Genomic DNA, 72089 nt, shown 5'->3' with positions numbered 1-72089 from the left:
CCCACACATCTCTTGTAGATTTCCCCAGTTTGATATGGAATCATTTTCCTTCTTTATACCACATAGGTTATCATAGCAGGAGAAACTATTGAAAGAGTATCAGAACAAATTAAAAAATTCTGTGGTGTCAATCCAGGACAAGTGAAACAGTAGGAAAACCAGAAATAAAAAATCCTAATTTAAATTCAGTGTAGCTAAATTTTGAAACTCAGTTTTTATGAAAGTGTGATCATTTGTTTTATAGTTACCATAATACATTAATGCTTTTTGTCTGAGTTTATGTAATATCTAAAGTATTCGATGTAATCTGACTTAAGAACTTTTAAATTTTGTTTTGATTATTAGAAAATAAGTTGAATATATTGTTAGTCATGTTTAAATATTTAGTGAACAATCATTTTATACTGTTGAGTTTTGCTTCTTGATTGTAATAAACCATCTGTTAATTATTAGAGGCCTGATGAATAATATTTAAACTAATTATATGACATTATAAAGAACAATACATTGTTTTCTTTGAGTAGTTCATTTGCTTCTCTTATATACACAGAATTTATTCTAATATTAAAGAATTTATCATTGTATTTTAAGCACTGAAAGTGTAATAATGTCTTTTACAAATGATGCATTATTTTGGAACCACAGAAAAAGATCTTAAGACAGTTACTTCCCAGTTGCGAGTTCATTCATAAGAATTTAAAGTAAATGTTTAGTTAGTCTTTAAATGCTATTGAGCAAATGATGCAAATAATGAAATAACAATTTCACTGGGAAAAGACAATTTTTTTTCAGGGTAGATTTAGGTAAGGAATGCATGTCATACAGGCAAGTATAAATCATTAATTTTTCTTTATCACTCTTCTATATGGATCATTTTTACAGACTTTTGAGAAATAAAAATAAACAAAACATGCATAATCCCTATATTCATGAAGCTTAAAACTCAGTAAGAGAGAGTTCATATAGTCAAAGCCATGGTTTTTCCAGTAGTCATGTACATATGTGAGAACTGGACCATAAAGAAGGCTGAGCACTGAAGAACTGATGTTTTTCAAATTGTGGTACTGAAGAAGACTCTTGAGAGTCCTTTGGACAACAAGGAGATCAAACCAGTCAATCTTAAGTGAAATCAACCCTGAATATTTACTGGAATGACTGACACTGAAGCTGAATTTTCAATACTTTGGCCACCTGGTGCAAAGAGCTGACTCACTGGAAAAGACTCTGATGCAGGGAAAGATTGAGGATAGGAGGAGAAGTGGGCAATAGAGGATGAGGTGGTAGGATGGCATCATCAACCCAATGGATAAGAGTTTGAGCAGACTCAGGAAGATAGTTGAAGGACAGGGAAATCTAGCATGCTGTAGTCTATGGGGTTACTGAGTCAGACATGATTTGTCAATCAAACAACAACACGATAATGAAACCAAGATTCCTCCCTCTCCAGGACTAAACAGACTAATTTGGTATATGGACCATTTTTGTTTCTAGATAACATTCAGATACCTTTTAGTTAAATAGATCTTCAAGGACATGGGAAGAATACTTTAGACTAAAGGGCAAAAAAAGACAAATCAATTATGAGTGGGTGTTTCATACTAGCATCAGGCTTTTAAACAGGTAAATTGATGCTAATATCGCAAAGTTCAAAGGGAAGAAATAAGCCAAAAGATGCAGTTATTTTCAAATAAAAATCAACTGTGAATTACAAAACTCTTATTTATTGAACAAATATTATTGATGATTAACTGCATCCAATTAAGTCTATCAAAATAAATACTGCCCCAAACAGGAAAATCATCAGCATAAAAGCAGATACTCTCAAATACAGAACATATATTTTATAATGTAAGGTTTAATATTACAGAATAAATTGCAAAGTGATAAACTTTAGCAGATTAAAGTAGTCTATATATAAAAAGTTGGCTTAAAACTCAACATTCAGAAAACTAAGATCATGGCATCTGGTCCCATCACTTCATGGGAAATAGATGGGGAAACAGTGGAAACAGTGTCAGACTTTATTTTGGGGGGCTCCAAAATCACTGCAGATGGTGATTGCAGCCATGAAATTAAAATACGCTTACTCCTAGGAAGGAAAGTTATGACCAACCTAGATAGCATATTCATTCATAGCAGAGACATTACTTTGCCAACAAAAGTCTGTCTAGTCAAGGCTATGGTTTTTCCAGTAGTCGTGTATGGATGTGAGTTGGACGGTGAAGAAAGCTGAGCACCGAAGAATTGATGCTTTTGAACTGTGGTGTTGGAGAAGACTCTTGAGAATCCCTTGGACTGCAAGGAGATCCAACCAGTCCATTCTGGAGGAGATCAGTCCTGGGTGTTTTTTGGAAGGACTGATGCTAAAGCTGAAACTCCAATACTTTGGCCACCTCATGCGGGGAGTTGACTCATTGAAAAAGACTCTAATGCTGGGAGGGATTGAGGGCAGGAGGAGAAGGGGATGACAGAGGATGAGATGGCTGGATGGCATCACTGACTCGGACATGAGTTTGAGTGAACTTCGGGAGCTGATGATGGACAGGGAGGCCTGGCGTGCTGTGGTTCATGGGGTCGCAAAGAGTCGGACATGACTGAGCAACTGAACTGAACTGATATATAAAATATTACAATGTTATTAGTATGTATATCAAATAGTAGAATGGAGGAGAAAATAAGACTAATAATGACTTTATCCTTTACAGCAAAGATTCAATAAAAATAATTTAAGAATGCATGTAGTCAGAAAATAAAAGTATGTCCAAGTGTAATGGCTTTCATAATATTTGGCTTTGTCTAAACCTTTAAAGAAATAATATACTTGGGGTAGAATAATATAATTCCTTAAATGTAGAATCTTTTCTGGTCCACCCCAATTGCATTTTTTCTGATAATTCAAGTACAATTTTTATTGTATATTTTTATTAAATTTACTATTAATTTAATAAAACAGACTTATGGGCATGGGGAGAGGGGAGGAAAGGGTGAGATATATGGAGAGAGCAATATGGAAACTTACATTACCTTTTGTAAAATAAATAGACAATGGGAATGTGCTGTATGTCTCAGGGAACTCAAACAGGGACTCTGTCTCAACCTAGAGGGGTGGGATGAAGAGGGAGATGGGAGGGAGTTTCAAGAGAGAAGGGACATATGTGCACCTATGGCTGATTCATGTTGATGTTTGTCAGAAAACAACAAAATTCTGTAAAGCAATTATCCTTCAATTAAAAATAAATTAATTAAAAATTCATTATGCATACAATTGCAAATGATATGTTGTGTGATTTTCATTACTTTTTTCTGTAGGTACTAATATTACAAGTTGTTTCAATAGCTTTGACATTAAATAAAATTATATAATTATTATTTTTATACTAATTATATGGTAGCAATACTATGATTTTAAAAATTAGTAACAAGATAGTGAATAAAATTCAAAACCATCTTGGTAAATAACATATGTCCAAGTTTGGAGAACATAAGTCCCAGATTCATATATGAATAATAAACTTTACAATGTAAACTGTGATTCAATAAAAAAATGTGAACACAAGGCAAACTGAATATTGCTTCCCCTATGGAAACGTGTAGTTAAAAATCAGACAATTTAATAAGCGCTGAAGTGTCAACAATGCTATAATAAGGAACTAATGGCTGTGTGAGTCAATACCTCTGAATGCACAAGGATAGAAATTGTGTACATAAATACCTTGAAGAATGTAATGTTCTCTCTAAATTTGTCTGAGACATTAAAAATAAAAGTTTAGATTACTACATCAAATTTGATCATGCTCTTCCCGGTCTTTCCATTGATTATTTCATGAGAATGTTTAAAAAGTTGACCTTTTCTAGCCCTAGATGTTTGGAATAGTGATCAGTTAACTCGATGGACATGAGTTTGAGTAAACTCCATGAGTTGGTGATGGACAGGGAAGCCTGGCATGCTGCGATTCATGGGGTCGCAAAGAGTCGGACATGACTGAGCAACTGAACTGAACTGAACTGAACCAGGAAGACCCAAAAGTACTAAATAGGCCCAGGGAAAAGCCAAGAGGTAGGAAGGCAATGCAAAGTGAAAATAAAGGTCACTGAAAGATTTACAAACAAATTAAAGCGTTTTGTACTTTTAATCCTTTATTTTCCTTGTGGTTACACACTCATTCTATAACTATATGCTTTAGCAAAACTACAGAGAGTAAATTCCATGGCAGAGGATTCAGTAGGAAGAGGTTTAAGCTGGGATAGAAGCATAACAGCCATGGTATTAGAATGTTGATGACCATTGTCCACTCTTCATAATAACATGATGAGAGTGAGACCAAGGAATCTTTTCCCCAGATAGTGAATCCACTCAAAAAATGCAAATAAAGGCAGATGGAAACCTGGTTTGCATGAACAAATTGATGACTAATGAAATCATAAATCCACAGGCCCTTTGTGCCTTCTACTTTCTCATCTGCCTCCTCTCCCTTCTCCTTAGCCAAAGTGGACATGGTCAGGCTATTCTGACTATAGTGAAGGTCTGTAGTGATATGCCCCAGAAAGTGCTGGTCTCTCTTACTAAATTTAACAAGATTATTTCCTTCATCCTGGAGATGAATTGACCCAAGTTCCTAGGTCTTAAGACTGTTTAGCAAATGATCCCAAAGGACCTTACATTTCTTTTCATTAAAAACATAAGTCTCCATAGCTCACTACAGGCTGCTCTTCAGCATCAGTGACCTGCTTAGAGTCAATAAAGTTACCAAACATAACTCTCTGTGAAAGATCTCTAGTGAATTTTAGTCCCATCACTTCAGAACAGTAAGCAGTAGCTATAAAATTGTTTCCCTGGCTTTGTTAGAGGCTCTTTGTTGGATCTTTATTTTGAGCCCTTCTCCATTTCAGGGACCCATCCCAGGGGTATTCAATCCTGAATATTCATTGGAGGGACTGATGCTGAGGCTAAAGCTACAATACTTTGGCCACCTGATGTGAAGAGCCAACTCATTAGAAAAGACCCTGATGCTGGGAAAGATTGAAGACAGTAGGCGAAGTGGATGACAGAGGATGAGATAGTTGGATGGTGTCACTGACTCAATGGATATGAGTTTGAGCAAGCTTCAGGAGATGGTGAGGGACAAGAAAGTCTGATGTGCTGCAATCCAAGGGGTCACAAAGAGTTGGACACAACTGAGTGGCTGAACAACAGCCACTCCAGGGAGCACCTCAACTGTATCTCCCTTTGAGAATGCAGTCCATTGGCTATGCACTGAGTCTAGCGTGGTGGTGAGGGTAGGAAACAGCTAGTCCATGTGAGACCCTCCACGTAAAGCCTTCGTAAGTGCCTATGATTAGGCCTGAAAGATCACAAATAGGACCAGAGCTATGCTCAACTGATATTTAAATTACTTATGGCACATGCACTTAATTTTCTTTATTTGAGATACTTCAAGTAAATACTGTATTGATTTTACTGCACTCTTTTATTATTTTTTGCATATAAATATACCATGTAATCATCACAAAGATCAAGGTTAAAAACATTTATGGTATACATGACAGTTTCTTTTTTTTTAATTAGAACTATAGTTGATATACACTACTGCAAATTATACCTTACAAGTATACAGCAAAGTTATTCTTCTTATATATATATATATATATATATATATATATATATATATAAAATTTCTGAGATTATTTTTCATTACAAGATACTGAATATTTCTTATGTTATATGGTAAGTCCTTGTTGCTTATCTATGTTAAATATAGTACTTTACATCTATTAATCCCATATTCCTAGTTTATGCCTTCTCACCTCCCTTTCTCCTTTGGTAACCATAAGTTTGTTTTCATGCCCATGACAGATTCTTTGTGATTCTTCTCAGACAACACCCCTGGAAATACCTAGTATTCTCACTGCTATCACTCAGGATAGTTGACTGTTTTTGTTTTTTGTCATTAAAATGGGTAATAGGGTATGTTGTCTTTTGCAACTAATTCCCTTCATTCAGCATACTGTCTTTGAAATGTACTCATGTTGCAGTTTATTCTTTTTATTATAGAATAATAAAATAGGGCATGAATATAGCACATTTTATGTGTTTATTCTACTATTGTTGAGCACTTGATAGCTTTCAATTTGTGGCTATCAGAATGAAAATGCTACGAACATACTCAGGGCATAAATGATTATACTCATAACTGTCTGTTGGAGGATATAGACATTCATTTCTCTTATGTACATGCAGAGAAGTAGAATTGCTGAAGTGTGGAACAAGTACATAGTTCAGTTTAGGAGATATTGCCATACAGTCCTTGAAAGAAGTTTTACTGCTACCTGCAGTGTATGGGCAAATGGGTTCTATATCCTGAAAAATTTTTGTCAGTCTTTCTCATTGTGAAGCATTTGGTAGATGCATATGATAAATTTTTGTAGATTTAATTTGTGTTTCCATGATGAGTGATTTTTTAAGATGATTATTAGCATATTGAATGATTCTGAGAAGCTCATCAGTAATACACACTGAGCACGTGGTATATTCTCACCTATAACCTTCACTTCAACTGAGTAGAAGCTAAGTGAAATTGTATTGCCATAGGAGAATCTGAATGTGGGACTTGTGCTCATTAGATATAGTGTAGTCCACTGGAAAAGGGAATGGCAAACCAGTTCAGTATTCTTGCCTTGAGAATCCCATGAATAGTATGAAAAGGCAAAATGATAGGATGTAGAAAGAGGAACTCCTCGGATCTGTAGGTGCCTTATATGCTACTGGAGATCAGTGGAGAAATAACTCCAGAAAGAATGAAGGGATGGAGCCAAAGCAAAAAGAATACCCAGTTGTGGATGTGACTGGTGATAGAAGCAAGGTTCGATGCTGTAAAAAGCAATATTGCATAGGCACCTGGAATGTTAGGTCCGTGAATCAAGGCAAATTGGAAGTGGTCAAACAGGAGATGGCAAGAGTGAATATCGACATTCTAGGAATCAATGAACTAAAATGGACTGGAAAGGGTGAATTTAACTCAGATGAGCATTATATCTACTACTGTGGGCAGGTATCCCTTAGAAGAAATGGAGTAGCCATCATGGTCAACAAGGGTCTGAAATACAGTACTTGGATGAAATCTCAAAAATGACAGAATGATCTCTGTTCGTTTCCAAGGAAAACCATTCAGTATGACAGTAATCCAAGTCTATGCCCCAACCAGTAACGCTGAAGAAGCTGAAGTTGAATGGTTCTATGAAGACCTACATGACCTTTCAGAACTAACACCCAAAAAAGATGTCCTTTTCATTATAGGGGACTGGAATGCAAAAGTAGGAAGTCAAGAAACACCAGAGGTGACAGGCAAATTTAGCCTTGGAATACGGAATGAAGCAGGGAAAAGGCTAATAGAGTTTTGCCAAGAAAATGCACTGGTCATAGGAAACACACTCTTCCAACAACACAAGAGAAGACTCTATGCATGGACATCACCAGATGGTCAACACCGAAATCAGATTGATTATATTCTTTGCAGCCAAAGATGGAGTATACAGTCAGATGTATACAGCCAAAGACGATGTATACAGTCAGCAAAAAGAAGACCAGGAGCTGACTGTGGCTCAGATCATGAACTCCTTATTGCCAAATTCAGACTTAAATTGAAGAAAGTAGGGAAAACCACTAGACCATTCAGGTATGACCTAAATCAAATCCCTTATGATTATACAATGGAAGTGAGAAATAGATTTAAGGGACTAGATCTGTTAGATAGAGTGCCTGATGAACTATGGACGGAAGTTCCTGACACTGTACAGGAGACAGGGATTACGACAATCCCCATGGAAAAGAAATGCAAAAACGCAAAATGGCTCTCTGGGGAGGCCTTACAAATAGCTGTGAAAAGAAGAGAAGTGAAAAGCAAAGGAGAAAAGGAAAGATATAAACATCTGAATGCAGAGTTCCAAAGAATAAGTAGGAAAGATAAGAAAGCCTTCCTCAGCGATCAATGCAAAGAAATAGAGGAAGACAACAGAATGGGAAAGACTAGAAATCTCTTCAAGAAAATTAGAGATACCAAGGGGATATTTCATGCAAGGATGGGCTCAATAAAAGACAGAAATGGTATGGACCTAACAGAAGCAGAAGATATTAAGACGAAGGGGAAAGAATACACAGAAGAACTGTACAAAAAAGATCTTCACGACCCAGATAATCACGATGGTGTGATCACTGACCTAGAGCCAGACATCCTAGAATGTGAAGTCAAGAGGGCCTTAGAAAGCATCACTACGAACAAAGCTAGTGGAGGTGATGAAATTCCAGTTGAGCTATTTCAAATCCTGAAAGATGATGCTGTGTAAGTCCTGCACTCAATATGCCAGCAAATTTGGAAAACTCAGCAGTGGCCACTGGACTGGGAGAGGTCAGTTTTCATTCCAATCCCAAAGAAAGGCAATGCCAAAGAATGCTCAAACAACCGTATAATTGTACTCATCTCACACGCTAGTAAAGTAATGCTCAAAATTCTCCAAGCCAGGCTTCAGCAGTACGTGAACCGTGAACTTCCAGAGGTTCAAGCTGGTTTTAGAAAAGGCAGAGGAATCAGAGATCAAATTGCCAATATCTGCTGGATCATTGAAAAAGCAGGAGAGTTCCAGAAAAACATCTATTTCTGCTTTATTGACGATGCCAAAGCCTTTGACTGTGTGGATCACAATAAACTGTGGAAAATCCTGTAAGAGATGGGAATACCACACCACCTGACCTGCCTCTTGAGAAACCTATATGCAGGTCAGGAAGCAACAGATAGAACTGGACATGGAACAACAGACTGGTTCCAAATAGGAAAAGGAGTACATCAAGGCTGTATATTGTACGCTGCTTATTTAACTTATATGCAGAGTACATCATGAGAAATGCTGGGCTGGAAAAAGCACAAGCTAGAATCAAGATTGCTGGGAGAAATAGCAATAACTTCAGATATGCAGATGATACCATCCTTATGGCAGAAAGTGAAAAGGAACTTAAAAAACCTCTTGATGAAAATGAAAGAAGAGAGTGAAAAAGTTGGCTTAAAGCTCAACATTCAGAAAACTAAGATCATGGCATCTGATCCCATCACTTCATGGCAAATAGATGGGGAAATAGTGGAAACAGTGTCAGACTTTATTTTTGGGGGCTCCAAAATCACTGCAGATGATGATTGTAGCCATGAAATTAAAAGATGCTTACTCCTTGGAAGGAAAGTTATGACCAACCCAGTTAGCATATTCAAAATCAGAGACATTATTTACCAACAAAGGTCCGCCTAGTTAAGGCTATGGTTTTTCCAGTGGTCATGTATGGATGTAAAAGTTGGACTGTGAAGAAAGCTGAGCACTGAAGAATTAATGCTTTTGAACTGTGGTATTGGAGAAGACTCTTGAGAGTCCCATGGACTGCACGGAGATCCAACCAGTCCATTGGTCCTGGGTGTTCTTTGGAAGGACTGATGCTAAAGCTGAAACTCCAATATTTTGGCCACCTCATGCAAAGAGTTGACTCATTGGAAAAGACTCGGATGCTGGGAGGGATTGAGGGCAGGAGGAGAAGGGGAAAACAGAGGATGAGATGGCTGGATGGCATCACTGACTCAATTGACATGGGTTTGGGTGAACTCAGGAAGTTCGTGTTAGACAGGAAGGCCTGGCGTGCTGCCATTCATGGGGTCACAAAAAGTCAGACACAACTGAGTGACTGAACTGAACTGAATAAACCACAAAGCTAGCAGAAAGCATGGAGCATTAAATCATTTTGTCATTTAATAGAGCTACCCCATGGAATGTTTCCCTTCTCAAGCTTAGATGCTTGCTCCCTAATTTCCCAGAGGCAATTGGAAATTGAAACTAACAAGGACAGTCTGAATTTCAGGGTAATAGATTGAAGTTGAAGGTGGATAATAATGTGCTTTTAGAAGAGGGTGACATTTGGAATCTCACAGTGCCTAAGTGAAAGCTATTTGACATGGTAAAACCCAAAACAAAAACGTGGCCTGCAGCTGGCAAAGATGACCACGTGGGTTAAGTGCCAAGACAGGCTCCTAATAATGGTAGTTCTGTTAATTAGATAGAAAGTTCCCACATAATCTCAGAATGCCAAAACAATGAGAAAAATGCTGCAAAAAAACCCCCACAAATAAACCAAGTCATTCAGCAGTTGCCAGCTATATCATAACTTGACTGTTTTGATGATAGAAAATTAATAAAATATGGTAAAAAAATTCTCAGTAAATAGTATAAATACTGAAAAAATAGATACAGGATTGTAAATTGAAGATAGCATTGTATATGTGAAAATTAAAAGAGGCTAAAATAACCAATATATGTGTGTGTGTATGCACTTCCATACATAAATATTATAACTATATAATAATATAATTTATTAAAATATCTGGACATACATATATATCCATATATCCTATATAATAATTTAAACATTGGAGAAAGCAATGGCCCCCCACTCCAGCACTTTTGCCTGGAAAATCCCATGGACAAAGGAGCCTGATAAGCTGCAGTCCATGGGATCGCGAAGGGTTGGACACAATTGAACAACTTCACTTTCACTTTTTACCCTTATGCGTTAGAGAAGGAAATGGCAACCCACGCCAGTGTTCTTGCCTGGAGAATCCCAGGGACAGGGGAGCCTGGTGGGCTGCCATCTATGGGGTCGCACAGAGTCAGACGTGACTGAAGCAACTTAGCAGCAGTAGTAGCAGCAGCAATATTAACAGAGAAAAATTTCATTTATAATGAAGGAAATAACAATACAATTAATTTTTAATTAATATGAAATATTTTAATGAGTAAAGTAATTTATTTTGTTTAAAGATCATACTGAATAAATGGAGAAGTTGTGTTGCTGCTGCTAAGTCACTTCAGTCGTGTCCGACTCTGCGTGACCCCATACACGGCAGCCCACCAGGCTTCCCCGTCCCTGGAATTCTCCAGGCAAGAACACTGGAGTGGGTTGCCATTTCCTTCTCCAGTGCATGAAAGTGAATAGTGAAAGTGAAGTCGCTCAGTCGTGTCCGACTCAGCGACCCGGTGGACTGCAGCCTACCAGGCTCCTCTGTCCATGGGATTTTCCAGGCAAGAGTACTGGAGTGGGTCGCCATTGCCTTCTCCAAATTGTGTTGCTAGTAATTCTAAATTGCTGTGTAATCAAAATCCAATTTCATTTAGAATTCCAAAGTATTGAGATTTGTTACTAATTTTCTTTTATAATCTTATGAGTTGGACTTGAAGAGAACTTTAGAAATACTTATTGAAAAGCATTTGTAATAAAATTATAAGTTCTATTTGATAGAAAAATACAGTGGTAGATTTTCTGGACCAGATATTAAAATTTACAATAATGTTGCTATATTCAGAAAAGATAGCATTGATTTTAGAAGAGACAAATGAATTAATGTAAAATATTAGAACAAAAGTATGTACAAGAATCTATGCAACTCAATATTCAATTAAAGTAGCATCTTAACTTAGCGGTAATTGGACAGGGCTGTTCAATAAATGGATTGGAGATATTAGAAGATCCTAGGAGGAAAAAATTAATATCACACATGTTTTACCAGGAATAAATTAAAATTTTTTGAAAATCTTAAATTGAGATAATTCTCTCAATAAATCAAATCCCTTATGATTATACAGTGGAAGTGAGAAATAGATTTAAGGGCCTAGATCTGATAGATAGAGTGCCTGATGAGCTATGGAATGAGGTTCGTGACATTGTACAGGAGACAGGGATCAAGACCATCCCCATGGAAAAGAAATGAAAAAAAGCAAAATGGCTGTCTGGGGAGGCCTTACAAATAGCTGTGAAAAGAGAAGTGAAAAGCAGAGGAGCAAAGGAAAGATATAAACATCTGAATGCAGAGTTCCAAAGAATAGCAAGAAGAGATAAGAAAGCCTTCTTCAGCAATCAATACAAAGAAATAGAGGAAGACAACAGAATGGGAAAGACTAGAGATCTCTTCAAGAAAACCAGAGATACCAAAGGAACATTTCATGCAAAGATGGGCTCGATAAAGGACAGAAATGGTATGGACCTAACAGAAGCAGAAGATATTAAGAAGAGATGGCAAGAATACACAGAAGAATTGTACAAAAAAGATCTTCACGACCCAGATAATCACGATGGTGTGATCACCGACCTAGAGCCAGACATCCTAGAATGTGAAGTCAAGTGGGCCTTAGAAAGCATCACTACGAACAAAGCTAGTGGAGGTGATAGAATTCCAGTTGAGCTATTCCAAATCCTGAAAGATGATGCTGTGAAAGTGCTGCACTCAATATTCCAGCAAATTTGGAAAGCTCAGCAGTGGCCACAAGACTGGAAAAGGTCAGTTTTCATTCCAATCCTAAAGAAAGCAATGCCAAAGAATGTTCAAACTACTGTAAAATTAGGCTCATTTCACATGCTAGCAAGGTAATGTTCAAAATCCTTCAAGCTAGGCTTCAACAATATGTGACCCAAGGACTTCCAGATGCAAAAGCTGGATTTAGAAAAGGCAGAGTAACTAGAAATAAAAATTGCCAGAATCCACTAGATAATAGAAAAAAACAAGAGAATTAAAAAAAAAAATCTACTTCTGCTCTTCTGACTATGCTAAAGTCTTTGTGTGGATCACAACAAACTGGAAAATTCTTCAAGAGATACCATACCACCTTACCTGCCTCCTGTGAAACCTGTATGCAGGTCAAGAAGCAACAGTTAGAACCAAACATGGCACGACAGACTAATTCCAAATTGGGAAAGGAGTACATTAAAGTTCTATATTGTCACCCTGCTTATTTAACTTCTATGCAGAGTACGTCATGCGAAATGCCAGGCTTGAAGACTCACAATCTGGAATCAAGATTGCCAGGAGAAATATCAATGACCTCGGATATGCAGATGATATTACTTTAATGGGAGGACTGTATAGGAACTAAAGAGCTTCTTGATGAAGGTGAAAAAGTTGGCTAAAAACTCAACATTCATAAAAGGAAAATTATGGTATCCAATCCCATCACTTCATGGCAAATAGAATGGAAAAAAAGTGGAAACAGTGACAACTTTTATTTACTTGGGCTCTAAAATCACTGCAGATGGTGACTGCAGTCATGAAATTAAGACTCTTGCTCCTCAGAAGAAAAGCTATGACCAACCTAGACAGCATATTAAAAAGCAGAGACATCACTTTGCCACCAAGTTCCATATAGTCAAAGCTATGATTTTTCCAGTAGTCATGTTTGATGTGCTGCTGCTGCTAAATCACTCCAGTCGTGTCCAACTCTGCACGACCCCATAGATGGTAGCCCACCAGGCTCTGCCATCCTCTGGACTCTCCAGGCAAGAACACTGGAGTGGGTTGCCATTTCCTTCTCCAATGCATGAAAGTAAAAAGTAAAAGTGAAGTTGCTCAGTTGTGTCCAACTCATAGCGACCCCATGGACTGTAGCCTACCAGGCTCCTCCATCCATGGGATTCTCCAGGCAAGAGCGCTGGAGTGGGTTGCCATTGCCTTCTCCAGTATGGATATGGGAATTGGACTATAAAGAAAGCTTAGTGCTGAAAAATTTATGCTTTTGAACTGTGGTGCTGGAGAAGACTCCTGAGAGTCTCTTAGACAGCGAGGAAATCAAACAAGTCAACCCTAGATGAAATCAACCCTGAATATTCACTAGAAGGACTGATTATGAAGTTGAACCTCCAATCCTTTGGCCACCTGATGCGAAGAGCCCACTCATTGGAAAAGACCCTGATGCTGGAAAAGATTGAGGGTGGAGGAGAAGGGATCAACAGAGGATGAGATAGTTGGATGGCATCATTGACTGAATGGACATCAGTTTGAGTAAACACTGGGAAATAGTGAAGGCCAGAGAATTCCTGTGTGTTGCAGTTGATGGGGTCACAAAGAGTCAGACATAGTTTAGCGACTGAACAACAATCTTGAAGTAACTCTAGATTTAAAGGAGGCAAAAATGAGAATTAAGAGTTTGGTAGTTAGGTTATTGACATAATTCTGGTATAATGATGACTGGGGTTAACCTTTTCAGAGTATATCAACACAATTGTACCAGCTGTTCACTATTCAACTCCAGAATGTTGTTGCCACACAAACTTCACAAAAAGAGAGTGCCACTCTGATTGGGTGATGGCAGTGTGTACGAAGACAATAAAGATGATAGAACATTTAGAATGTAAAAGCAGTAAAACATATTAAGAGAATGAAAGGGATATGTGTGTGTGTTCAATCATGTCTGACTCTTTGGGACCCCATGCATTGTAGCTCACCAGGCTCCTCTGTCCATCAAGTTTTTCCAGGCAAGAATAGTGGAGTGGGTCACCATTTCCTCCTCCTAGAATTCTTCTGACTCTAGGATAAAACCTGCAACTGTTGTGTCTCCTGCATTGGCAGGCAGATTCTTTAACACTGAGCCACCTAGGGTGCTTAATGTGTAGAGTGAATCGAGGTCATTGCTCAGTATTCCAGCATGTGCAAATCACTGAGAAATTTCTTCAGCTATTAATATTTTCTAAACATGAATGGATTCTGAAATTTAATTCAAATCTGGTTCTCACCTACAAGCATTATACATATAATGATAACTACTTATTCAAAGTCTTCATTTTATTATTTCAAAGACATATTTAATACAGTATGTCTGGGAGAGAATTTATGACCATACTTCTATGTTCAATCTATAGTTTTATCACCATTTCAATGACTATCACATTATTCTTTAAGTTGCTGATTAAAAAATATTCTTTCTCTCCATATATATAATGAGTCTTCCATTAGTTCTCTGCATATTCTTAGCCTTCTGCTTGAATTGTTGCTGCTACTCCCACCATCCTTGTTCATTAAAACTTATTAGCCTATATTTTCACTTCATCCTTTAGAGTTTCTTCTAATGTTTCTTATATTAAACACTAGTTTCTCTGAACCTCTAGTTTGGTTTCTTTTGTTCTCTACATTACATCCTTACAGAGGTATCAATGTTCTACTACTAACCTTATAACAAAGAGTATTAAAACTTTAATGTGCTACTAATTGATATTTGTATTTCCTTCTTGACTAATATTCATGAAATCAAAAGCAACTTACCTTCCACTTACCAGTTTATTATCAAAATCTAGCAATAAACCAACAAATATTTGCTGAGTATGTGAATTAATGAATAATAGTATTTATTGAAATGGGGAAAGACTAATAAACTTTTACCATCAGAAAAAGTCTGACAGGAGGAGTAGGATTAGTAAAATGGGCCAATATTAGAGTTTTTATTCTTCAAAAGTCAATGATATCTATATCTATCCATACTGAAGATATCACTTAGGCTACTGTCTATAAGCACTGTCTGTGTAAAAAGAACGTTTGTGCTGAAGACATGAATCTGGGAGTTTTCTTTTTACAAATAAATCTAGTGCTTAGGGATGTGATGCAGTGTGTCTGGACAAGCTAATAATAGTATGTAGCAAGAAAAAATTTAGGTCTTTATGTAAGCACTGAAGCATTTTTTTTTTTTTTTTTGCACTGAAGCATTTTAATTTTCATATGTTGATATGGTAACCTTGCCTTTAAAGGTAGCATGTGATTGGTGGTATGAGGGAAGAAATTCACATCTTGAAAGCAGACCATCTGTAAAATAATCAAATTTTTATTAAAAACTAAAGGGGGACTTTTTTATCTCTATAAATTATACTTCAGTTTTAATATAACAAAGAGCTATAGGAATTTTGATAGCAAAGATAGCAAATCAATGAAATTCAGAAACAGAAAATCCACTACACATATGAAGAAGTTTTGTTTGTTTGTTTATTTTTCCTATTAATTCTTAGGAGTTTTTAACAATATCTACTGCATGTAATCAAAGAAGCCAGTACCAAGTGCCTATAATATTTATGTCATGAATTGTGTTCACACCTACTCTTGTGTGGCTACTTTCACATTCCCAATTTAGAAAGACTGTGTCAATAGTCTACCCTCAAATCTCACTGATACATGTAAGCATATAGACAACCATGGAATGACATAATATTGTACATGGATTACTTTTAATTCTAATGCATGGATGCTAGTCTCTTCAGTCATGTTTTTTCTGTGTGACCCTATGGACTGTAGCCTGCCAGGCTTCTCTGTCCATAAGATTCTCCAGAGAAGAATATTAGAGTGCACTGCCTTGTCCTCCTCCAGGGGATCTTCCTGACCCAGGGATCAAACCTGTGTCTCTTGGGTCTTCTGCATTGGCAGATGAGTTCTTTAATGCTAGCGCCACCTGGGAAACCCTTATAAAAGCTAAATAACAAAGTATTAAGAATAATTATAACCACACTCTAGTATTCTTGCCTGGAGAATCCCATGGACAGAGGAGCCTGGTGGGCTACAGTCCATAGAGTTGTACAGAGTCAGACACGACTGAAGTGACTTAGCACACACATACACAACCACAGAAATGTGCTAATGGATAAATAACATGAAAAGTAAACTCTGAAAAAAGTATGTTTGGGAGACAACTAAAAGTATAGAGTTGTCATCATCTTAAAATAGACTGCTACAACTCTAAGAGGTTTAATGCAAGCCTCATGGTAACCACAAGGATAAAACTCATCATAGACAATATATAAAGAGAAAAGTAAAAAATACCACAACAAAAAATTGCAAAACCACAAAGAGACAGCAAGAGAAGAGAGAAAAAAAGAAGTAAAAAACAGAAAATTGAATTTTATTCATAAAAATGAATACAATAAGCATAGAAAGCTCTTAATAATTACTTCTAATGTAAATGGATGAAACATCAATAAAAGGATGTAGAGTGGGAGTGATATCAGCAATGTGGCTGAATAATGCATCCCTCATCATTTCCCTCCTCAGCAACAACAATTTGGTGTTCATTCATGGACAAAAGTACCTTTGTGGGATCCAGCATCATATGTCAATAGGCCCAGGAGGGATTTGACCCACCTGTGTACTAGGTAATGGGCATAAAGACCTTGGGTTTGTCTGTGAACCTTTCACTTGGCCATGAATAAGCTTCAGGTCCTCTCAGCATTAGTCTGGAAGCTCCTGGAAAAAACCTTCTTTGATATATGTGGAGTTCCTTGTGGAAGTCCAGGTTCTCAGTATAAAAGTTCCAACACAGCACTGAAGCAAGTAAAAACAGAAAACACTGCCACAAGAACAAAAAAAACATGTTTGGACACACTGGAGAGGATAAAATAAATAGATTGTGTTTATACATGTCATCTTTCCCCAGCTCAGTGCTAAGCGAGATCTTCTTAGCCTGCCATTTCTCCTACAGGGGAGAATGAGAGCATATAAGTGAGTACCTGGCTTTCCAAGCTGTGTGGGACACTGTTAAAGAAGCCTATTTCTTTTTTGCCTTATTAAGAGTACTGAGTTGCAAGATGAATGTTTGGAAAAGATGCTAGGAGAGAGTGGCAGATAGGACACTCTGGGGACATTCAAGGGATATGGATCCTACTAACTACCACATGGACTCCATCAAGAAGACCGCCACAAGCTGCTGGAAATGCCTCACTTGTGGGTCCCTCAAAATGGCCCATAAGCACACCCAGTATTCTGAACACTTCATCCAGACACACCCCACCTTAGGTCTGACTATGTTTGTTCAAAATGGTGGTTATAGTGAGCTTTGTCTGTTGAATTGTGAACACACACAGAAAACTAACTTGAATCTGTGGGTCAAGGAGAGACCATAAATTGAGATTTAACTCCACTCTTGAGAAAGCAAAAGAAAAGCTGTCAACACCCAGCCTTGTGCTTTGTAGTATCAAGAGAAGGTATACAAGCTTATGAATTCTGCCACAAATATGGAGCAGGCATACCCATTAGAGGTCTGTGAAAGACTTAGGGGTTGATGAAAGTTATTTCTCTCCCACAGTTAATTAATAAAGGCTAGAAGAAGTGATTGCTAGTGTAACTATTAAGATAGCAATATAAGACTTCAAGGAGGACTTCCCTCATGATGCAGTGGATAAGAATCTGCTTGCCAATGCAGGGGGCATGGATTCAGTCCCTGGTCCAGGAAGATTCTACACGCTGCAGAGAAGCTAAAACTATGCAACACAACTATTGAGCCCAGTCTCTGGAGTCTGAGAACCACAGCTACTGAGCCTACATGCTGCAACCACTGAGGCCTGGGCACCTAGATCCATGCTCTACAACAAGAGAAGCCACTTCAGTGAGAAGCCGAAACACAACAGTGAAGAGTAGAAGAGTAGCCCTCATTCACCACAACTAGAGAAAACCCATGCCAAGCAATGAAGACTCAGTGCAGCCAAAAATTAAAAAAAAAAAAAAAAAGACTTCAAAGAGTTATGAAGAGTCAAGAAAGCATAACACAGCCAAAGTATCACAATAATCTTTCAGTAACCAACCCCCAAAATATGGAGACATGCCATTTGCTCAAGATTCAAAATGACTGTTTAAGGAAGCTCAGTGAGCTACAAAAAGAAACAAAAAAAAAAACACAGAAAGATAATTAAATTCAAGAAAAATGTCACAAATAAAATAAGAAGTTTAACAAAAAAAAATAGAAATCATAAAAATGAATGAAACAAATTCTGGAGAAGAATACAATGAATTAAATGAAAATTTTCAATAGAGAACATCAGTGTAAAAAATGGATCAAGAAAAAGAAAGAAGCTGTGAATTAGAAGACAAGAATTTTGCAACTATCCAGTCAGAGGAGAACATAAAATAATGAAAAAGTGAATAAAATCTGTGTGATCTAGGGGATACCATTAAAAGAGCAGGCAATAAATTTCTGGAAAAGAGAGGGAAAGGGAGCTAAAACTTATTTAAAGAAATAACATCTGAAAACTTTTCAAATCTAGGGTGAGATTTGAATATCCGAGTTTATGAAGCTCACAGGTCATCAAATAAACTCAAAGATATATTTTCCAAGACATATGAAAATAAAACTGTCAAAAAGCAAAGACTTCTGGAAACTTAAATGCAGTAAGAAAAAAGAAGTTTATAACTTACAAGGGAACTCTTAAAAGACCATTGGTAAATTTCTCAGCAGGAAACTTACAGGCCTGAAAAGAGTGAAATAACATTCAAAGTGCTGAAACAACAGGAACTTGATATGAGTACTCTGTCTGGAAAAGAGGATTCACCATTACTTGACCTGACTTATAAGAAACATTAAGACATGCTTCAACTGGACTAAAAATCCATTAATTAGAACATGAAAACATAAGAAAATATACAACATTTTGGTAAAGGTAACAACATAGTCAAATTTAGAAAACTAAAACTGCAATATGGTATTGTGTTAACCACTTATCTCTGGTATAAAGGTTAAAGGAAAAAATATTAAAAATATAAGCAATTAAAAACTGTTAAAGAATCCAAATATATAAAATAAAGTGACATCAAAAACATAAAAGGGTAAATTTTTTGTCTTTGGTCAAAGTTAAGTTGTTATCAGCATAAAATAGATTGTTAATCTTTAAAATGTTTTATGTAAGCTTCCTGGGGCTGGTAAATTAGGAAAACTCAGCAGTGGCCACAGGACAAGAAAAGGTCCATTTTCATTCCAATCCCAAAGAAGGGCAATGCCAAAGAGTGTTCAAACTACTGCACAACTGCATTCATTTCACATGCTATAAAGGCAGTACTCAAAATCCTTCAGTCCAGGCTTCAGCAGTACATGAACTGAGAACTACAGGATGTGCACGAAACAGCAGAGAAATGAGAGACCAAATCACCAAAATCCACTGAATCCTAGAAAAAGCAAGGAATTCCAGAAAAACCTTTATTTCTGCTTTATTGAGTATGCTAAAGCCTTTGACTGTGTGGATCACAACAAACTGGAAAATTCTTCATGAGATGGGAAAATCAGACCACCTTACCTGCCTCTTGAGAAACCTGTGTGCAGGTCAAGAAGCAACACTTAGAACCGGCCATGGAACAACGGACTGGTTCCAAATTGGGAAAGGAGTATGTCGAGGTTTTATACTGTAACCCTGCTTATTTAACTTATTTGCAGAGTAAATCATGTGAAATGCCAGGCTGGATGAAACTCAAGCTAGAATTAAGATTGCTGAGAGAAATATCAACAACTGCAGATATGCAGATAACATATCTAAAAAGCCTCTTGTTGAAGATGAAAGAGGAGAGTGAAAAACCTGGCTTAAAACTCAACATTTAAAAAATAAAGATCATGGCATCTGGTCCCATCATCTCATGGCAAATAGAAGGGGGAAAATGGAAAACAATGAAAGACTTTATTTTTGGGGGCTCCAAAATCACTGTGGATGGTACTGCAGTGATGAAATTAAGTGTTTGCTCTTTGGAAGAAAAGCCATGACAGGCCTAGGCAGCATATTAAAAAGCAGAGACATCAATTTGCCACCAAGTTTCATAAAGTCAAAGCTATGGTTTTTTTCAGTAGTCATGTACAGATGTGAGAGTTGGACCATAAAGAAGGCTGAGTACTAAAGAATTGATTCTTTCAAACTGTGGTGATACAGAAGACTCTTGAGAGTTCTTTGGACAGCAAGCAAATCAAACAGGTTAATACTACAGGGAGTCAACTCTGAATATGCATTAGGAGGACTGATGCTTAAGTTGAAACTCCAATACTTTGGCCACCTAATGTGAAGAGTCCACCCATTGGAAAAGACTCTGGTGCTGGGAAAGATTGAGGGCAGGAGGAGAAGAGGGCGACAGAGGATGAGATGTAAATGTGGCATCATCAACTCAATGGAAGTAAGTCTGAGCAAACTCCAGGAGACAGTGAAGGACAGGGAAACCTGGTGTGCTGCAGTACATGGGGTCACAAAGAGTCAGCCATGACTGAATGACTGACAACAACATGGTAACTACAAAGCAAAAGCCTACAGTATTTACACAAAAAATAAAAATAAATTAATCAAACCATATCACCCTGGAAAATCATCAAGTAATGAAAGAATGCAGCAAGAAAAGGAGAATGTTACAAAAATTATACAAAACAGCCAGAAAACAATGAATAAGATGGCATTATTGTTATTATTAATAATTGCTCTTAATGTAGATGGAATAAATGCTCCAGTCAAAATTTATAGCATAGCCAGATAGATAAAAATGTAAGACCCAACTATAGAGAATTCCCTGGTGGTTCAGTGGTTAAGAATCCATCTTCCAATGCAGAGGACACAGTTTTGATTCCTGGTTTGGGAACAAAGATCCCACAAATCATGGGGTGTTTAAGATCATGCATTGCAACTACTGAGCCAAAAAAAAAAAAACAGAAAAGATAACTATACACCTATTTCACTTTTCAAAATATATTGAAAATTTCACAATCTACAAACATTATCTATTACATAGAATTGTTTATTGATACTTCAACATACTACTGAATAAAAAACTACAACTTGTATTCATACTTATACATGCTATTTCATTTGCAAAACCATGCTAAAAATCAGAGCTATTGTATATTTAAATATAGAAAAAGCCATAATAGTAGTAGAAAATAAATGGGATTTCTAAAAATGATAATAATCTTCAAGCTTTAACAAGTTTTAAACATTACAGGACCCAAAGACTAAATAGAATTCAATGATATATTTGAATTTAACAAATTAATCTGTATAATATTAGAATCCATAAATCACAAAATATTTGACTCATAAATCTGTTAATAAAACATAATTTGAGTACAAGTTAAATGCCAATATGTTTAAAAATATACTAATATCACAACTGAGAGTTAATTTACTTGCCATATAAGCAACTCGCATGGTAGTTGTTCAGTCTTCAAGTTGTGTCTTTGAGACCCATGGACTGCAGCACAACAGGCTTCCCTGTCCCTCACTATCTTCTGGAGTTTGCTCAAATTTATGTTCATTGAGTTAGTGATGCCATACAACCATCTCATGCTATGTAACTCCCTTCTCCTCCTGCCCTCTATCTTTCCCAGCATCAGAATCTTTTCCAATGAGTCAGTTCTTCGTATCAGGTGGCCAAAGTCTTGGAGCTTCAGCTTCAGCATCAATCCTTCCAATGAATATTCAGGGTTGATTTCCTTTAGCATTATTTGGTTTGATCTTTTTGCTATCCAAGGGACTCTCAAGCATCTTCTCCAGGACCACAGTTGAAAAGCACCAGTTCTTCTGTGCTCTGCCTTTCTTATGGTCCAACTCTTATAGCCATGCATGCAAGTTGATAACCAGAACTTTACCAAACCTGAGCAGAATACTAGTATATAACATACATAAGGAGCACACAGAAGAAGAAATAAAAGTTTTAAAAGATAAAGTCCATTTGTTATTTATATGGGTGTAATTCATAGTGTGCCAAACCCTGGTCTTTTGGCAATTTATCTTGTGAGACAATGTCTTTTTTCTTTGTGATCCAAGTGTATGTTAGTTGTGAATTTTCTACTGAAATTATATCAATAAATGTCTTTTCCCTCTTCAGGTTGTTCATTTTGCCCCCTTACATACACCCTTTATGAATACACTACAGTTATATTCATCTTTCTATCATCCATACATAAACAATTATGTAAACACATGTAATTCTGTGTATAATAATTTTTAAACTCTATCTTTACTTTTTTGTTCTAGCTTTCTCAAGCTAGTAATCTGTCCTTAATGTTTTGGGCACTATTTTCCTTTTTAATTGTTTAGAATGTGATAACAATTTTCTTTGGTAGTTTCTCTTGTTTTTTCTTTTTTTTTGGCAAAGTAATGTCTCTGTTTTTTATTTTTTTATTTATTTTTTTAAATTTTATTTTATTTTTAAACTTTACAATATTGTATTAGTTTTGCCAAATATCGAAATGAATCCGCCACAGGTATACCTGTGTTCCCCATCCTGAACCCTCCTCCCTCCTCCCTCCACATACCCTCCCTCTGGGTCATCCCAGTGCACCAGCCCCAAGCATCTAGTATCGTGCATCAAAGCTTCAGATACTATGATATCTCATTCTTGAGCTTTTATATCTCATTTGAGCTTTTGCAAAACTTTGGGGGGGGCAACATTTTTTTATCTACCATTTTTTGGTTTCTATTTCTTTCTTCTTATATTCTTATAGTTTTTTAATGTCTTGTGTAAATTACTTTTTAACTATAAAACACTGTTTAATGACATGAGTTCTTTTCTAACCAGCTGTTTGCAGGAAATATGTGTGGAAATGTGGAGAGGTAGTATTCAAGGCAGAAAATTTAGTGTGTGCAAATGATTTGTTTTAGCTCCTTGTTTTCTCCAAGCTAAGAGGTCTTGCCAACTGCAAAGATGTTCCCAATTATTCCCTAAACAACAGACTCTAGGCATTTGTATATTTCCTCGTTTACCTCCATTATCCCTAACTTTTATGTGTTGCATCAAAAAGGAGTTCATGGAAATTGTTTAACATCAGCCTTTGTAAGTAACTGCTCTTGTGTTAAAGAAGGTTGCTTGTTTATTGTCTCTCTCAGTGAGTGACACTCACTTTGGAGAAATATTCTTGGCTTAGTTTGAGAATAGTTCCTGAAATCATCCTCTTTAGGCATCTTTCCCAGACCTTGTTGGGCATCAGTTGCTTTCTGTAGCCCTCCCTCATGTATAGTGGTGTGGGGTCTCCTGTTTATGCTCAAGGTCAAGTTTTCATTTCCTCTTCTGGTTGCCATTGCAGCATTTATTTGATTTATATGATACAAAAGAGTCATGGTTTTTGAGACACTTATAACATAAAATATTTTTTAATGTTTATCACAAGGCTCATACTTACAATATTAGTGCTTATTACACTGCACTGAGGTACCTAACAGTATGTTACCAGAGTTAGCATATGTTTCAGGGCAATTTTATACAGTATTCAAATTATTTTTTATGTGCTACAGGAACCCTGGTGTAGTTAAAAAGAAGGTCATATTTGTTCTAATTTTATTGACCTTGAGACATCATTTTTTAAACTGTAAAATTTAGAGGCTTTTATAATACTTGCTGCATCTTAAACTTTATGCTGTTAGCTGGTTGTATAGATGTTTTGTTGATTATTAAATCTTTGATAAAGAAAGTGATCTCAGTTACTTCACTCTTGTGTAACTATGCAATCAGCTTTAAAATGATACACTTCAGAGAGTGCTCTGAGGAATCCACGGAGATAAAAATATGAATTGACCATATAATACACATCTTCACCATAGCCTCATTTGAGAATCTAATAAAAGCTAAATGTAATCTACCCACAGGTGAAATTAAAAGTATAAATCACATGTACAAAAATATTTCACTTTTGAATTCACAGGATTTGCTAACTTCCTGAATACTAATCATAGGCAAGGAATTCTTTTATCCAAGATTAAGATCTTTAAAATAAAGTGTGAAGTATATATAAATATGTTCAAAATGAAGTATATTTGTTAGCGACCTTGGAATCTAACAATTGACATCTTATTTAACTCTGGTTTTATGGCTGAAATTAAGTGGAATTCACCCTGTATATCTATTTCCATATGAGGCTTTCAACTAAATTAAATTGTCTTGCCTTACTTTTAATAAGGTGAAATAATTTTAAATGTCAGACAATTTCATTTTTGATAGTTACCATAAAATGAGGCAGTTGCTAAGCAATCTATATTTTTGGCAAAATATCTGTGTTAAAACCACTAGTAAATATCAAAGAGAAAAATTTTGTCTAGATACGATAGAGAATTAAGTTTGAGAAAACAAAGAAGTCAGGAATACAATTGTGCTTAATCACTTAAAGTGAATGTATCCTATTTTACTTCAATCTGCTGTTTTATTTTCTTAATGTTCATATTCATGTAACTTTAATTTATTGAATAATTGTCTGATTATTACTATAGGATCTGTACCACTCCCTCTAATCTTTATATACAAGTACTCTTTATATATTACTCCTTAGTATGTTATACAGAATTTGGTTTTGAGAGCTGTTAATTTATCTAAGATTGCTCTAGGTTAAACATTACATTTTTATCACCATCCAGACAATTTTTTATTTTCTTAAACAGGAATAGAGTTGAGACATTATTTTATTTTCTCCCAAAGCCTGGGGTAAATAAAAACTAATAGATGAATCAATCAACAAAATATTAGATATCATATTTCTTATATCTAAGAATAGGTTAGGCCCACAAAATCATAATCTAGCATAAAATTATTCAGTCTTCAAGTGTGTAACTCTGTTCTGAGTGAACATATGTGTATATTACTTTATAAGCACTTGAACACATATGGGTTTAGCCTATAGTCCTGTCTCTGAACTTGTACAGTTTTTAGGGTTTTATTTTTACATAATTTCACACAAATACAATTTGCATATTAGTACAAAGTATTTCCATGTCCCTTCATACAAAATCGCTAGATGTTGTTTTTCACATTCACTTTTTAAAATTTTCCATATGTCTCTTTCTGAAATGTTGAAATATTTGACAGCACAGTTTCAGGCATGATGCCCCTTTATTTCTAATTGTGTCACTAGGTACACGACAAAAACAAGAACATTTTCTTACCTAAGTACAGTATAATTGTATATGCAGAAAACTCATATATATATACAATGTCATTATTTCTTATCAGCCATTCAAATCGTATTGTTTATGAATTTCTTTTATAGCAGGGAAAATTCCACCCATGGATTCAGCTCATAACATAGGCTGCGTTCAATTGTCCTTAATTTTTTTTTAATTTTATTTTATTTTTAAACTTTACATAATTGTATTAGTTTTGCCAAATATCAAAATGAATCCACCACAGGTATACATGTGTTCCCCATCCTGAACCCTCCTGCCTCCTCCCTCCCCATACCATCCCTCTGGGTCGTCCCAGTGCACTAGCCCCAAACATCCAGTATTGTGCATCGAACCTGGACTGGCAACTCGTTTCATACATGATATTTTACATGTATCAATGCCATTCTCCCAAATCTTCCCACCCTCTCCCTCTCCCACAGAGTCCATAAGACTGTTCTATACATCAGTGTCTCTTTTGCTGTCTCGTACACAGGGTTATTGTTACCATCTTTCTAAATTCCATATATATATGCGTTAGTGTACTGTATTGGTGTTTTTCCTTCTGGCTTACTTCACTCTGTATAATAGGCTCCAGTTTCATCCACTTCATTAGGACTGATTCAAATGTATTCTTTTTAATGGCTGAGTAATACTCCATTGTGTATATGTACCACTGCTTTCTTATCCATTCATCTGCTGATGGACATCTAGGTTGCTTCCATGTCCTGGCTATTATAAACAGTGCTGCGATGAACATTGGGGTACACGTGTCTCTTTCCCTTCTGGTTTCCTCAGTGTGTATGCCCAGCAGTGGGATTGCTGGATCATAAGGCAGTTCTATTTCCAGTTTTCTAAGGAATCTCCACACTGTTCTCCATAGTGGCTGTACTAGTTTGCATTCCCACCAACAGTGTAAGAGGGTTCCCTTTTCTCCACACCCTCTCCAGCATTTATTGCTTGTAGACTTTTGGATCGCAGCCATTCTGACTGGTGTGAAATGGTACCTCATAGTGGTTTTGATTTGCATTTCTCTGATAATGAGTGATGTTGAGCATCTTTTCATGTGTTTGTTAGCCATCTGTATGTCTTCTTTGGATAAATGTCTATTTAGTTTTTTGGCCCATTTTTTGATTGGGTCATTTATTTTTCTGGAGTTGAGCTGTAGGTGTTGCTTGTATATTTTTGAGATTAGTTGTTTGTCAGTTGCTTCATTTGCTATTATTTTCTCCCATCTTAATTTTTAATTTAATCTGAAATGGTCCTTCAGTCTTTCTTTGTGTTTCATAATCTTAACATTTTCTAAGATTCCTGGCCAATAAGGAAGTGGACAAAGAGTGATGAAGACATGTGAAATGAAAGCAGGAGTCAGTCTGAAGTACTCATAGTAGCCAAACTGGGGACTATTTGAGCATTGCACAAATAGTGAGAGTAAGGAATTACAACCCATTAAAAAATAAGAATCTATGAGTCCATACTGATATAAATAAATTAATAAATAAGTGAGATAAGAAAGTAAAACTTCTTACTATGGTATCATTCCAACTAAGTATGCAGGAAGGCAATGCTGGATATAGAAGATCACAATTTGGCAACTGTAGTAGTTACAAAAGATTCTTCTGGCAAAAGTCATCAATGAATGCAAAACTTAGCAGTCAAAAATATGATGAAAAATAAATTTTTTGCAAAGTCTGAATTTATTTCCTGAAGGTATTATTGGTGAAAAACGGTAAAAGAGCTGCTTTACGGTGGAAAATCTTGAGACACTACCTTATCCAAGAGATAAAAGTTAACATCACCAATAATGAGATTTCAGATGTCTCTTAATGTATTGCACTGAGAAGGACACAGAAGCAGTTCTGTGATATTCCAGCCAAAAACAGATTACCAGAATCTAATGATGAAGAAACATAAGATAAAGCCAAGCTAAGGAATATCCTGCAAAATAATAAAACTCTCTCCAAAAATAGTCAGTGTTTTGTTTTGTTCTGTTTTGCCCCTTTCTCTTGTGGTAGAATATTTCTTTATTCCCAGTTTATAGGTTCTTCTGCTTTCCCTTTTCCCCTCTCACTATATAAAACTTCTGCACATAACACAGTGAGGTACTCTACATGTCACTGCATAAAGCACTCCAATCTCATCTCAGTTCAAAAGGTATTGTGTGAACACCCAGAGTACAGACATAATTCATCTTCTCTATCCATAGAACACAATCCTTTGGTCCCATCTATCCTGCTTTGCTTTATAGCATTGTGATTGTGTTGATTAATTTACCTCACTGAATTCTTCCAAGGGACAGTCCGTGGTTCCCTCATCTTCATATACCTAGCAGTTTACATACTCAGTAAGTAAATTCTGCATTGCATCTGCATTTCTCATGTGCACCAAATGGGCCATAGGTCTCTCTACACTTGTAGTTCAGTTCATGTTTCCATATCACCTAAATAGATCTACTTGCAGAGCTCACCATTTCTTTTTAGACATTACAAACTCAGTTCTCTACAGGAAATTTGTCTGTATTTGTCTTTCTAAAGGTAACGGAGACATGTATACAAACACAGGTCAAAGAAGAATCCCAGGTTACTCCTACAACACTGTTGTATACAATATCTTAAAGTGGTATCAGAAATCAAACTGTTTTAAAAACATAGAGAGCCTTACATTTTACAAACTGTCTCTAGAACATGCCCTCACTTGTGAGACACACTTCTGGCTCTAACAGAGTGATATATCTTTAGCCTTTATTCTCCCAAATCTTTTATGTGAAACACTTCTAACAGATGTGTGATTTTTCACTGTTAATTAGTAATCAGATCAATTATGTAGCTAACCAATTTTGGGACTTTTTTGTTTGAGGTAGAATACATTGATTCATATTTCTTCAGTTCAGCTCAGTTCAGTTCAGTCGCTCAGTTGTGTCTGACTCTTTGCGACCCCATGAATCGCAGCACACCAGGCTTCCCTGTCCATCACGAATTCCCGGAGTTTACCCAAACTAATGTCCATAGAGTCGGTGATGCCATCCAGCCATCTCATCCTCTGTCGTCCCCTTCTCCTCCTGCCTCCAATCTTTTCCAATGAGTCAGTTCTTTGCATGAGGTGGCCAAAGTATTGGAGTTTCAGCTTTAGCATCAGTCCTTCCAACGATCACCCACGACTGATCTTTAGGATGAACTGGTTGGATCTCCTTGCAGTCCAAGGGACTCTCAAGAGTCTTCTCCAACACCACAGTTCAAAAGTATCAATTCTGCAGTGCTCAGCTTTCTTCACAGTCCAACATCATATCCATACATGACCACTGGAAAAACCATAGCCTTGACTAGATGGACCTTTGTTGGCAAAGTAATGTCTTTGTTTTCGAATATGCTATCTGGGTTGGTCATAACTTTCCTTCCAAGGAGTAAGTGTCTTTTAATTTCATGGCTGCAATCACCATCTGCAGTGATTTTGAAGCCCCCCAAAATAAAGTCTGACACTGTTTCCACTGTTTCCCCATCTATTTCCCATGAAGTGATGGGACCAGATGCCATGATCTTAGTTTTCTGAATGTTGAGCTTTAAGCCAACTTTTTCACTGTTCTCTTTCACTTTCATGAAGAGGCTTTTTAGTTCCTCTTCACTTTCTGCCACAAGGGTGGTGTCATCTGCACATTTGAGGTTATTGATATTTCTCCCGGCAATCTTGATTCCAGCTTGTGCTTCTTCCAGCCCAGCATTTCTCATGTTTCTTAGAGTGTTAAAAAAAGTCTAAGAGATTTAGATTTGAGATTTTCTCTTTTTGTGATATTTTTCAATAAGAAAATACATAATTAGGAGAAAAATGGGCTAATATAGATTCTCATGTAATCTTCCATGCTGCTAAGTCACTTCTTGTCCAACTCTGTGTGACCCCATAGATGGCAGCCCACCAGACTCCGCCATCCCTGGGATTCTCCAGGCAAGAACACTGGCGTGGATTGCCATTTCCTTCTCCAATGCATGAAAGTGAAAAGTGAAAGTGAAGTCGCTCAGTTGTGTCCCACTGCCAGCAACCCCATGGACTGCAGCCTACCAGGCTCCTCCATCCATGGGATTTTCCAGGCAAGAGTACTGGAGTGGGGTGCCATTGCCTTCTCTGGTAGTCTTCTATAAGGAAAGATAATTAAGCCCGATATTAGTTCTCTAAAACCAAATTCTTAATAGAAAAGAGACAATTTCTGAAGTACCGCTATTATACTTGAAGATAATAAATCTATGTTCTAATCACTTAAATGCCACTGAGTGGTCTATAACTAGTATTAGACCTTATTATCTGCATTCACATGGTTAGTTGCAATTATCTTTCCTTATTCTCCCTTCAGGCTTAAATAACCAAATAAAACTTTTAAAAGTTCAAAAGTATTCTAATTTTCCCCAGACTTAAACAATATAATAAAATGTGTTGCTTTTTACAGAGATCTATATGAATACAATTGCACAGGGGTTTCATAAAATTAGGAAAATAATATACTGATGCTTCATTTTGTGTAGGAAGTAGCTAACATAGTATCCTCAGAAATAGTTGTCAATAGTGCATGCCCTATTGAATTAAGATGGGTTAATAAGCTATAACCTGTGGACCAAAAGTCCAAATCTGGTCCATAACTTGTTGTTATTAATAAAGCTTTATTAGAAAATAGCTACACTCATCCTCTATGTAAGACTTATGGCTACTTTCATACTACAACAGAGCTGAGGAGTTACTATGTAGACCAATCGGCCACAAAATGCAAACTATTTAAGGGAAAAAGTTTGCTGACTCCTGTGCTACAAGAAAATTTCTAGGCAAAATAGTGTCTGATACTTGAGAATAGGCTATGCGTATTTAGTGATGGTTGACAGTGAAAGTGAAAGTCACTCAGTCATGTCTGTTACTTTGTGACCCTATGGACTGTAGCCTGCCAGGCTCCTCTGTCCATGGAATTCTCCAGGCAAGAATACTGGAATGGGTTGCCATTCCATTCTCCAGGGGATCTTCCCAAACCGGGGATCAAACCCAGGTCTCCTGCATTGCAGGCAGATTCTTTACTATCTGAGCTACCAGGGAAGCAATGGTTAGGGAATACTTGAAATAATTGTTGACCTGACCTTTACTTGCATTTAATAGTGAAAAAGGGAATTTTAGGTTCCATGAAATTTAGAAATGAGTATTAAACTAAATAATTTCCTATTTGACAGTGCAATGTATTCACAAACTGAGCTAAGTAGATAAAGTATTGCCAGATGTGCCCTGTACATTATATATCTTCCAAAGGCTTGACATTTATATATATATATATCTGCCTTATTTTTGTATTATAGAGAGCATGGTTGTTCAAATCACTATAAAAATTCTCTCGTGTACTGCTGTTTCTTTGTATGCTTTTATACAGATTCACCTATATATCTTTTTAATCATTAATATGTGTGCTTATTTAACAAAATCAATTTCCCTTTTTCTTGACAATGAAGAGTGATATTCAGTTTAATATACCACAAAGTTATATTCCTGAAGAAATATTTGAAGCATAAAGTCACAACTGAGAAAATTCCTTTGTAATTTGAACTGGACTTAGACCAATATATTTTTTCAGCTATGGTCATTGATTTTTATACTGAAAGTTAATTAAAGTTATTTTTTCTTTTTGTGTCTATAATGAAACATCTACTTATGAAAAGCAGTATTGAGCATTCCATTGCAGGAATAAAATATTTTCATGCATTGACTATTTTCAGTAGTGGTAGTTGACATGTTAGAAAAGAAATTGAATTTTCTAATTCACTTTTAAATGCAGATGTAACCATTTGTAAATTTCATGTGCCATTTAAAGACATCTCAAATACTTCCATGGAGTCACATTTTAGAAATAGCTAAGCAAACTCAATAGCTTCTTTAAGCAGTCTAGACACTAAAGCTAGAGGATATAAGTGACTTGCTCAACTTTTCCCAAATTATTGCAATGTTTCTTCTTGCATCTTAATCTGCTCCTACTAGCTATATAATATTTGTAAAGATGGTACCTGAAATAGTACTTCCACTTCACTATAAATATTGCTGGAAGTTTCCAAACAATCAAGCTTGTGTGCACTACATGATGGAAAATTATTCAAGAATAGAAAATAGAAGGTCTCCCATCAACTTGGCCCGTTAGTACTAACCGTAAAAACTCACTGCTATTCCATATCATCTTAGTACTTCTAATGTTTAAATTACCACAAGGATTGCTCAAGCATTAGAATAGCAAAAGTGGTTTAGGGTGAGTAATCACAAATTAACTAAGCCAGTTAAATGGATTCACATTCATTAAGCATTGAATCAGTGGTGAGAAGACTCTTGAGAGTCCCTTGGACCATAAGGACTCAAATCCTAAAGGAAATCAACCCTGAATATTCATTAGAAGGACTGATGCTAAAGCTGAAGCTCCGATACTTTGGTCACCTGATGCTAAGAGCTGACTCATTTTAAAGACCCTGACTGGGAAAGGAGAAGAAAAGTGTGACAGAGGATGAGATGGCTGGATAGCATCATTGACTCAATGGACATAAGTCCATTGAGCAAATTCTGGGAGATAGTGAGAGACAGGGAAGCCTAATGAGCTGTGGCCCATGGGGTCACAAAGAGTTGGACTAAACAACAACAAAGGGCTTCCCAGGTGGCTCAGTGGTAAAGAATCTGCCTGCAATGCAGGGGACACAAGTTCCATCCATGGGTTAGGAAGATTACCTGGAGAAGGAAATGGCACCCACTCCAGTATTCTTAGCTGAGAAATCCCAAGGACTAAGGAGCCTGGAGGGCTACACCCGTGGGGTGACAAAAGATTCGGACATGACTTAGCGACTAAACAACAACAAACTGTGTACATATTAGGCATCTTTTAAAAAATCAAGTAGTTTGATTTTTTTTTTTGTTCAATTTAAGTCACAGAATGTGGATGTGTAGTATTATCTATCTCATATGTAAGAATAGCCACATTTTATAAGTAGAAAAATTTGACTCGTAATTAAATCACATGGATTGTTTTTTCTTAGCAGCCCCCTTAGCTTTAAATGAGCTTCCCTGATAGCTCAGCTGGTAAAGAATCTGCCTGCAATGCAGGAGACCTGGGTTTGATTCCTGAGTCAGGAAGATCTGCTGGAGAAGGGATAGGCTATCCACTCTAGTATTCTTGGATTTCCCTTGTGGCTCAGTTGGTAAAGAATCCACCCTCAATGTGGGAGACCTGGGTTCGATCCCTGGGTTGGGAAGATCCCCTGGAGAAAGGAAAGGCTACCCATTCCAGTATTCTGGCCTATAGAATCCCATGGACTGCGGGGGGTCCCAAAAAGTCAGACATGACTGAGTGACTTTCAGTTCACTTAGGTATTAATAAAAGGCCTTGCAGGCAAACACATTAATCTAACTTTTGAATGCTGTTTATTGGCATTTACAACTTCATTTTAGCTTTACATTATTGTTCCATTTCAGCCCTAATATTTTTCTTCCTTAGAGGCATAGTTATCCAATGAAAACTATTTTTATCAGAAAGTAAAAATAAATATAATATTTGCATACACATGAGAAAATATGAAATCAATATATTTATATAAATAATAATTTTAGATTAATTCTATAAAGAACAGCTTTATATATAGAAATTTAGAGAGAAAAAATAAGAATTAATTATTGTTTAAATGTATACAAAATATGAAAATAATTTTAACTGTAGAAAGTTTTTGTTATAATTATCATTATTTTTGTTATCACCCTAAACATTCCTTTTAATTATTTCTTAATACTAATATATTTTTGTCATCAATTTTCTTTTCCTATTTCAGTGATATGAGTTTTTCTAGTCTTATCTCCTACTCATCTCTATTTATTTATTACAATGAACACTGTTTTTTTACTAACTGCTTTAAAATGGAAGTAATTAACTTGAAAAATGTTAATACCTTTCTACATCTTTCCTTCTTCCTGAATTATATCATCTATTCATCTTGTAAACCCTGGAACAAGCAAATCACATTTGGACATTGTAAAGTAGTCAAAGATGAATAGAGAAAAAATAATTCAGTTTGTATTAATGGAAAAACACAATGATTTTTACACATTTTTTTCCATGTGTGTTTTAATTTGATGAACACATAAGGCAACGTGATGGTTAGTTTTATGTGTAAACTTTATTTACCTATGGTGGTCATTTTGATCAAATGATAGTTTAGATATTGCTGTGAGGGCATTTTGTGATTAATATGTATAATAAGTTGATATTAAGCAAAGGAAATTGCCCTTGATAATCCGGTAGGTCTCATCCAATCACTTGAAAGGCCTTCGCCACTGAAACTGGGGTTTCCTTGAAAAGAATGAATTTTGGAACACATAAATCCTTCCCGGTTTCCATTCTGTTCACATAATTATAGTCTGACAACTTTGAAATCTACAGGGCTGGCCAGCTAACTGGAAACCCAGTTGAGAGTTGAAGCAGCAGTCATGAGTCTCAAATTTATAGGATAAGATGGCAGGCTGGAAATTCAGGTGGGAAATCTATGTTAGTTTCATAGTAATTTTTGCAATTGGAAAGAATAAATTTGTCTACTCAGTAATTATCATGATTGCTTTGACTATTACAGTTTACTTGAAGTTGTATTTTAATTTGCGGATTGGCTTATAAATTCTTCAAAGAATCCAACAGGGATTTTGATAATGATAGCACTAAATCTGAGATCATTTGTGGAGCATTATTTATCCAAAAGCTTGAGATGCCTTTTCTTTTATTTAGGTTATCTTTAATGTCTTTATGCAATGTTTTGCAATTTTCAGTGTACAAGTTTTGCAATTCTTTTGTTAAACTTACTCCCAAGTAATTTTCTTTGTTATATTACTGTAAGTAGATTTTTTTCCTAGTATAATTTTTGTATACTTATACCCAGAGAAAAGAAATGCAATTGATTTTTATATATTTATATCATATCCTGCAAACTTGCAGAAACTGTTTATTAGCTCTAACAGGTGCTTGAATTTCTTAGGACTTTTTTAACACATAATATCATGGTGTGTGCAAATAGTTTCTTTCTCTTTCTAACCTGGATGCATTTTATCTCATCTTCTTGCCTAAGTGTCCTCTATAGCATCTGTGGTATAGAAGTGATGAGAGTGAACATCCTTGTTTCAGACATTAATGGGAAAGCATTCAATCTTTCATGATTGAATATTTTGTTAGCAGTGTTTCTTGTAGGTGCTTTTTATCTCTTTGAAAAAAATTTCATCTATTCCTTATCTTTTTATTGTTTCATCAAGAAAAAGCATTGGATTTTGTCTCTCTTTTATGAATCTATTAATACTATAATATCATTTATTCTAGTAATATACTATGTTACATAGAATGATAATTTTATCTTGAGTCAATTTTATATTCCTAGATCAATTCCACAGTCTTAGTGTATAATTCTTAACTGGAGTTCAAATCTGTTTCACTGGATTTGTTTTTGCCAGTATTTTATTGATAACATTACATCCTTAATTTTTTTAATGTGAACCACTTTTTTTTAAGTCTTTATTGAATTTGTTGCAATATTACTTCTGTTCTTTAATGTTTTGTTTTTTTTGGCGATGAGGTATGTGGGATCTTAACTTGCCATCCAGGGATTAAAACTGCATCCCCTAAACTGGAAGGTGAAGTTTTAACCATTGGGTTACCAGGGAAATCCTTTGGGCAAACTCAGGGAGAGGCTGAGGGACAGGAAAACCTGGCGTGCTGTGGTCTGTGGGATTCCAAAGAGTTAGACATGACTTGGTGACTGAACACAATAAAAAACTTTTCACAGTTCTCTTTTATTCATTTTTATTTCTTTCAAGTTTGTGGTCCTGTCCCCACTTTCATTTCCTACTTTAGTAATTTGAATCTTTCTCTTTTTTTTTTTTGTTTTCATGGTCAGTTTGGCTAAAGTTTTCCAATTTAATTATTAATCTTCTTACAAAGCCAATTTTTGTTTTATTGATTCTCTCTATTGTTTTTCTCAGAGAAGGCAATGGCACCCCACTCCAGTACTCTTGCCTGGAAAATCCCACGGACGGAGGAGCCTGGTAGGCTGCAGTCCATGGGGTGGCTAGAGTCGGACACAATTGAGCGACTTCACTTTCACTTTTCACTTTCATGCACTGGAGAAGGAAATGGCAACCCACTCCAGTGTTCTTGCCTGGAGAATCCCAGGGATGGGGCAGTCTGGTGGGCTGCCGTCTATGGGGTCGCACAGAGTCGGACACGACTGAAGCGACTTAGCAGCAGCAGCAGCATTGTTTTTCTATTATCTATTTGGCTTATCTCTAGTCTACCTTCTTTCAGCTCTGAGTTTGACTTTTCTTTTTCTTTCTGCATCCTCCATAGACTATGGTGTTTTCGTATTTCTTTTTATTTTATTTGTTTCAATCATTCTGGTAGTTGTGTAATAATATCTCATTATGATTTTAATTTACACATCCTTTATGGTTAATAATATGATTGTTTCATATGTTTATTTTCCATCTGTATATAGTTTTCATTGAAATGTCTCTGCACTAATTTTGCCTTTCTTCCATTGCATTTTTTTTCTTTTACTGTTGAATCTTAAGAAGTTTTTATTCTAGATACAAGTCTTTTATTGAATAAGTTGTTTACAAATATTTTCTCACTGATATGTAGCTTTTCTGTCTCTTTTAACTTTTAGCATAGCAATTTTTCTTAATTTTGATGAAGTCTAATTTATCAATTTTTTTGATTGCACTTTTGATATTAAACCTAAACAACTATTTATCTATTTTAGATCCAAATATTTTTTCTAGAAGTTTTATAGTTCAACATTTAAGTCCTTGATGCATTTTGATTTAGTTCTTATATAGATTGTGTGATATTTGGTTTGTAGGTTTAGGTTCTGTTTATTTATCTGCTTTTTTTTTTTTTTGTGATAGATGCCCAAGTGCACAATTTGTTGAAAAGGCTATCCTGTTCACTTGAATTGCATTTATACCTTTGTCAAAACACAGTTGGGCATATTTATTTGTGTGGATCAATTTCTGGGTTCTCAATTTTGTTCTTTCGACCTATGTATCTATCCCTTTGCCAATACCATACTCTCTTAATTATTGTAGCTATATATTTGGCCACACTAACAGGTAAAGTAATCTACCCACTTTCTTATTACTTTTCAATTTTGTTACAGGTATTCTAAGGTCTATGAATTTTCATATAAAGTTTAGGATAATCTTGTCTATATCCATAAGAAATAAACTTTACTTTGATTTTGGTATGGATTTCATTAAACATTGACACCTTTTTTATGTTAAGTCTTCTAATACTCCATTTATTTAAGGAGTCTTCAACTTATTTCAACAAGTCATTTGTCATCTTCAGTATATAGATTTTGTACATGTTTTGTTATGTTTATACCTAAAATTTCATTTTTTGGAACAATGATAAAAGACACTGACATTTAAATTTTGGTTTCCACATGCTTATTAGTATATAGAAATGTGATTTTTCAGTATAATGATCTTATATTTGTTCATTTCAGTTCCACCATTCAGTCATGTCTGACTCTTTGCGACCCCATGGACTGAAGCATGCCAGGCTTCCCTATCGTTCACTATATCCTGGAGCTTGCTCAAATTTATGTCCATTGAGTCAGTGATACCATCCCTCCATCTCATCCTTTGTCATACCCTTCTCCTCCTGCCTTCAGTCTTTCTCAGCATCAAGGTCTTTTTCCCCCCACAGATATACAAATTATACCACTTTAAAGGGAGAAAGTTAAGAGGAACTAAAGAGACTCTTGATGAAAGTGAAAGAGGAGAGTGAAAAAGCTGGCTTAAAATTCAGCATTCCAAAACTAAGACCATGGCATCTGGTTCCATCAATTCATGCCAAAGTATAAGGGGTGAAAGTATAAGCTGTGACAGATTTTAGTTTCTTGAGCTCAAACATCACTGCAGATGGTGACCAGTGCCAGGAAATTAAAAGATGCTTGCTCTTTGGAAGGAATGCTATGACAATCCTAGACAGCATATTAAAAAGCAGAGACATCACTTTGTTGACAAAGGTCTGTATAGCTAAAGCCTGGTTTTTTCAGTGGTCATGTATGGATAATGGCTGGACCATAAAGATTGCTGAGAACCAAAGAATTGATGCTTTTGAACTGTGGTGCTAGAGAAGATCCTTGAGGGTCCCTTGGACTGCAAGGAAATTAAACCAGTCAATCTTAAAAAAAAAAAGAAAGAAAGAAATCAATCATGAATATTCATTGAAAGGACCTATGTTGTAGCTGAAGCTCCAATATTATGGCCACCTGATGTGAAGAACTGACTAACTGGATAAGACCATGACGCTGTGAAAGGCTGAGGGTAGGAGGAAAAGGGGGTGCCAGAGGATAAAATGGTTAGATATCATTTCTGATGCAATGGACATGAAATTGAGCAGACTGCAGAAGATAGTGGAGGACAGATGAGACCAGCGTGCTACAATCCATGGGGTCCCAAAGAGTGAGACAGGATTTAGCAACTGAACAATAGCACAAAGAAATAAAACAGGAACAGGACTCTGTAGGTTCTTTTGTGTTCTATAAAGATACATGTTTCTTTCTTTGTTTTGCTCTGTTACATTTCAAATTAAACTCTTCATTATACAGAGAGGAGAATTACTGTGTATGTTTAAGCTTCACATATTCATCTTTCCATACCCTTGTATAGGTTTCATTTTAGGAAGCCAGTGAACTCTCAAAGTGACCTGCCTTGGACTTACTTTAACTATCACAACTTATGTAAATGAGTTCTTTCCATATGCCCAAAATGACAATTTGTCTTATATAATTTTCTAAATTTAAATGAACATAGGATTGAATCTCCTACCAAATCATTAGTTTATCTGCACTATTATAATTCTAAAATCCATCTTGTAAAAAGTTCAGTGAAATGATGAAATATAATGTTCTGATAATATATATAAATTTGTAAAATCACAGAATTAAATAAAATGTGCATTGCATTCAATTTTTTGGTCTAAATATAACTGCTCTTAAGAAATTTTCTTTATATTGTATTTCTTGAATATGAAAAGAAAACAGAATTGAAAAGACATGATTTATAAATATATACATTTGTGTGCATGTGTCTATATGCCTATTTTATGTACTCTGTGTGTGTGTGTGCTCAGTTATATCTGACTCTTTGTGATCCCCTGGATTGTATCGCTCTAGGTTCCTCTGTCCATGGGATTTTCCAGGTAAGAACACTGGAGCAGATTACCGTTTCCTACTCCAGGGGAACTTCCTGACCCAGGGATTGAAACTGCATCTCTTGTGTCTTCAGCATTGGCAGGCAGATTCTTTACCACTAGCAGGACTTCAGAAGCCCCTATTTTATGTATTCATAAATCTAAATATAACACTAGTAACTTTAACACTTCATTTTTTATACTTTAATTATTGAGCTATATCCTAAGCAGAATTTTGTTCTCTGTATATCTATGGATTATTTTACAATCAAAACGTTTATATACATGAATTGTCCCTACAATATTAGCAAAAAGTCAAAGATAGTAATGTACTTAGTATCAAAAGAATGTTAAGACAGAAATTATATCATAACGTGGTACAAAGGACTAGGACATTGGCTAAAAAAATGGTTAAAAGTAATGATTTAAAATGTTAAAAGCCACAGAATTACCTTTATGTTTTGTTTAATTTTAACAAAAATATGAAACTATTGTGGAAATATTCTGATGTGATGAGTACCATCTGCTCTTATTTTGTTATATAACAATTTGCATAAAATCTATTAAGTTTGCTGTCTTGCATGCTTCAGGAATTTAATAACCCAGAATTATGGATGATATACAGTACTTGGCAACAAACGTTAATAAACAGAAATTGTAATCCTGCTAGAAATGCATATAGAAACTAGTACGTAATTTTAGGAAAAATGAAGCTACTGCAAATTGTTTTCTTCATTTTTAGTAATTAATTTGTTCTAATTAAGGTATGATTTGTGTTTCTATGCTTCTAATTTTTTAGCCTTAAAGAAAATGAAGTTTTGTCATTAATTTGGTTGCCCATAATGTGTGTTATAAAATTCTTCCCCTTTGTCTCTCTTTTTCTTTCATTCACTTTTTCTTCTTTATAATGAGTTCATATGACATTCTCTATTAGCTGTAAAATGAAAAGATCTGCTCAAAACTTTTGTTATTTATGCAAATATGACGTCTCCAAAGGTCTTGGGTACAAGATAATCACTTTTTGTTCTTTTAGAAAAGTTACTACTCTTCTCCAATCTGAATTATTCCTAAGTTTAGCCTCCTCTGGGGCAAAGACTACTTAAGACTTATTTTTAGATCAAAGCAATTTTTTAGCATACTACCTGTATTTCAGGTATATCCACTGTTTTCCTGTACTCTGCTAAAGAAATTCACTCACTCGTGTCCAAATCTTTGTGACAATGGAATACACAGTCCTTGGAGTTCTCCAGATCAGAATACTGGAGTGGGTAGCCTTTCCCTTTTCCAGGGTATTTTCCAAACCCAAGGATTGAACTGAGATCTCCCACTCTGCAGGCAAATTCTTTACCAGCTGAGCCACAAGGGAAGCTCTACTCTGCTAAAGCCAAGGTTATTACACAATGCAAATATATGCATCCTTTTATTGAGGTCCTCTATTATAAGTTGCGGAAAAGGCAATGGCAACCCACTCCAGTACTCTTGCCTGGAAAATCCCACGGACGGAGGAGCCTGGTAGGCTGCAGCCCATGGGGTCGCTAAGAGTCGGACACAACTGAGCGACTTCACTTTCACTTTTCACTTTCATGCACTGAAGAAGGAAATGGCAACCCACTCCAGTGTTCTTGCCTGGGGAATCCCAGGGACGGGGGAGCCTGGTGGGCTGCAGTCTACGGGGTCGCACAGAGTCGGACACGACTGAAGTGACTTAGCAGCATTATAAGTTGCAAAGATTTAAAGATTCTATGCAGGTTTAGCTGTACCATTAGGACAGTTGTATACAACTACTGCTATAAACATATAAGCTTTATAAATCCCTATACCCAACCAAGTTTGGATTTACCTTATACTAGTTGAGGGACTTTATGCAGAATTATTCTCTAATCATAAGTTTCTTTTCAAGACATCTGGAGATCCAATAGTAATTACTATACAGGATTAATGTGTAGATTAAATGGAATGGAAAATATGTAGTCAGTGCCTGGCTCAGAGAAATAACAAAATAAACACTAGCATTTTAAAAAGCTATTCATTTTGGTGTCTGTTCAAAACCAAGAAGCTGTCCATCTTTGTAAACTATAATTTGTGGAATGAAACAAACAGAAATCTTTACAATATCCCTGACACATTTTACAATTTCGCAACATCTGACAAATTCAATTTGTCAAAAATGGCACAAGTGAGACAGTGTGGGGTATGTGTGTGTGTGTGTGTGTGTGTGTGTGTGTGTGTGTGTGTGTATTCTCTCCTTTGCATCTGTCAACTTCATTGGCAATAAATAAAACTTCAGTGACAACAATAAATTGTCTATGGTATATTCTTGTCACCTAAATTCTTTGAACTCATTAACCTTTTCTGATATCGTTATCTTCAGAGAGGGATGAACATAATTTTGCCTTCCTTTTTAAGACTTTCTCTTAATTGCTCGTGCTTTACTCACTTTTGAACAAAATGAGAAAAATGACCTCAGCTAGCTAGCTAACCAACCAACAACTGAATATTGAATGTGTATCATGAACCAGACACAATGATAGGTCTTCAAGAAACAGCAATCAAAAAATCATATTTCCTACATCAAGAAGGTCTCAGTTTAATCAAAGATAGACAACTAAAGTGCAATGAAATATGTTTCACATAACAAGTATAGAAAAGGTTTGAAAGAACAGAGAGAGTGATTGATCCTAATTGCTGGCTTAGCAGAAATATGATAGTCAATATAAATCTTGAAACAATTCTCAAGTATAAGTAAATTCACATTAAGTGACACTTAAGTGAAGGTTACTCAGTCATGTCCGACTCTTTGTGACCCCATGGACTATACAGTCCATGGACTTCTCCAAGCCAGAATATTGGAGTAAGTAGCCTTTCCCTTCTCCAGGGGATCTTCCCAACCCAGGGATCAGACTCAGGTGTCCTGCATTGCAAGGGGATTCTTTACCAGCTGAGCCACCTGGAAAGCCCAAGGATTCTGGAGTGAGTAGCCAATCCCTTCTCCAGTGGCTCTTCCTGACCCAGGAATCTAACCAGGGTCCCCTGAATTACAGGTGGATTCTTTACCAACTGAGCTAAATTCACATTGTTTTGGGGAAAATCCATCATTTTTACAATAACAATTAACACAAAGATCTGATAGGATCAGTTCAGTTCAGTCACTCAGTCATGTCCAACTCCTTGTGACCCCAAGGACTGCAGCATACCAGGCCTCCCTGTCCATCACCAACTCCTGGAGTCCACCCAAACCCATGTCCATTGAGTCGGTGATGCCATCTAACCATTTCATCCCTCTGTTGTCCCCTTCTTCTCCTGTCTTCAATGTTTCCCAGCATCAGGGTCTTTTCAAATGAGTCAGTTCTTCACATAAGGTAGCCAAAGTATTGGAGTTTCAGCTTCAGCATCAGTCCTTCCAATGAATATTCAGAACTGATTTCCTAGAGGATGAACTGGCTGGATCTCCTTGCAGTCCAAGGGACTCTCAAGAGTCTTCTCCAACACCACAGTTCAAAAGCATCAATTCTTCAGTGCTCAGCTTTCTTTATAGTCTCTCACATCCATACGTGACTACTGGACAAACCATAGTTTGACTAGAAGGACCTGTGTTGGCAAAGTAATGTCTCTGCTTTTTAATATGCTGTCTAGTTTGGTCATAGTTTTTCTTCCAAGGAGAAAGCATCTTTTAATTTCATGTCACCATCTGCAGTGATTTTGGAACCCCCAAAAAATAAAGTCTGACACTGTTTCCACTGTTTTTCCATCTATTTCCCATGAAGTGATGGGACTGGCTGCCATGATCTTAGTTTTCTGAATGTTGAGTTTTAAGCCAACTTTTCCACTCTCCTCTTTCATTTTCATCAAGTGGCTCCTTAGTTCTTCTTTGCTTTCTGCCATAAGGGTGGTTTCATCTGCATATATGAGGTTACTGATATTTCTCCTGGCAATCTTGATCCCAGCTTGTGCTTCATCCAGCCTGGCATTTCTCATGATGTACACTGCATATAAGTGAAATAAGCAGAGTGACAATTTACAGCCTTGACATACTCCTTTCCTGATTTGGAACCAGTCTGTTGTTCCATGTCCAGTTCTAACTGTTGCTTCTTGACCTGCATACAGATTTCTCAGGAGGCAGGTCCGGTGATCTGGTATTTTCATCTCTTCAAGAATTTTCCACAATTTGTTGCAATCCACACAGTCAAAGGCTTTGGTATAGTCAATAAAGCAGAAGTAGATGTTTTTCTGAAACTCTCTTGCTCTTTCAATATGTTAAAAGAAAATTATAACTCAATATCTCTATTCAATATTTTTCCAAAATAATTGCATATCCTTCCAATATAAATCAGTATAATGTCATTTAGAATGATTATTTTAAAGCAATCAATTGAAAATAATAAATTATATACAGTAGCTATTACTTTGAAATGCTATAGGAAACTCCCAAATATTGAGAGCCTTCCTTTCATATTTGATAGCATTGCTTCTATTGTTTCCCTAATCTAAATATGCAAACACACTATTATAGAAGAGGATAAAAACTTTGTCTGTGGTCATGTAATTGATAAATGGATGTAGTTGTTTATGAACTATGTGCTTCCCCAGTGGCTCAGTGGTAAAGAACCCACTTGCAGTGCAGAAGACACAGGAGATATGGCTTCAATCCCTGGAGGATAGCATGGCAACCCACTCCAGTATTGTTGTCAGGAGAATCCCATGCACAGAGGAGCCTGGTGTTAGAGTCCATGGAGTTGCAAACACTTGGACACAACTGAAGTGACTGAGCACACATGCAAGTATATGAAGTAACATCCAGCTTACTAAAACTTGTTCATTTTCCTCTAGAATGTACTACTTCTGACTCCTCTCATTTTTAAATCCTTTCATTTTATCCAGTTTTATTTTCATAAGGTAACTAGTTTGGAGGCTTGGAGAGGGCTATTTATCCAAATCACATTCGCCTCACTCAAAACACGAGCAGTGACTGACTATTATTTGCAAAATACTCTCCTAGTCATGAGAAATATAGCAGAAAACTAGATCACTCTTGTCTGAAAACCTGTTCAATGTTTTTAAAATTCATTAGTACAGAGGTAACTGCCTTATATAACCTGAACAAACAAGTCTACCATGTCTGGAGTATAATTAGATGCATTCTTCCTGTTTCTATATTTTAAGTTTAAAATGTTGAACCCACTGTCATAGCAAAAGGTGCCCTGGAAAAAGTTTAATAGTCAAAGAAGACTTTATTCATGGCTATTGCAATAAGAGTGGGGAGACAGGACTCACTATGAACTTAAATCTGAGAAGTGGAGGAATTTTTAAGTACTGGGTTTCCACAGTGGCTCAGCTGTAAAGCATCTATCTGCAATGCAGGAGACACCAGAGATAAGTGTCTGATCCTTGGGTCATGAAGTTCCTCTGGAGTAGGAAATGGCAACCCATTCCAGTATTCTTGCCTGGAAAACTCCATGGACACTGGAGCATGGTGGGCTGCACAACATTAGGTCTCAAGGAGTTGGACAGGTCTGAGCGACTGAGCACAAAGGCAAGTTAGTAGAAAAGTACCAGAGGGCATTAAGAGCAAGTCTGATCTATGGGACAACTCAGGTCCATTCAGTTTTTCCTGAGTTTGTAAGTTCTTCTCTTTGATTAAGGCCATTTCTGTTTGCTAACTGGTGCCCATCACAGTTAGTCTTCTACCTTCTTACAAAGAAAGATAAGAGTGCTATTTTCCTTGATGTTTACATTTCAAAAGGATGGCTCCCATGTTCCTTACAAAGACATTCTTGGTCTGTAAAAGGCTTTTTAGCAGATTATATCTCAAGGGGGCAGAGAAAAAGTTTAAACATTTTCTAGAGTAAATCCTCTAGGTAAACACAGGTCAGATTCTGAAGCCTGTCTAAAACTGAGCAAAGCACTTGGCTTCCCAAGTGGCACTAGCGGTAAAGAACACATGTGCCAGTGCAGGAGACATGAGAGGTGAAGGCTTGATTCCTGGATTGGGAAGACCTTCTGGAAGAGAACATGGAAATCCACCCCAGTAATCTTGCCTGGAGAATCCCATGGACAGAGAGGAGCCTGGTGGGATACAGTATACAGGGTCGCAAAGGATAGAACATGACTGAAGCGACTTAGCATGCACAAGGTAAGCATTAGGCCTCTTTGGTCACAAAACATTTTCCTGTATTATCCAAGACCCTTGGGCACTTTAAATCATGCCCTGGCTACTCATGTAGTAGAAAGTCTTGTATTTTGTTTAGATTGTGTGTGTGCTAATTCACTTCAATCATGTCTGGCTCTGCACTACCCTATGGATTGCAGCCCATCAGGCTTCTCTGTCCATAGGCTTCTCCAGGCTGGAATAGTGTAGTATGTTGAAATTTCCTCCAGGGGATCTTCCCTACCCAGGGATCAAACCCACGTCTCCTGCTTGGCAGGCAGATTCTTTTACACTGAGCCACCTTGGAATCCCTGTTGCTTTTAAAATTAAAATAGACAATATTTTCAATTTAAGATAGCCCATGCTGGTCTCCTGAGAAACGTGGGTGGGCATTAAGAAGCAACAGTTAGAACCCAGTATGAATCAACTGATTGGTTCAGGACTGAGAAGGGAGTACGACAGGACTGTCTTTTGATATTAAAAAAAGAAAACTAAGATCTTGGCATCTGGCCCCATTACTTCATGGCAAATAGAAGGGGAAAATGTGGAAGAATAAATGTAAAAGAATCTGCCTGCCAAGCAGTGACAGATTTCCTCTACCTGGGCTCTAAGATCACTGTGGATGGTGACTGCAGCCATGAAATCAGAAGATGTTTGGTTCTTGGCAGAAAAGCTATGACAAACCTAGAGAGTGTGTTGAAAAGCAGAGACATCACTCTGCTGACAATGGTTCTTATAGTCAAGTCTATGGTCTTCCCAATGGTCATTAAGGTTGTGAGAGCTGGACCGTAAAGAAGGCAGAGTGCCAAAGAATTGATACCTTGGAACTGTGGTGCTAGAGAAGACTCCTGAGATTCCCTTGGACAGCAAAGAGATCAAACCAACCAATCTTAAAGGAAACCCTTAATACTCTTTGGAAGGACTGATGCTGAAGCTGAAGCTCCCATATTTTGGTCACCTGGTGTGAACAGCCAACTCATTGGAAAAAGTCCCTGATTCTGGGAAAGATTGAGGGCAGAAGGAGAAGAGAGCATCAGAGGATGAGATGGCTGGATGTAATCATTGATGCAATGGACATGAACTTGGGCAAACTTCAGGAGATGGTGAGGGATGGGGAGGCCTGGCGTGTTGCTATCCATGGGGTCACAAAGAGTTGGACACAACTGGGTGACTGAACAACAACATAGATTTTAATATGTAGATTTTTTTTTTTTTTTTTGCTGCCCTTGAAAAATTGGAAAATCTAACTTTATTGAAGATTGGTGTTTGTAACCCTTATTTTATATAATCTAAAGGAAAGTCCTTAAGAAAATCCTGGTCTTTGGTGTCTAATAATTCACTCTTGTTATTTCTGTCACTGATACTGTTCACCACATGGTGTAGCTGTTGGGTATTAATTAGCTATCCTTAAGTGTTCTTTGGCTTTCTCTAAGTCAAATGGTGTGATCTACCCATGAAGACATCTATGATAAAACCTTGTACTTGCATAAGCCACGGGTAATTCACCTTGCACCAATAGACTTACCTATAATCAAGGCACACTGTGTATTTACTACAGATAACCAGATTCCAGATTGCATTTTAAGAGCCCTGTATATAAGAGGTGGTGATGTATACCAAGTCATGCTTTTATTTGGAAGATATTCTCAGTTGAAATATTCTTATATAGTGCACTGGTTTCCAATGTCATGATTATAAATACCAGATCCCCACTTACTTCTCTCTTTATGCTATGCTATTCAATGACTTACATGAAAACATTGAAAGTTTAATTTTACAGTAATGGTAGATGTCCCTAAGTTGTTTGAGATACTAATTTGACTCATTTATGTTGTATTGCATTAAATTTTTTTTGCCAGCATCTCCAGGGCAAAATTTAACACATGTATTTGTAACACAATTTTTGGAAACCAAGCAGTCCACATAAATAAGAGGTCTTGAAATTTTAGTTCATTTGTTTTGTGGCTCTGCTTCCTGATATAGTTAATTATATGATTGATAGCATTCAGCCATGAGGATGAAAAGCAACAGTTCTCTTTTTCAGTTACATTAGTGAAATATTCCAGTAGTGTTGATTCCAGTCTGCAGTCAACATTTTATAAGTGAGAGCTATAGTTTACTTCCCTGGTGGCACAGAGGTAAAAATTCCACCTGCCAAGGTAGGGGGCCCAAGAGACAAAGGATCAATCCTGGGTTGGAAAGATCCGCTGGAGGAGAAAATGTCAGCCCACTTCAGTATTCTTGCTAGGAAAGTTCAAAGGACAAAGGGGCCTGATGGGCTGCAGTCCACTGGGTCACAAAGAGTCAGATGTGACTAAGCACACACATACATGTACATAGTTCACAGTAAATCCAGTTGCTGTATATAATTATTAATCAATAAATGAATTGATATAGACACATCATTATGAGAGTTCTGGAAACATTATGATTCAAAAAAACAAAAACAAAAAAACACAGCTAAAGCTTCTAGTTGCTAATTAGATTATAGGTGCAGAAAATCAGCCTATATTTTTTAAAATGTTCTCCTTAAGATAAATTAAGCACTTCCCTAGAGAATATTATTCTTAATTCACATTTTAATATTCTATACAAAAATATTTTACATCTCAGTACATGTAAACCAATGTTGGGGACCCTGATAATAATTAGGCAAATAAATAAGGTAAATAAGCCATAATAAGTATAATAAGCCATAATATTGAAACCAACTGATTTGTGATCTGACACACAAAAAATTGTCTTAAACACAGGCACTAAATTAAACTGAGACATCTATGATTCAAATTCACATAGATAATCCTAAATATAAATAATCTGTGAGAGTTTTCATATGTAGGACAAAATTCTCCTGTACTGTTTGTATAACAACGATTTTTAAAGCTGTGTCTGCAAAAAATCAATAAGAATAAGATTCAGGAAGTTTTGTAGTTTAATTTTAACCTAGAGCTTATAAGATTTAGTGTAATAAAATTGGCAAAACAAAAAAATTAAGTTTGTAAAATTGATTTTTAAAGAGCAGAGATTTTCTAGAGCTCAGCAGGTATGTGATAGGATTATAATATTTTCATAGCTAAAAATATTCATAAAACAAAGATGTGCTCAACACAAGCATGGGCATTATAATTGTCTAAGGCATCAGGATTTAACTACTATTTCTAAATTATACTTTTAAAAGATGTAATGTGCGATTGTATGTGTTTGTATACTTTAATACAGCAAATGAAGATTAACAGAAGCTATCCAGAGATTAATTTCAATTAAGCTGCACCAAGAAGCAAAACACAAAATGTTTTCAGGATTAGAATCATACTGACTATGGTGAGATTTAAAAGAGAAGACTTACTATTCATTATCATTTCTGTATTCACAGAGTAAATCAATCAAATGGGAGCTTTCATATTCAAAGATCAAAATTTGGGTATAACAAGTTTGTAGAAAACCTATTGAAAATTCTCTGGCTGTCATCAATCTTAGCTCTTCAAAATGTAAATAACAGGACACATGCTGGCTTTAGGGGGAAAAAAAAAAGTATTTGCTTAAGTGTAACTGAAATGTTCCAATGCAGCTACAGATGAATATTCAGATAGTCGAATAAAATGAGCTGAATCTTCCCAGGTTGACTTCCAAAGAAGTCCATCAAGGCTGTATATTGTCACCCTGCTCATTTAACTTATATGCAGAGTACATCATATGACATGTGGGGCTGGCTTAAACTCAAGCTGGAATCAATATTGCCAGGAGAAATATCAATAACCTCAGATATGCAGATAGCACCACCCTTATGGCAGAAAGGAAAAAGGAACTAAAGAATTTCTTAATGAAGGTGAAAGAGGAGAGTGAAAAAGTTGGCTTAAACAACATTTAGAAAACTAAGGGCAGAAAAGAAATGGAAACAGTGACAGACCTTACTTCCTTGGGCTCCAAAATCACTGCAGACAGTGACTGCAGCCCCCAAATTAAAAGGCACTTGCTCCTTGGAAGAGAAGCTATGACTAACATAGATAGCATATTAAAAAGCAGAGGCATCACTTTGCCAACAAAGGTCCATACAATCAAAGCTATGGTTTTCCCAGTAGTCATGCAATGGATGTGACAACTGGACCATAAAGATGGCTGACTACTGAAGAATTGATGCTTTAGAACTGATGCTTTTTAATGCCTTTATTCATGATTTGTATTCATCATTGTCTTTATATATTTCAAATTATGTATTATTTCTTCATTTTTTTATTTGCAGAAAAGTCATGATAAGGAATTTTTATTTATCCATTAGTTGACTGATCCATACTGTCTTATATTTCATGAAATCAGAAGCAAAGCTTATTTTTCATACTCATAACTTGATGCTTAACTTTGTGATTCTGGTACAAGACATTTCCATCTTATAAATAAATATGCTTTAGCATGGATTTCAAAAAGTATACTAGAAATCTGTGGGATGTCATAGGCAATCAAATAAATTCAAATAAATAAATGAGTAGATGTTTTTATTAACTTGGCAGGTCTGAAAATTGGGACTGCAAGAAGATCAAACCAGTCAACCCTAAGGAAGGACTGATGCTGAAGCTAAAGCTCCAGAACTGGCTACCTGATGCAAACAGCTGACTCACTGGATGCTGGGAAAGATTGGGGGCAGGAAGAGAAGGGGTTGGCAAAGGATGAGATGGTTGGATGTCATCACCTACACAATGGACATGAGTTTGAGCAAACTCTGGGAAATAGTGAAGGATAGGGAAGCCTGGCTTGGTTACAAAGAGTCAGACACCACTGAGTGACTGAACAACAATAATCACAAACTTACATTCTACTATTTTGGCAATATCAGTAGACAGAAATTGATTGCATTTACAATAGTTTTAACAACAATCTAGACTATCTTATTGACCTAAGGTTGCATAACCCATATCTGCTAGTCAGATTAGGTGAGGATTGATGCAGTCATAAATACACAGCTGCTTATGGTTATTTAACACAAGAAAATGCTATTTGTTGCTCAAGCCATACCTGATGCAGGTCAAGAGGCTCTCTTCCATCCTATAGTCTTACTTTCTTTAAATCATGCCTTAAGTGTTTCAACAACAGGGGAGGAGACTGAAAACATAGGGAAAGCACTCTGAACTGGCTTGCCAAAAATTCAAACACATGGACCCACCTGAATGAAGGGGAGGCTGGAAAATATATTTTCCTCTATGCCAGAGTATAAGAAAATGAAATAGGATTTATTTCTGTTGCATCTTTTTCTTTTCTAATCATATTTCACAAAGTTTTAAGACTCTAAAGGACCAGGCTGGGGTAACATGAAACTGAAGGTGAAAGTCGCTCAGCTGTGTCTGATTCTTTGTGACCCCATGAACTGTAGTCTGCCAGGCTCCTCTGTCCATGGAATTCTCCAGGCAAGAATACTAGAGTGGGTAGCCATTCCCTTTTCCAGGGGATCTTCCCAGACCAGGGATTGAACCCAGGTCTCCTGAATTGCAGGCAGATTCTTTACTATCTGAGCCACTATATTCACTCCTAAATTTGAAGGAAAATTAGGGAGGTCATCATTCAATTACAGTGAGAATTAGGCTGGGATATTTTCTCAAAAAAATATAAAATTGTTTTTCTATTAATAGTCAAATAAGGAAACGGAGACAGAGATATTAAGTAGATTAAAAAACCAAACTGACCAGAAATATAAACAGTTATTTTATTTATTAATTAATGTATTTATTTTTGGCCATGCTATCCACTCCAGTGTTCTTGCCTGGAGAATCCCAGAGACAGGGGAGCCTGGTGGGCTGCCATCTATGGGGTTGCAGAGTTGGATACTACTGAAGCGACTTAGCAGTGGCAGGTCTTTATGGAAAATAGATGGGGAAACAGTGGAAACAGTGTCAGACTTTATTTTTGGGGGCTCCAAAATCACTGCAGATAGTGATTGCAGCCATGAAATTAAAAGATGCTTACTCCTTGGAAGGAAAGTTATGACCAACCTAGATAGCATATTGAAAAGCAGAGATATTACTTTGCCAACAAAGGTCCGTCTAATCAAAGCTATGGTTTTCCCAGTGGTCATGTTTGGATGTGAGAGTTGGACTGTGAAGAAAGCTGAGCGCCAAAGAATTGATGCTTTTGAACTGTGGTGTTGGAGAAGACTCTTGAGAGTCCCTTGGACTGCAAGGAGATCCATCCAGTCCATTCTGAAGGAGATCAGTCCTGGGTGTTCATTGGAAGGAATGATGCTGAAGCTGAAACTCCAGTACTTTGGCCACCTCATGCAAACAGTTGACTCCCTGGAAAAGGCCCTGATGCTCAGAGGGATTGGGGGCAGGAGAAGAAAGGGACGACAGAGGATGAAATGGCTGGATGGCATCACTGACTCAATGGACATGAGTCTGGGTAAACTCCAGGAGTTGGTGATGGACAGGGAGGCCTGGCGTGCTGCGATTCATGGGGCTACAAAGAGTCAGATGCAACTGAGCGACTGAACTGAACTGAACTGATGTCTTTAGTTGCTGCTTTTCTACAGCTGTGGCCAGCAGGGGCTGCTCTCTGGTTGTGGTGCGCAGGCTTCTCATTGCTGTCACTTCTCTTGTTGCTAAGCAAGTGCTCAAGTGCAAGTTTCAATAGATGTGACTCACAGGCTCTAGGGCACAGGCTCAGTAGTTGTGATGTGTGGACTCAGTTGCTCTGCCGGCATGTGGGATCTTCCCAGATCAGGGCTTGAACCCATGTTTCCTGAATTGGTAGGCAGACCTTTTACCAAGGAGCCACCAGGGAAGATCCAACAAGTTATTCTTTACAAGAAAATAGAGAAATACATTTATTTTACCAAATAATGATGCAGTCATTCACATCTGAGTTACTCAAAAAAAAAAAATAATAATAATCCTTATCTACCCCAACCAAATATATATGCTGCGCTGTGATAAGTGCCTTCAGTTATGTCTGAGTCTTTGGGACCCTATGGACTGTAACCTGCCAGGCTCCTCTATCCATAGGACTCTCCAGACAAGAAGACTGGAGTGGGTTTCCAGGCCCTCCTCTGGGGGATCTTCCGGACCCAGGGATTGAACCCTCATCTTTTACATCTCCTGCATTGGCAGTGGGTTTTTTTTTTACTACTAGCTCCACCTGGGAAGTCCAACCAAGTATATATAAAGAATTAAATTGCTAGGTGAAATCATCAGTAAAATATGTGATTGTCGACTGAAAGGAATTGCACAACGTGAGAATTGTTAAGTTTTATCTGGGGCCAAATGAAGACTATAGCCCAGGAGATAGCATCTCAGACAGCTCTGGGGGGAGGTCAATATATATATGATTTTAGTGATGGGGGGATACATGCAACTAGAAAAATGCATAAAAGTCATCTAATTCAATAAGAATCTTTTGTACAAATGGCTTACTATGACTCCATGCAACATGTACTGAGTATTTGTTGATTAATCTTTAAGCCATATACTAAAATGTTAATCTTTGGAGAAAGAAATGGCAACCTACTCCAGTATTCTTGCCTGGAAATCTGCATGGACAGAGGAGCTTGATGGGCTACAGTCCATGGAGTCACAAAGAACTGGACACATAAAACATTAATAGCTACCACATTTCATTCATGAAACTATTATCAGAATTTAATAAAAATGAAGCTTCACTCAAAGTTTTAGTGAGATTAATAGAACATTCAGTTCTCACCTAATAGATGTGTTTGTTGTACAGACAGGAAGCAGAGGTTCTAAACAGTATTGCACGCAAACCTGAAACCACTGATTCATTTATGCTAGTCTTATTATCTTGGCATTAATTCTTCAGGTAACAAGTTGAATTGATCTGCTGTCTTTATCAGAAAAAAAATATCATCTCAATGTATTATGTAAATGAATTGCTAATCCATCATTGTCTCATTTAGTTTTTTAAAATACCATACAAAAGGCTTAAAATAAAAACATGTGCAGCTACACTCAGTCTGGACATGCCAAATATTATCACTTTTCCCATGCTTCTGAACAAATTCTGTGTAGAAATGGACTCTTTGGGATCTTGGAAAGGGGGGTATTGTTCAGGGTTACCTCAGAAGAGATTCTGCTGCCCCCACTGTGAGGACATGGCCTAGATGAGGCTGAGTTGCTTTAGTTACCAGAGAACAACAATGTTTATAAGTATTTATTTTAAGAGAAGTGCAGAGATTAGTAGTGTAAATCTTTAAGGAAGATGCTTCAATCTTGAATATAAAAAGATAATGTGGCTGTATTTTCAATTCAAGTCTGCATGTAGAGTGTCCCCAGAGAGGAAGAAGAGGACAAGGAAAGCCCTACTAATTTAAATTCATTTGCTTCTGCTGTGTGTAGTCAAGTACTGCATCCTTGGCTACAAAAAATAAACTCAGAAATAAATAGGTGCTTCGTGTCTCTTCCCACAGATCCATATTCCATCTGAGAATTTTCAAAGAATTTTGAAAAAGTTTCTAACTCCTGTAAGGTAGTTAACACAATATCCCATTCTTGACTTGTTTGAATAATTCAAGATGACCTCACCAGAATTTATCAAGTCTCAAAATCTAACTTCCTGTTCATAGAAAAGTTTTACAATAGAAGGATACATTAAATGACACCATGAGGATTAAATAATCTAAATCAAGAAAGTGGGAAAGTACTAGTGACCATACCTAAATAATGAATAAATTAAAAGTTGCCATGAAAAGATAAACTGATGAAGATGCTGTCATAAAACTTCAAAAGGGACCATATTTAGATCTTGACTCAAATAGCAACAATAGCAAAAAAAAACTAATAAAAAAATAACTAACTATATTTTTTATATTCTGGGGAAAATGAATATAGACTGTTATTACACAGTATGAATAGATTATTTTTAAACTTCTAGCTGTGCTAAAAGCATCATAGTAAAATCCTTATCTGTTAGTACTTGGGATAAATAGTACTGTTATTTATGGGAGGAAAGTGTTACATAGTTTCTCCTCTTAGTGCTAAAGATGAATTTGGGAGAGAATGCTATTTAAATAAGTTTCCTGATATCATTTATGATGATGATATACATGTGGCAGTAGTTAACCAAGAAAGAAATAAAGTTGCACTTAATATATCAGGTAATATCACCACTCTGGCAATCAGAGGGGTTTGATAAGCTAATTACTAGGGACAGTCCTCACTGCTTTTCATACATATGTGCAATGTATGAGATCATCCCTGGGATTTCTTTGGAAGGAATGATGCTAAAGCTGAAACTGCAGTACTTTGGCCACCTCGTGTGAAGAGTTTACTCATTGGAAAAGACTCTGATGCTGGGAGGGATTGGGGGCAGGAGGAGAAGGGGACGACAGAGGATGAGATGGCTGGATGGCATCACTGACTCGATGGACATGAGTCTGAGTGAACTCCGGGAGCTGGTCATGGACAGGGAGGCCTGCCGTGCTGCAATTCATGGGGTCACAAAGAGTCGGACACGACTGAGCGACTGATCTGATCTGATACATACATGCACATAGACATACATATATAATTAGTTCTTCTTATTTTGAACTTGAATATTTTTGAAAATTGAAGAGGAACAAAAATCATGACTATTAAAGAAATTCTAATATTAATCTACTGGGAGAAAACTGAACTTTGGAGTTTGTCCTGCTTAAAAAATTTTAATTCCATAAACTTTGAGAGGGATGTAGGCCACCAAAAATAGAAAAAAAAAAGAAGAAAATGGAATTCTCACAACATTTAAGACTCTTTCATATTTTTATCAAGTCGAATATGTTTTACTTGAGATGTAGTTTTAATGTAACTATTGTCTTGTCAATACCATTAAAATTCCTTCTTAATTGGACAATGAGTACATACACAGTTGCTCAGTTGCTCAGTTGTATCTGACTCTTTGCAACCCCATCCACTAGGCTCTTCTGTCCATGAGATTCTCCAGACAAGAATACTGGTGTGGTTGCCATTCCCTCCTTCAGGGGATCTTCCTGACTCAAAGATCAAACTTGCTTCTCTTGGGGCTCCTGCATTGTCAGGCGGATTCTTTACCACTGAGCCACCTGGGAAGCCCTAGTTGGACAATAAAAAAACAAAATGTTTTTGGTATTTTAATACAAATTCAATAAACCTCTGTATGAGGTACTTTTATAACCCTAACAAGAATTTTAAATAAATGTTTAGACATTATGGGCAAGACTACCAAATGCTGTGATTAATGTTACTAAACAGTTTCTATTATAAACTTCTGTTTTCAGAACATGACATGATTCTGAAAAAGTCTCGGTTTGCACTAAAGTGTCGCATGTTTTGCCTCTTTCCCAAGGTGATTATTTTCTCACATGTGGGAGGAAAATCTGCTCCTTTTTTTCCACAAGTGAGAAAGTGGAAAATATATTTTTTCATTGTAAAAATAATTGGCTACTTATTTGTATTTAAAGTAGTTCAAATGACATACTTATATAACTATTACAAATAATTCTGCACTTTTTATTTTGATTATAAAATTATATACAATCATTATAGAACCATTTTGAAATGAGAAGCATTTAAAGAAATTCTAAAACCTACACACAGAGATCACCACATTTGATGTAGTTACTATTTCTTTGCCACCTTTAAAAAATATACATACTGAATATTTTAAGATTAGAATAATACATAAACACATAGTAGCAAATTCAGTTCAGTTGCTCAGTCATGTCCGACTCTTTGTGACCCCATGAATTGCAGCACGCCAGGCCTCCCTGTCCATCACCAACTCCCGGAGTTCACTCAGACTCACGTCCATCGAGTCAGTGATGCCATCCAGCCATCTCATCCTCTGTCGTCCCCTTGTCCTCCTGCCCCCAATCCCTCCCAGCATCAGAGTCTTTTCCAATGAGTCGACTCTTCGCATGAGGTGGCCAAAGTACTGGAGTTTCAGCTTTAGCATCATTCCTTCCAAAGAACACCCAGGACTGATCTCCTTTAGAATGGACTGGTTGGATCTCCTTGCAATCCAAGGGACTCTCAAGAGTCTTCTCCAACACCACAGTTCAAAAGCATCAATTCTTGGGCGCTCAGCCTTCTTCACAGTCCAACTCTCACATCCATACATGACTACTGGAAAAACCATAGCCTTGACTAGACGGACCTTTGTTGGCAAAGTAATGTGTCTGCTTTTCAATATGCTATCTAGGTTGGTCATAACTTTCCTTCCAAGGAGTGAGCGTCTTTTAATTTCATGGCTGCAGTCACCATCTGCAGTGATTTTGGAACCCAAAAAATAAAGTTTGACACTGTTTCCATTGTTTCCCCATCTATTTGCCATGAAGTGATGGGACCAGATACCATGATCTTAGTTTTCTGAATGTTGAGCTTTACGTAAATATTCTAAATTGTAATTCCAAGTGGCTTTATAATAATGCAAGAGCTATAATCATTTAATCAGTCACTGATATTAGAACCAGCACTTTGTCTCTAATTTCCTGTTATAAAAGTTAGAATATGATACGTAACTTATACATGCGTATTTATGTGACTATTTTTTTCAGAAACTTTCTTGACTTAGAAAAGACTGCTTCCTATCAAGGGATTAGCCTATTTAAAATTTTGCATTAGTTTCAGGTGTGCATTCGTGCTTAGTCCCTCATTTGTGTCCAACTATTTGCAACCCCATGGACTGCAGCCCACCTGGTTCCTCTCGAAATGGGGATTCTCCAGGCAAGGATAATGGAATTTGTCGTCATGCCCTCTTCCAGGGGATCTTCCCAACCCAGGGGTCAAACCCAGGTCTCCAGCATTGCATGCGGATATTTTTTTTTTTTTTTTGCCATCTGAGCCACCAGGGAAGCCCAAGAATAGTTTTGACTGGCTTGGTGACCTTGGAAACATTTGTTGAATGTGAACATCTGCTAAGGCCTTAGCTTCTTAATGTCTATGTGGCAGAAAAGTGTTCTGCAGTCCTGCACACCTGCCCAGGACTGTTACCTGATAAGTAAATTTCTTATTCTTTAAGTTGTTAAATTTTGATGTACCATTTATACCACAATTCTGCCTACCCTAACAGTGTTTTTCCAGAGTTTTATACATATGATCAAACTGCCCTCTGAAAACGTTGTAGTAATTTATAGCTAAAGCGATACTTCTGATACTACCAACTCAGAATTCTTGAAAATATTGCTAACAAATTACCCTACTACTAGGGCGTCCCAGGCGGCATTAGTAGAAAATAACCTGCCTGCCAGCAGAGAAGGCAATGGCACCCCACTCCAGTACTCTTGCCTGGAAAATCCCATGGACGGCAGAGCCTGGTAGGCTGCAATCCATGGGGTCGCTAAGAGTCGGACGCGACTGAGCGACTTCACTTTCACTTTTCACTTTCCTGCATTGGAGAAGGAAATGGCAACCCACTTCAGTGTTCTTGTCTGGAGAATCCCAGGGACGGGGGAGGCTGGTGGGCTGCCGTCTATGGGGTCACACAGAGTCGGACATGACTGAAGCGACTTAGCAGCAGCAATCTGCCTGCCAATGCAGGAAACATAAAGAGATGAGGGTTCAGTCCCTGGGTCTGGAAAATTCCCTGGAGGAGGGCATAGCAACCCAATCCAGTATTCTTGCCTGGAGAATTCCATGGACAGAGGAGCTTTGTGGGCTACAGTCCATGTGGTCGCAAAGAGTCAAGTGACTTAGGGTACAGCACACACACGCACCAAATAGAGTAGGAGAGAAATCAAAAGTTTATACTCTTGTAATTTGCTGAGAGTGTATTGAAAAGAATATTAGTAAAGATGTGGACCATGTGTAAGGAAAGTATAAGGGGTGGACCACTGGGAATGGTAATAAGAGCTCCACCAGCACCCCAGGCCTGAAAGGTAAAGGGAGGGAGGAATTACCTCAATCTGAGAGAGCAAGCTGTTTTGAGCTAATGCTTGACAGGAAGTCAGAAAGAAGAAACAGCCAATTTCGATTTTGTCCACATAGCCCAGTCCCCTCAGGCACAAAGAACAAGGTCAGAGTATGGCTCTGAAGAGAAACTGACAGAGTGGGCACAGTGTACCCAGCTTGCCCCTTGGTGTATAATTTTATTCTCTCTGTGCCTTTGTAAAAGGCACACAAATTCTTTCGACCTCTCTATGGTTAAGAGTTGGTGAAAATTCAATGGTAGTTACATATGCAACCTGAGAGGTGAGTTTCCAGTGTTCTTTACACAAGATAGGGTATTACAAAGGAAAAACATGCAAATACAACACAGCTGCTTCATTCCTTGCTTCTGTTGTTTTTATTCACTTAGTCATGTCTGACTCTTGTAATCCCAGGGACTGTAGCCTGGCAGGCTTCTCTGTCCATAGGATTTCCCAGGGAAGAATACTGGAGTGGGTTGCTTTTTCTTTCTCCAGAGGACCTTATTGAGCCAGGGACTGACCTGCACCTCCTGCCCTGCAAGAAGATTCTTTACCCCTGAGAGACCAAGGCAGCTCCCCTGCTTCTGTAGCTGTTCCTAAATCCTAGGTCAATGTTTCCCATATGGGCTTCCCAGATGGCTCAGTGATACAGAATCTGCTTGCAGTGCAGGAGATGCAGGTTCAGTCCCTGGGTGGGAATGATCCCCTGGAGAAGGAAATGGCAACCTACTCCAGTATTGTTGCCTTGGAAATCCTATGGACAGAGGAGCCTGCCAGGCTATAGTCCATAGTGTCTCAAAAGAAACAAACATGATTTCGTAACTAAATAAACAATTCTACCTGTACATTGGGCTGGCAGTTTGGTGGCTGGGGATTCTTTGCTTATCCAGGTGAAACTTCACTTTTGTGGCAACTAAATTCTTGGTAATGATGTCTCGTATTGGATTTTGCAATGTATCATTGACCAGAGTTCTACAAAAGTGATAAAAGACATTCCAGTCAGTTTCCTGGGTTCTGAATATATTCATCACTGTTCTGTTTGTATGGCAGCATCCCAATGTACCTGGTAACTTACCCTAGCCAGTAGTGGGCCCACTTATCTGCTAGCTGGTTAAATTATGAATCTAAAAGGAACCAAAGAAAATCTATGTCTGCAGGAAGGGAACTGGGGGAAATAAATAACCTGAATGTCACTCTCTTTCTTGAAAGTGCCAGCAATGCCATGATCCGGCCAAACACCTAAGGCAAAGGTCCACTTAAATATAGACCATATTTGTTAGCATTATTGGACACAAAGAAGAGGGAAGAAGGTGCAGCATAGATCAGAAGGAAGAAATAATGATAGAACTGGCAAAATCATTAATATCTAATTTTAAATGGTACAACATTTATAATTCAACATATATTTCTTAAATTTTCAAGTCACCCAAAGTTTTTCATGCCTTTATTCATCATTTGTATTCATCATTTTCTTTGTATCTTTCAAATTTTTGTATTTTTTCTCCATTTCTTTATTTGCAGAAACATCCTGATTAGGAATTTTGATTTATCCATTAGTTGACTGATCAATATGATCTGATATTTCATTTCATGAACCCAGGAGCAAAGCTTACTCTTCATACTCATCAGTTTTGTTCAGTTCAGTCACTCAGTCGTGTTTTACTCTTTGCAACCCCATGGATTGCAGCACACCAGGCTTCCTTGTCCATCACCAACTTCTGGAACTTGCTCAAACTCATGTCTGTTGACTCAGTGATGCCATCCCACCATCTCATCCTCTGTCACCCTCTTCTCCTCCTGCCTTTAATCGTTCCCAGCATCAGAGTCTTTTCAAATGAGTCAGTTCTTCTCATCGGGTGGCCAAAGTATTGGAGTTTCAGCTTCAGCATCAGTCCTTCCAAAGAACATTCGGGACTGATTTCCCCTAGGATGGACTGGTTGGATCTCCTTGCAGTCCAAGGGACTCTCAAGAGTCTTCTCTAATACCACAGTTCAAAAACATCGATTCATCTGCACTCAGCTCTCTTTATAGTCCAACTCTCACATCCATATATGACTACTGGAAAAACCATAGCTTTGACTAGATGGACCTTTGTTGGCAAAGTAATGTCTCTGCTTTTTAATATGCTATGTTGGTCATAGCTTTTCTTCCAAGGAACAAGCATCTTTTAATATCATGGCTGCAGTCACCATCTGCAGTGATTTTGGAGCCGAAGATAATAAAGTCTGTCACTGTTTCCGTTGTTTCCCCATCTATTTGCCATGAAGTGATAGGACCAGATGCCATGACCTTTGTGTTTTGAATGTTGAGTTTTAAGCCAGCTTTTTCACTCTTCTCTTTCACTTTCATCAAGAAGCTCCTCAGTTCCTCTTCACTTTCTGCCAAAAGGGAGGCATCATCTGCGAATCTGAGGTTATTGATATTTCTCCTGGCAACCTTGAGTCCAGCTTGTACTTCATCCAGCCCAGCATTTTGCATAATGTATTCTGCATATAAGTTAAATAAGCAGGGTGACAATATATAACCTTGACGTACTACTTTCCCAATTTGGAATCAATCTGTTGTTCCATGTCCAGTTCTCTAACTGTCGCTTTTTGACCTGCATACAGATTTCTCAAGAGGCAGGTAAGGTGGTCTGTTATTTCCATCTCTTCAAGAATTTTCCAAAGTTTGCTGTGATCTACACAGTCAAAGGCTTTGGCATAGTCGGTAAAGCAGAAGTAGATATATTTCTGGAACTCTCTTGTTTTTTCCATGATCCAACAGATGTTGCCAATATGATCTCTGGTTCCTCTGCCTTCTCCAAATCTATCTTGAACATCTAGAAGTGCACAGTTCACACACTGTTGAAGCCTGGCTTGGAGAATTTTGAGCACTACTTTGCTAGCTTGTGAGAAGAGTGCAATTCTGCTATAGATTGAATATTCTTTGGCATTGCCTTTCTTTGGGATTTGAAGGAAAACTGACCTTTTCCAGTCCTATGGCCACTGCTGTGTTTTCCAAATTTGCTGGCATATTGAGTGCAGCACTTTAATTGCATCATCTTTTAGGATTTGAAATAGCTCAACTGGAAATCCATCATCTTCACTAGCTTTGTTCATAGTGATGCTGCCTAAGGCCCACTTGACTTCACATTCTAGGATGTCTGGCTCTAGGTGAGTGATCACACCATTGTGGTTACCTGGGGCATGAAGATCTTTTATATCTTGCTGCTTAACATAGTGTTTCTGGTATGAGATATTTCTGTTCTGTAAATAAATTTGGTTTAGGTTGGTTTTCAGAAATTATACTGGGAATCTTTGGGATGTCATAGGCAATCAAATGAATTCAAAATAAATAAATGAGTAGATGTTTTTAGTAACTTAACAGATCCTAAAATTGGGACCTACAGATTTCCTCCAGCTTAAATAAATGTTCCTTTTTGCCTCTTTCCTCTTTCTACATAGCAGATAAAATATTATTTCCCACTTGCCTACAAACCAACTGAAGCATAAATTATGTTCTTTGAGGATTTCTTTGGTGATCCTGTGGCTAAGATTCTGTGCTCCCAATGCAGGAAGCCTGGGTTTCAGTCCCTGGTCAGGGAAGTAGATCCCATATGCTGCAACTAAGAGTTTGCATGCCACAACTAAGAGTTCTCATCCTGCAACTAAAAGATTATGCAGGCTGCAACCGAGACCCAGCAAAGCCAAATAAATAAATTTATTAATTAATAAAAGATTAAATTATGTTTTAACTTTACCTTTAATCACATGATAGGTGCTGGATATTATTGAATTTTTAACTTAATGTGTAATTTATCATAGTATAATTATAAACATGACTTTATTTCCTAATAGAAGACCTGTAGAGTTCATTGGAGCTAAAAAAGGAGGGGGTCAATATTTTAGAATTTATGAATATGGTTTTAGCACCACACAATGTTCTGATTTTAAGAATAAAATTTGCCTGTCTAGAGAAAAATATGATTAATGTAGAATAGTATTGCTTATTCCCCTTCAATATTTTCAATGGAAAAATCCCTTGAAAAATCTCATTCTAGACCTACTGACTAATAACCTAATTTACAGTTTAACTTCCTGACATACAGAGTGCTTTGAACCAATGATGGGCAAAATTCAGCATTGAGATTCCTGTCATTTTAATTCACTAAACTGATATGTTGGTTTTATATTAGTTTTATATTAATCTTTTTTAAGTGTGCTTAGTGTGATTTTGAATGATATAATCTTGTCACTTTTGTGTAATGTGAGAAATTGAAGGCGGATGTAAGTTTTTCAAAGCAAGTAGCCTAAAGTAAATTGCATGTGCCCGAGGCTATTAGAAGGAAATTCTAGAAACCTGGGACTACCAATTTTCTCATTCTCCTTTGCATGTTTTGTTTTCTTTATCCTTTTAATTATGCTTTTACTCAATGTTAGTTTACATTTGAATTATTATATTAAATGCCTTTAGTACACCAAAAACTGATTTAAATTTTAGGAGTTAGCTGTAGAATATGATAAAGGCTCTGCTGCTGCTAAGTCGCGTCAGTTGTGTTCTACTCTGTGCGACCTCATAGATGGCAGCCCACCAGGCTCCAGCGTCCCTGGGATTCTCCAGGCAAGAACACTGGAGTGCGTTGCCATTTCCTTCTCCAATGCATGAAAGTGAAAAGTGAAACTGAAGTCTCTCAGTCATGTCTGACTCTTTGCGACCCCATGGACTGTAGCCCACCAAGCTGCTCTGTCCGTGGGATTTTCCAGGAAAGAGTACTGGAGTTGGGGTGCCATTACCTTCTCCAGAAAAAGGCTCAGGGGTTTTGTTTTTGGCTTACTCCGAGAAAGAATATGTTGCTGCTGACCACGTTTTGCAATGACATTACAATCTAAAAGAAAGGGAGCTTGCCTATATAGGATAGATTTAGAATATCAGTTTCCAGCCTTTTTGTCACCAAGGACTGGTTCCATGGAAGGTAATTTGTCTGCGGACTTGGGGGTGAAGGTGGTTTGGGGATGATTCAAGTGCATTACATTTATTGTGTACTTTATTTCTGTTATTGATACATTGTGATATATAGTGAAACAATTATATAGCTCACCACAATTCAGGATCAGTAGGGATTCTGAACTTATTTTCCTGCAACTAGACAGTCCCATCTAGGGGTGATGGGAGACAGGACAGTGACACCAGAAGTGTGCTGTTTATGTACAGTCTACTCCATAATCTCGCTTTGGTTGCCATCACTGCAGAAAACTCTGTTTCACAAAGATAAGATGTTGGAAGCAAGCTTTTCAGTGCTTTTGTGGCAATCTCAGGAAAATAAATCCTGTTGCCAAATCAAACATGATTCTGCTCACTTTCAAAGTAGAGCCTATCTACTGACACTGAGTTGCTGTGAAAGAAAGTACAGCATTTATTGCAAGGCATCCAACATAGGGCCAAGTATGAAGACTGAGCAGCTCATGCTCAAGAGGCTTGCCTTTCAGGGGTAGGTTTTTAAAGAGAGTGTGAGGGAGTGTCACAGGATATGTGTTCAACTCATGCATAGTTCTTTGATTGGTTGATGGTGAGGTAACAATGGAAACAGTGACAGACTTCATTTTGGGGGGCTCCAAAATCACTGCAGATGGTGATTGCAGCCATAAAATTAAAAGATGCTCGCCCCTTGGAAGAAAAGTTATGACCAATCTAGACAGTATATAAAAAAGCAGAGACACGACATTGCCAACAAAGTCCATCTAGTCAAAGCTATGGTTTTTCCAGTAGTCATGTATGGATGTGTGAGTTGGACTATAAAGAAAGTTGAGCACCGAAGAATTGATGCTTTTGAATTATGGTGTTGGAGAAGACACTTGAGAGTCCCTTGGACTGCAAAGAGATACAACCAGTCTATCCTAAAGGAAACCAGTCCTGAATATTCATTGGAAGGACTGATGCTGAAGCTGAAACTCCAATACTTTGGCCAACTGATGAGAAGAACTGACTCATTTGAAAAGACCCTGATGCTGGGAAAAATTGAAGGTGGGAGGAGAAGGGGAAGACAGAGGATGAGATGGTTGGATGGCATCACTGACTCAATGGACATGAGTTTGAGTAAACTCTGGGAATTGGTGATGGACAGGGAGGCCTGGCACCTGCAGTCCACGGGGTCGCACAGAGTCGGATACGACTGAGGAACTGAACTGAACTGAACTGAGGTAACAGGGTGTTGTTTCCGGAACTTCAATCATCAATCTTCAGGTTCCAACCAGTCTAGGATTTATATGCTGGGGTTTATATCAGCATGAGGTTAACTTCTTAAACCTGGTGAGGATTTAGTAACTGCAAAACAACTCAAGAGTATGGCTTAGGATATTATAGCCCTTAAGCAGGAACTAAAGGTCTTTGATTTTGTTTTATGGCTTAACTATTATTATTTTCCTTTGTTCTGCATTTTCTCCCTTCTGTGATTATATTTGCTCTTTAGAACCCAGGGAAAGCCTAGGAGGCTAAAGCTTTATACAAACAAGAGGTAGAGAACATGGAGTGATTCCCCTGGGAAAGCTCCACAATGACCTGCTCAGTGTCAATCCAATTCTTTTAGAAAATGCTGAGTTTTATTAACACATAGTAGTAAATAAGCATATAAACTGGTTTAAAGCCCTACTGGGTTATATTAGTCAATGAGAGCTGCTGTAATAGAATGATATTAATACTACAGACTGGGTGGCTTAAATAACAGGAATCAATTTTCTCACTGCTCTGCAAGATGGAAATCTAAGATTAACATTCCAGCAGCATTACTTTGGTGAAGACCCCTCTCCTTGGCTTGCAGATGGTCACCTTCTCAATGTGACCTCAAACTGCCTTTTCTTTGTACATACATGTTCCTGGTGTCTCTTTCTCTTCTTATAATGACAACAGTCTTATTGGATTAGGCCCCAATTCTCATGATATCATTTAACGTTGATTACCTTCTTAAAAGCCCTATCTTTAAGTACAATCACTTTAAGAATTAATGCTTCAGCATTTGCTGATGGAGTGGGCAGACACAATTCAGTCAATACTATCAATCAAATCAGCCTTCATTAGTAACCAGATTTTGAAAGCCAGTGACATAGTGATAGCCCTGTCCTTTGGGAATTGATCCAGTGAGCAGTAGCCTCACTCCAGTAACAATGTGACTGAAAGAGAATCAGCAGTATCCAAACTCCAGTAATGCATGCATGCTAAGTTGCTTGAGTAGTGTCCAAATTTGTGCAACCCTATGGACTACAACCTGCTAGGCTCCTCTGTCCATGGGGTTCTCCAGGCAAGATTACTGGAGAGGGTTGCCATGCTCTCCTCCAGGGGATCATCCTGACCCAGGGATCGAACCCATGTCTCTTACATCTACCTGCATTGGCAGGCAGGTTCTTTACCACTAGCATGACCAAACTCCAGGAAACATGCTTCCTCAGCTAAAGCTCAACATCTCTAAACACATCTACTTCTGAAAGAGCACCAATCCATAATTCCGTGTGTCAACTACAAATTGGCACTTTGCAAGAGCTTTTGCCACTGACTGAACACCAACAAGTGCATTCGACATCTGCCTCTGCCAATATTGAACACCATGCTGCTGTAGCTGTTGACCTTCAACATCCCCTGAGGGAATTCAGGGTGGAGTGAGGCACTCTGTGCTCCAGGGAATCCGGTGGGACAGGTTTTTAGACAGTTAGATATTTTTCAGGTATTTCATGATCCCAATGTTCGAATCTCTTATGTCTAAAGAAGCTATAAATCCTTTCATGATGACATTATAACCTTCTTTTCTTCTTGTAAAGTAAGCACTGGTTGGGGCATAGAGTTGGATTACTGTGATATTGAATGGTTTGCCTTGGAAACGAACAGAGATCATTCTGTCATTTTTGAGACTGCATCCAAGTACTGCATTTCGAACTCTTTTGTTGACCATGATGGCTACTCCATTTCTTCTGAGGGATTCCTACCTGCAGTAATAGATATAATAGTCATCTGAGTTAAATTCACCCATTCCATTCCATTTTAGTTCGCTGATACCTAGAATGTCAACGTTCACTCTTGACATCTCTTGTTTGACCATTTCCAATTTTCCATGATTCATGGACCTGACATTCCAGGTCCCTGTGCAATATTGCTCTTTATAGCATCGGACCCTGCTTCTATCACCAGACACATCCACAACTGGGTATTGTTTTTGCTATGGCTCCATCCCTTCATTCTTCCTGGAGTTATTTCTCCACTGATCTCCAGTAGCATATGGGGCACCTACTGACCTGGGGAGTTCCTCGTTCAGTATCCTATCATTTTGCCTTTTCATAGTGTTCATGGGGTTCTCAAGGCAAGAATACTGAAGTGGTTTGCCATTCCCTTCTCCAGTGGACCACATTCTGTCATTTTCATTATAGGGGACTGGAATGCAAAATTGGGAAGTCAAGAAACACCTGGAGTAACAGGCAAATTTGGCCTTGGAATATGGAATGAAACAGGGCAAAGACTAAAAGAGTTTGGCCAAGAAAATGCACTGGTCATAGCAAACACCCTCTTCCAACAACACAAGAGAAGACTCTACACATGTATATCACCAGATGGTCAACACTGAAATCAGATTGATTATGTTCTTTGCAGCCAAAGATGGAGAAGCTCTATACAGTCAACAAAAACAAGACCGGGAGCTGACTGTGGCTCAGATCATGAACTCCTTATTGCCAAATTCAGACTTAAGTTGAAGAAAGTAGGGAAAACCACTAGACCATTCAGGTATGACCTAAATCAAATCCCTTATGATTATACAGTGGAAGTGAGAAATAGATTTAAGGGACTAGATCTGATAGATAGAGTGCCTGATGAACTATGGAATGAGGTTCGTGACATTGTACCAGAAGACAGGAATCAAGACCATCCCCGTGGAAAAGAAATGCAAAAAAGCAAAATGGCTGTCTGGGGAGGCCTTACAAATAGCTGTGAAAAGAAGAGAACAAAAGCAAAGGAGCAAAGGAAAGATATAAACATCTGAATGCAGAGTTCCAAAGAATAGCAAGACGAGATAAGAAAGCCTTCCTCAGCGATCAATGCAAAGAAATAGAGGAAAACAACAGAATGGGAAAGACTAGAGATCTCTTCAAGAAAATTAGAGATGCCAAGGGAATATTTCATGCAAAGATGTGCTCAATAAAGGACAGAAATGGTATGGACCTAACAGAAGCAGAAGATATTAAGAAGAGGTGGCACGAATACACATAAGAACTGTACAAAAAAGATCCTCACAAGCTAGATGATCACTATGGTGTGATCACTGACATAGAGCCAGACATCCTGGAATGTGAAGTCAAGTGGGCCTTAGGAAGCATCACTATGAACAAAGCTAGTGGAGGTGATGGAATTCCAGTTAAGCTATTTCAAATCCTGGAAGATGATGCTGTGAAAGTCATGCACTCAATATGCCAGCAAATTTGGAAAATTCAGCAGTGGCTACAGGACTGAAAAGGTCAGTTTTCATTCCAATCCCAAAGAAAGGCAATGCCAAAGAATGCTCAAACAACCGCATAATTGCATTCATCTCACACGCTAGTAAATTAATGCTCAAAATTCTCCAGGCTTCAGAAATACGTGAACCATGAACTTCCAGATGTTCAAGCCGGTTTTAGAAAAGGCAGAGGAACCAGAGATCAAATTGCCAACATCTGCTGGATCATAGAAAAAGCAAGAGAGTTCCAGAAAATCATCTATTTCTGCTTTCTTGACTATGTCAAAGCCTTTGACTGTGTGGATCACAATAAACTGTGGAAAATTCTGAAAGAGATGGCAATAGCAGACCACCTGACCTACCTCTTGAGAAACCTGTATGCAGGTCAGGAAGCAACAGTTAGAACTGGACATGGAACAACAGACTGGTTCCAAATAGAAAAAGGAGTATGTCAAGGCTGTATATTGTCACCCTGCTTATTTAACTTATATGCAGAGTACATCGTAAGAAACGCTGGGCTGGAAGAAGCACAAGCTGGAATCAAGATTGCCGGGAGAAATATCAATAACCTCAGATATGCAGATGACACCACCCTTATGGCAGAAAGTTAAGAGGAACTAAAAAGCCTCTGGATGAAGGTGAAAGAGGAAAGTGAAAAAGTTGGCTTAAAACTCAACATTCAGAAAACGAAGATCATTGCATCCAGTCCCATCACTTCATGGGAAATAGATGGGGAAACAATGGAAACAATGTCAGACTTTATTTTTGAGGTCTCCAAAATCACTGCAGATGGTGATTGCAGCCATGAAATTAAAAGACACTTACTCCTTGGAAGGAAAGTTAGGACCAACCTAGATAGCATATTCAAAAGCAGAGACATTACTTTGCCAACAAAGGTTTGTCTAGTCAAGGCTAAGGTTTTTCCAGTGGTCATGTATGGATGTGAGAGTTGGACTGTGAAGAAAGCTGAGTGCTGAAGAATTGATGCTTTTGAACTGTGGTGTTGGAGAAGACTCTTGAGAGTCCCTTGGACTGCAAGGCGATCCAACCAGTCCATTCTGGAGGAGATCAGCCCTGGGATTTCTTTGGAAGGAATGATGCTAAAGCTGAAACTCCAGTATTTTGGCCACTTCATGAGAAGTGCTGACTCATTGCAAAAGACTCTGATGCTGGTAGGGATGGGGCGCAGGAGGAGAAGGGGACGACAGAGGATGAGATGGCTGGATGGCATCACTGATTCGATGGACATTGAGTCTGAGTGAACTCCGGGAGTTGGTGATGGACAGGGAGGCCTGGCGTGCTGCGATTTATGGGGTTGCAAAGAGTCGGACACGACTGAGCGACTGAACTGAACTGAAAGTAAGCACTTGAGGCATTGAACTCCCCCTTTACCAAAATCCTGTATGTTGACCTTCCCACATGACCTCTTTGGAGCAGCTTCAGAACTCTCTGAGGTGCTGTCTCTCCAGCTGCAGTCCTCATTTTGCCCCAAATAAAACTTAACTTGAAAATTTCAAATTTTATATCTTTTTAGTTGACATGTCATTCCAAACCTTTTCAGCACTGTGATTTGTTAGTAATGTAGCACCATAGAGTAGAGCTTCTTCTTAATCAGCCAGCAATAAACTCAGCTTTTTCTTTCCCCAAGTATTAAGTAACATTTTTTTTTCAACAAAGGTATAAAATGTAATTTCTAGACTTAAAAAAAAATAGCAAAGACCAAATTTAAAGGTGTGGGTTTTACACTAATTATATGGTGACTTCTCACCTAAATATCTAGCACATCTTCCTCTTTCTTGGACTTATCAGCACTGCATCAAGAATTGCCAGGCTTTCTTTTCATTGTTTACTCTTTCACACTTTTTCCCTTTTATTCTTCATTTAAATCACTTAGAATAGCTCAGATGTCTTCAATATTTAATCTACCTGAACAATTTCTAACGACATTGGTCACTAAGTGTATTTTCCATTACTTTCTCATATTTATAGAATTATAGAATAGCTAAAAATTCAGAGAATGTGCTAAATCCTTTGCATAATGTTTTATCTGTATTTGCTCTGCCAACTTGGAGTCTGTAAAAATTATATGACAAATGTTTTCAGGGAAGAAAACTAGACAGTTCTTAGTTTTCTGTCTTCTTGCTTTCTCTGTGTCTGGAGGAAATCAATTTTGGTTACGTTTTTTAAAGGTGTTAATTAATATAGATGATTGAGGCTGTATGGTGAGCAATCATTAAAAAATATAAAAATATGTTCATAATAGCAAGTATGGTTTATATAGCTTTCAAGAGAATTTTGTAGTTCATCAAGATGTCATATTTGATACTATATATTTATTGTGTTTTATTTAATATGTTGACAATGATGGCTTTATTTTAAAGCTGAGCTATGATCTGTAAAGTTACTATTTGCATACTTTCAATAGTTTACATTACAGTATTTTATATTGCATTATTTTCATGACAATAATTTATATAACAAATACAACATACTGTTTATATTCACATGTGTAAGATACATGTCAAGATTTTTTTTTTTAAGATTTTTTAACTGGATTAAAATATCATACATAACAAAAGCCAATATTTCATAAAATAATGGGATCATAATTGGGCTTTCTTTGTCATGTTTGGCCATAATTTAATGAAATCTTTTTTCTCAAATTTCTTATTTTTAGAAAAGAAATATTAAATGTTTCTAGTAATCATTGATGTTTATTTCTGAGAATAAAACATGACCTGTAACTATTTCTTGCATGTAAGTATCTATTATTTCTGTTCACATCTTATCCTTTCTGAAAATTCTCTTTTACTTTGCCCTTTCCAGATTCAGGCTTCAAATTCATATTAATAAAACTGTTTAGATGTTAGGATAAGTAAATTTGTTAAAATTTTATGGCCACAGGGAAGTAAAAGATTTTCTTCTTCACCTTAAATAACAATGGAGATAGTTTATTTGACATTCTTTAAATGTTAATTATTTCTCGTTTATTGTGAGATCTACTTTGTTTACCAAATCTAGACTGAAAAAATGAATATGCTAAAAGAGAAGCAAAGTCATCCTAGGCTAATTGTGTATAATTAAAACATATTAATATGAGTATGTTTTAAAGACTTTATACTTTTCAGGTTAAAATAAGCATCAGATCAGATCAGATTAGATGAGTCACACTGTCGTGTCCGACTTTCTGCAACCCCATGAATCGCAGCACGCCAGGCTTCCCTATCTATCACCAACTCCCGGAGTTCACTCAGACGACAGTTCACTCTGTCGTCCCCTTCTCTTCCTGCCCCCAATCCCTCCCAGCATCAGAGTCTTTTCCAATGAGTCAACTCTTCACATGAGGTGGCCAAAGTACTGGAGTTTCAGCTTTAGCATCATTCCTTCCAAAGAAATCCCAGGGCTGATCTCCTTCAGAATGGACTGGTTGGATCTCCTTGCAGTCCAAGGGACTCTCAAGAGTTTCTCCAACACCACTGTTGAAAAGCATCAATTCTTCGGCGCTCAGCCTTCTTCACAGTCCAACTCTCACATCCATCCATGACCACTGGGAAAACCATAGCCTGGACTAGACGAACCTTTGTTGGCAAAGTAATGTCTCTGCTTTTCAATATGCTATCTAGGTTGGTCATAACTTTCCTTCCAAGGAGTAAGCGTCTTTTAATTTCATGGCTGCAATCTCCATCTTCAGTGATTTTGGAGCCCAGAAAAACAAAGTCTGACACTGTTTCCACTGTTTACCCATCTATTTCCCATGAAGTGAAGGGACTGGATGCCATGATCTTCGTTTTCTTAATGTTGAGCTTTAAGCCAACTTTTTCACTCTCCACTTTCACCTTCATCAAGAGGCTTTTTAGTTCCTCTTCACTTTCTGCCATAAGGGTGGTGTCATCTGCATATCTGAGGTTATTGATATTTCTCCTGGCAATCTTGATTCCAGCTTGTGTTTCTTCCAGTCCAGTGTTTCTCATGATGTACTCTGCATATAAGTTAAATAAACAGGGTGACAATATACAGCCTTGACATATTCCTTTTCATATTTGGAACCAGTCTGTTGTTCCATGTCTAGTTCTAACTGTTGCTTCCTGACCTGCATACAAATTTCTCAAGAGTCAGATCAGGTGGTCTGGTACTCCCATCTCTTTCAGAATTTTCCACAGTTTATTGTGATCCACACAGTCAAAGGCTTTGACATAGTCAATAAAGCAGAAATAGATGTTTTTCTGGAACTCTCTTGCTTTTTCCATGATCCAGCGGATGTTAGCAATTTGACCTCTGTTTCCTCTGCCTTTTCTAAACCAGCTTGAACATCAGGAAGTTCACTGTTCACATATTGCTGAAGCCTGGCTTGGAGAATGTTAAGCATTACTTTACTAGCGTGTGAAATGAGTGCAATTGTGCGGTAGTTTGAGCATTCTTTGGCATGGCCTTTCTTTGGTATTGGAATGAAAACTGACCTTTTCCAGTCCTGTGGCCACTGCTGAGTTTTCCAAATTTGCTGGCATATTGAGTGCAGCACTTTCACAGCATCATCTTTCAGGATTTGGAATAGCTTAACTGGAGTTCTATCACCTCCACTAGCTTTGTTCGTAGTGATGCTTTCTAAGGCCCACCTGACTTCACATTCCAGGATGTCTGGCTCTAGTTCAGTGATCACAGAATCGTGGTTATCTGGGTCATGAAGATCTTTTTTGTACAGTTCTTCTGTGTATTCTTGCCATCTGTTCTTAATATCTTCTGCTTCTGTTGGGTCCATACCATTTCTGTCCTTTATCGAACCCATCTTTGTATGAAATATTCCCTTGGTATCTCTGATTTTCTTGAAGAGATCTCTAGTCTTTCCCATTCTGTTGTTTTCCTCTATTTCTTTGCATTGATCACTGAAGAAAGCTTTCTTATCTCGTCTTGCTATTCTTTGGAACTCTGCATTCAGATATTTA

The sequence above is a fragment of the Bos indicus x Bos taurus genome, chromosome 20, assembly GCF_003369695.1.
Source record: "Bos indicus x Bos taurus breed Angus x Brahman F1 hybrid chromosome 20, Bos_hybrid_MaternalHap_v2.0, whole genome shotgun sequence".
Lineage (NCBI taxonomy): Eukaryota > Metazoa > Chordata > Mammalia > Artiodactyla > Bovidae > Bos > Bos indicus x Bos taurus.
This window is presented reverse-complemented; position numbering follows the sequence as displayed.